This window comes from Dermacentor variabilis, chromosome 11, assembly GCF_050947875.1.
Source record: "Dermacentor variabilis isolate Ectoservices chromosome 11, ASM5094787v1, whole genome shotgun sequence".
Classification (NCBI taxonomy): Eukaryota; Metazoa; Arthropoda; class Arachnida; order Ixodida; family Ixodidae; genus Dermacentor; species Dermacentor variabilis.
In genome coordinates, this window is record NC_134578.1 from 31,477,141 (window position 1) to 31,548,429 (window position 71,289).

The 71,289-nt window shown below is 47.0% G+C and overlaps 4 protein-coding genes across 4 annotated transcripts in view; 1 reads left to right on the forward strand and 3 right to left on the reverse strand.

Moving 5' to 3' along the window:
- Positions 1 to 1,058: 1,058 nt before the first annotated feature.
- LOC142563190 (globin-like) lies at positions 1,059 to 12,734 on the reverse strand. Its single transcript, XM_075673741.1, has 4 exons — positions 12,594 to 12,734; positions 9,116 to 9,436; positions 4,296 to 4,527; positions 1,059 to 1,313 (listed from the first exon to the last, which is right to left on the reverse strand). The coding sequence occupies exons 2-4, from the start codon at positions 9,337 to 9,339 to the stop codon at positions 1,059 to 1,061; spliced, it is 711 nt and encodes a 236-aa protein (XP_075529856.1). The 5' UTR covers positions 9,340 to 9,436; positions 12,594 to 12,734.
- A 264-nt stretch (positions 12,735 to 12,998) lies between these two features.
- On the forward strand, positions 12,999 to 23,974 carry LOC142564249 (uncharacterized). Its single transcript, XM_075675170.1, has 4 exons — positions 12,999 to 14,103; positions 17,522 to 18,084; positions 20,697 to 21,024; positions 22,584 to 23,974. Exons 1-4 carry the CDS (start codon positions 13,825 to 13,827, stop codon positions 22,854 to 22,856), a joined length of 1,443 nt encoding a protein of 480 aa, XP_075531285.1. The 5' UTR covers positions 12,999 to 13,824; the 3' UTR covers positions 22,857 to 23,974.
- A 10,237-nt stretch (positions 23,975 to 34,211) lies between these two features.
- On the reverse strand, positions 34,212 to 50,142 carry LOC142564576 (uncharacterized). Its single transcript, XM_075675630.1, has 6 exons — positions 49,954 to 50,142; positions 43,417 to 43,628; positions 42,080 to 42,254; positions 39,359 to 39,478; positions 37,676 to 37,785; positions 34,212 to 34,827 (listed from the first exon to the last, which is right to left on the reverse strand). The coding sequence occupies exons 1-6, from the start codon at positions 50,072 to 50,074 to the stop codon at positions 34,570 to 34,572; spliced, it is 996 nt and encodes a 331-aa protein (XP_075531745.1). The 5' UTR covers positions 50,075 to 50,142; the 3' UTR covers positions 34,212 to 34,569.
- A 13,486-nt stretch (positions 50,143 to 63,628) lies between these two features.
- LOC142563191 (large ribosomal subunit protein uL1-like) overlaps positions 63,629 to 71,289 on the reverse strand; it is an 18,198-nt gene continuing 10,537 nt past the window's right edge. The window contains exons 4-6 of the mRNA XM_075673742.1: positions 69,387 to 69,535; positions 65,079 to 65,251; positions 63,629 to 63,842 (exon numbers count right to left, since the gene is read on the reverse strand). Of these exons, the coding sequence (XP_075529857.1) occupies positions 63,672 to 63,842; positions 65,079 to 65,251; positions 69,387 to 69,535 (493 nt within the window). The 3' untranslated portion in view covers positions 63,629 to 63,671. The remainder of the gene's footprint in view (positions 63,843 to 65,078; positions 65,252 to 69,386; positions 69,536 to 71,289) is intronic.

Sequence of the window (71,289 nt, forward strand, 5' to 3'; positions counted from 1 at the left end):
CACGCTTTTCTGTTCCTCGTAAGTTTCAAGGACTTGTTCAGCAAGCTGTTTTTGAAGCATTCGTGGTCGAAATTCTGTATGTCTATGTAAAATTTTAAGAAATCATCACGTCTTAGCAAGGTCGTTCCTGTGCTTTATATTTTTTGCTATGCTTTGACACACACCAAACCGGATTTGTTTCATTGCAACGGCTCCCTCTAGTTGAACCTAGCGGCATCTATCGCACAAAATTGAAATCTTCAGTTTACCAAAGCTGCTGACGAGTACGTAGATGTATACTCATTTTTTTTTAGGTGTCAGCTGGGCCATTACAAGACGCATCTGAGTGACCTTTAATTTTTTTTTTTTGTGCGAGTGTACGCAATGGCTGGTTAACCTGTGTTTTAAATAATTTGCGCAATCTTGAAGCGTTGACAAGGATTACAGTACGCTAATCACCTAGATATTATACCCATTCGTCGCTATATTCCTTGCGCTTACACATCACGTATTTCAACAATCAGCGCGATTACTTTAGTATTGATCTCGACAGACGGCCTGCGCTTGTAAAGGAGATCTTATTCAACATTCGCTGGAAGACCATAAGTGTTCCATATGCGAACTCTATGCAAACCTTCCATGAGAACCAAACGCAATTCAACAAAGCTAGAGCGTGAGAAGAAATCACTGCACCAGTGCAAGTACGCCTAGTGTGCGACTTTCTATTCCATAACATAGCGTCTCGCTACTTCATTCCTTTACCCTTTGAATGTGTCAATGAGTAAAACAGCGACACCTATCAGTCACGATGAAAAGCGAAGAATATGGGATACGCCGTTGTACGGGACCTCTTCGGCGACTCCGAAACGCCGCATTTCCACTTCTGTTCCACGTTCCTTCCTTCGCGCCATCTGTGACTGCGTCCGCGTGTCCAGTAGCTCACATAGGCATGCGCACAGGGGTACGCGCTCACTCCGCAACATGACGTCCGGAACACGATCCCTTCACGGACCCTTCAAATGTTCTTTCGCGCGCAGCGGGCTTTTCTAACTCTCTGCCATCTTGAGCCTTTTCAAGCCCTATTCCTTTTTGGTGTCTTTGGTGCTCGCTTCCTTCTTGAGGCCGTGCTTGCTGGGTGAGACGCCGGTCTTCGTTGAGTGCTCTCGGTGGGCTTTGCTCCGTGACCTCGAGGCGAGATGTCCACCACCTTTGTGCGCTGCGGTACTGGAGGACTTCGCTCGGAGAGACTGCATTCCCAGGTCCAAACGGGAGGCCAGCCTGTCCGAGGTCTTCGGTCCAGCCTTGAATGCGGCGACGATGTGCTCATTCACCAACTGCATGTCAGGAGTAAGGAGAAAGTTGAGAGGGGCGGACGGGTGGGTGGGTGACGACTGACCAGAGAAGTGCCGAGCATAGTGCGTAAGAATATCTCGTAAGGATTCGTGGGCGTAAGGTTGTCTTCCGATTGCATATCTATGTGCCGCTGAGCTCATGAATGGATGCTAGCACGTTTTTTCAACAGCGAAAAAGACCTACAGATGGAGCAACTGTCAGCCCGGGCTCCCAAACTAACCCCGTCTCTAGCAAACACCTTTACCCACCAAGCAGCGACGGTTAGCAACCATACCCTTCTCCAGTCATGTTCGTTTCAAGATAATGCCTCGAAATTGAACTTCCTAGAAAAAATAACTCCTAAACCGCAATAAAATCATCAACCGCATCCTTTCATCCATATTCCTTCCACGATGACGTCTCAATAGAAAAACTGAATGAAAATAACACCTATTAGGTGCATGAAGTAGCATTCATACCTTTCACATGGGTGTGTGGTGGACCGCATCCAAAAAGGAGGTAAAGGCACATTAAAGAATCCTTCAATTTTATTGTCACAATAGTCACAATGACAATGTGACAATTATGACAATGCGTCATTATCGCAATAAAATTGTGACAATGACAATATCACACGCTGGAAACGGCGTGTGATAGGGGCTTGTTTAATTGTCGTGCCAGCCGGACAAAGCACGCCCGAATGTCGCCGGCCAAGATGGCTGCGCCAGGACGGCAGACTGTGGAGCGTGCACTTTTCGCCGGCGTAACGTAACCAGTGAATTTAGGCTTGTGATGATGATTTATTGGCATGCTCTTTGGAACGGGGTGGTGACAGATAGTCACCTAGCCTGCTTGAGTTAATCAGGTGTCCTATACATGCTTTTCATTCTGGCTGTTTTGTGTACGTCTCCTTAACATTTTTTTCTCTTTCACAAAACGTCACATCTGCGTTGTACCGCTGCCTATGCCTTTAACCAATACCGTCATTTTGTTTCATTTCATTTCGTTTTATTTCGGCATTATGATGAATTTATAGCAGGCACGAAATGATATGTGCACATGCTAAAAGCTACAAAAGGCTTGGTGGGGTCTGTACCCGATAATTGCACTTTGACAGGGTTATAAGGAAATGTTCGTATGTGACAAGCATAGAATGAAAGAACTATACATCTGGAATATAATACTAAAGGTCTAACATTAAACAGAAAGCACTTTATTTTCTTATGGCGTCACAAGGTATTAAAACTTATCATAAGACCACAAGAAGCAATAAACTTCAATCAACTTCAGCAATCAATCAAGAAATTCCTCAAAAGGCAACAATCAATCTATCGCTTCCCTGCCTTTTTTCCACCAATACATTAAATGTCTCTCTTCTCGGTGGCTGACCGAGTGATGCTTCTGTCCGCTTTAAATTCAAGTGCTTCTGGAAGGCGTACGTTACCTACGGGTCTCACTGCGTGAATACCTCCGCAATCTATTAGCATGGGCTCAGTAGTCTCCGCGTATTTGCTCCAGCATACACATGCCTGTTCTTGTTGCAAATATTTGCTCGTGTGTTTTTATCCTTAGGCAACTAGCCCGAACTTCAAATAGCAAGGCACTGCCCTTTATCTTACCGCACAGATTTTCTCTTCAAATTTTTTTCCTCCCTTCTTGTAAATCACCGTGGTCCTTGTTTCTATTCTTTGCATCCAATTCACTGTCTCTGTTTCTCTCACTTGCTTCTTGATGACTTCTAGTTGTCTACTTCCACGTTTTTTGACAACTTTCTTGACCTCTTCCACCATTATGTGTCATCGCTTTTAAAGTACAAATACTTTCGCACTTGTGCCGCCCATTTATTTTTATGCAAGTTCCTGAGCCTTTCTTCAAGGCTGATTTGGCTCTGCGCTTCTCTAACTTCAAAAGAGACCCAAATCCATGTCACTGCACTGCCTCATTTGTGGCTTTACCGTGGGCTCCCAAAGCCAACTGGCCTACCGATATTTGGTTAACTACCAACCTCGAAAATATCTCTCATTTAAGCTCAGAATGGCATTCGCGAACGTTAGCGGTGGCACCGTTACTCATTTCCACGTTCTACGCACCATCTCATATGTATTGTGGCCCCAAAGAGCTGTATGGTTATTTGCTGATGGATTCCACTTCCCCTTTATTTTCAAGTTTCTGATTCCAGGTAATTACTCGTCTCTTCATTAAAGATCACAATGCCTGGTATCTCTGTCCCTAGATTTGTCGCTAGGTTGACACAAATATTTCCAAGTACAAGCGTAACTACGTAACTGTGACGCGCGTGGTGGACGTTCACATTACGCCAGACTATATCCTCTCCTTAGGAGACTGAAAGACAGCGGAGCAGATTGGAGAGCCAGTGGGTATAGCCGATGTTCTAGTTCGCATTACGAGAAAGAAATGGGGCTAGGCAGGCCATGTAATGCGTAGGAACCATAAGTGGTTCTACCCGCCGTGGTTGCTCAGTGGCTATGGTGTTAGGCTGCTGAGCACGAGGTCGCGGGATTGAATCCCGGCCACGGCGGCCGCATTTCGATAGGGGCGAAATGCGAAAACACCCGTGTACTTAGATTTAGGTGCACGTTAAAGAACCCCAGGTGGTCTAAATTTCCGGAGTCCCCCACTACGGCGTGCCTCATAATCAGAAAGTGGTTTTGGCACGTAAAACCCATAATTTTAATAACTGGTTCTCTATCAGAGTTACAGAATAGGTGCCAAGAGAAGAAAAGTGCAGTCAAGGATGGCTCAGAATTACGAAACTTCAAGGCAGAAGGTGGTGTTATCTGGCGCAAGACAAGGGTAACTGTACATCGCTGGGACGAGTCGTCGTCCTGGCAATGTACATATGATAGTGGCGACCTTAACGAGGATTCGAAGCGCACATGTGCTTCGTTGTGCATTGTACATCCTGGTCACGATGGTAGCAACATTGCAAGGCTTTTTAAGCGTCAGTTAGAGGTAGTACTCACAGCAAAAAGCTTGCCCCAAGCCTCCACGGTGGGTGGCGTCATCAGCTTCCCTTCTTTAGACTTCAAGACATCGACGATGATGCGGCCGAATTCCTCAAAGTGCTTGGGCGCGACGCCGGTGATCCTGGTGTGGAACTCTGCGTTCTTATTCACCAGCATGAGGAGGTTGTCCGGCCTCTCCACAGACTCTACCATATTGTTCAGTTGCATGCCAATGGTCACACCATGTTCCCTGCGACACAATACTGTTTAGTTAGGTACATTGGTAAAGCGACCATAAACACTATCCTAATATGAGTTTGGACTTAAGGACTTCTTTTTTCCCTCCTAGGATTTCAGAGAAAGTACTATTAACATTAAAAATGGAGTCGAACTTTCTTTTTATTATTAACACACCTATACCGCTGCACTTATGGGGCCAAACGGACATCACAGAGTTCACACTATTTTCGCGCATACGAGTTATTCCGTCGGGCGGAAATTCGAAAACGTTCTGAGACTGAGCATTTGCTTTCAATCCAAATGCAGCTCTCGTTTTTTGCGATAGCAATTATGCAGGCGCTCGAGGTACGTTTTCACCGTCGCAGTCATCGATCCCCACCGGCCGTTCTGTCCAGAATGCAAGGTTCACGCGGCCCAGCACGATGAGCGCACCTGGCCCGCGCGCCCTGTGATCGAAGCTGCGCGAACATTGCGGGTACGGTACGACGCAGCAAGCGAGGCATACGCAACTATCAGTCGTCCCAATATCTTCAACGCTGGCCCGATGAGGAACAACGGCAGTGACGCTACGGGTGTCTCACCTACATGATGGGCCAGATGTGACTGATAGAAAACCCTTGGTGTTTCCGAGCACCCAATGAAAGGATTAGATAGTCCGATTAGACTGTCCGTTGCGATCAGACCATCAATGTGGCGTGCTTCCTTTTCAGCGCACGCCACGTATCGTGTAATAGGTTCGCATGAGCTGCATATGCCCAAATATAAGTGCCTACTGATACGGAAATAAAACCAAAGTACGCAGTGGCTTAACGCTCTCAGCTTACGATGGCTGGCTGGGTGAAGTCGCGTCACCTCCTCGTCTTCTTCCCTGATAATTTAAGCAGTGTCTGAGACGTTCGTTGCTGAGTACCAATCTGTGTGCTCCGGCAAAGTGACGTTGTACTATTAAGCCTTCATCACTCTCAAACATAAACTTCATGTTATTGCCTACGAAAGGAGGCAACCACGTGACATGGTCAGACAGAATCGCTCTTGTCAGCGCTGCGGGTGCATATCCCGCACTTTGCCTTCTAATTTTTATTCCTTCCAAGCGCTTGGTCTACATGATAACGCTGACATATTGGTTGATGCACTTGAGCAAACCCTAAAACTATGCATAGATAATTTTGTTCCCCTCAAGCCTAAAATGAGAAATCCTCGTGTTCATTGTTTGCAGCGACTGAAAAAAGGCATGTAATCCTGACAGTATTGTTCGCTTTAGCACTGCTAAGGAAGAACTGCGTATCAAAATGCAAGCAGCTAAAACTTTTATTTTAGTGTTGAACCACCAGAATTATGACAATCTAATCCGCGCGAATTCTCGACTTCTATCGCACCAAGCAAAACTTCCGCTGCTTCTTTCATATTGGATGAGACAGCTATTTCAGACCCCACTGAAATAGCTCATGCTTTATTGCCTACTTCTACTCAGTGTTCTCGCATGACAGCAACTTTTTGGCACTATTCAGAAGGGCTAATTCTGAGCTCTCTAACGGCCATGTGGTAATCAGTAAAAACGGCATCCTAAACTTAATTCTCAATTTAGGCACAAGGAAGTGCACTGGCCCTGACAATATTCCGAACAAATTTCTGCTCCGGCACTCTCTCTGGTGTTCACGTTATTTGGCGGTCATTTTTCACAAATCCTTGACTTCAGGTATCGTCCCCCAGTCTTGTAAGCCAGCCTAGCCTCTCTATAAATCTGGTAAAAAGCAACTTTTTCTATCTATAGGCCTATATCGCTTACCTCCGATTCCGGTAAGCTACTGGACCATATCATACACAAGCATATGACAGAATACCTTCTCTCTAACATACAAGATGGATTCCATCGTGCTTTCAGCACAATACAACTGGTGCCATTCTCACACGACATTACTAACAAACTTCATATTGTCAAACAAAAAAAGGATGCTTGATTTGTAGACTTTTCTGAAGCCTTCGACATTGTTATACGCATCTAATCGGACTACTAACTCGACTGCAAATGTAACAAAAAGCGTTCCGTAGGGCTCTCTTCTGGGACGCTTGCTACCTTTAATATTCATAAATCACCTTCCCAGTAATGCTAAGTCAGAAGTCCATATTTATGCGGACGACTGCGTCCTATACCAGGTAACTTCTCCTAGTGATAGCACCTTAATTCAGGATTCCTACACCATATTTTGCACCTGGTGTACTGATTGGCAGATGCGCACTAACTTACAAAAAACAGTAGTACTGTCATTTACTAACATCTATTTTCCTTCACAGCATGTGTACAGTTTCATCAACACAGTAGTTCCACTTGGCATAGGTGTACAAATACCTTGCAAGTATCTTCACCCACAACATGCAGTGGTTACAGCATATTGATCACATTACATCTGAAACACTAAAACTAATGCAAAAACTCCGCTGCGGTTGTCTAAGTATGCCTAAGCATACACCCAATTTTAAGATGGCTAATGCCCAAATTTCAACTTGGCCCACCCCAGAACTCTAGTTGGCCCATCCAAATTTAAGCTGGCCCACCCCCAAATTTAAGTTGGCCCACTACTAAATTTCAAGTTGACCCATCCCCAAATTCCAAGTTGACCCAGCTCCAAACTTTAGTTAGCCCAATTCCAAATTTTCAGTTCAACCAACCCCAATTTCTACCAATTTCTAGTTGACCCACCCACATATTTGAGCAGGCTCAGCCCTACTCTAAGCTTCCCTATGTATTTTCTAAGGAGCCCTACGTATCTGGCTTTATGGGTATTTCGTTTTAGAGCGCAGCTCTTTGGCGTCCAGTCCTGGGTTTCGCGTCGTCGTCGGCGTCGTCGTCGTCGGCGTTGTCGTCGGCCTCGTAACCAGCTCCGCCCCCCTTTCATCCCCCCAGCGCTAGCAGCGACCGACTGATACCGCTGGATGCCGCTGTCGCCGCTAGAGAGTCAGGATAACGTGACTGCATAGAACACCGTCGCCGCCATGCAGAAAGAGGAGGAAAGGGTCCCCCCCCCCTGTTCTTGTGTGGCGGATAGGGTGCTCTTCAGTTGCATCAGTCAGTCGCTGCTATCTCTTCCCTCCTCCCTTTATCGTGTTGTCCGCTTGCTGCGCGCGCTTCTGCCCCCATCGTTTGCCGCTGGGTGTACACGCCGCCCCCCTCCCCCCTCTTCCTGCGAGTCTCCGGTTGTCAAAGCGCCGGCTCGAACTTAATTCCTTTCTTCGCTCCTCCTCCAATGCAACCCCTGTGCGGTGGCAATCAGAGAGCCAGATCGGTGGCGGCGGATCTGTATATGTGCACCGCCCGAGCCGAAATTGCCGCTGCCGTTCGCCCTGTGCGGTGGCAATCAGAGAGCCAGATCGGTGACGGCTTGACATAAAGACAAACAGCAATTTCCTAACACTTATGCGGGAGAACATTCCGTTCCTCTCGCTCGTAACGCGTCCCACGGCTGTGACAACCTCGCGAGGCACTTGTATAGATCTCGTCTTTGAGAATCAAGCATTGGTGTACCAAGTCGAACATATATCAGTCTATTTCTCCGACCACAAAGCTTCCTTCATGACTGTCAAGAACTGTTAGTGGAGTCTTTGTTAAAGGAATACGTGTGAAAAATAAAAAAAAAATTCTGTGATAGCGCATACATGTGTTGCTCGATTTCTTTGCCTCAATCTATCGAAAAGGTTAAACAGCTTATTTGCTGCGCTCAAATTTCGCATTAGGAAGTAACGTAATCGTCGGTAATTTTTTATTTATTTTTTGCTCTATATTGTTTCTTATTGCTGATAAAGCTACTGATCATCTTCATTTGTAGTATTATAATTACTAAATTCTTAACTTTGCAAGTTACATATTTTCGTGCAGCTACAAGGCGTTACACTTTTCGCGTGACGGGCCTGGGGTACTCGCCAAGATATTCGTACGCATTAAAGAAGGAAAATACTTAAGACGAACGTTATACAAGTCGCCAAAATATACAAAATTGCTCATGTATAAAACACTTTTTCACCGTGTATTACAGTAGGCTTGATGTGTCTGGAACCCATATAAAGTGTGCGATATAAACAGAATTGAACCTTTGCAAAAGAAGGTAGTTCATGTGATTTGCCATCACTGCGATCGGGATTCTTCGCCCTGGCCCACAATGAGTTCTTCGAATTGATCTATCCTGTGCACCAAGTGGCGTGCCGATTCTATGTCACTATTACACTCAGTTATTAACTCGTCGTGCCTACGATCCGCTGATGATTACATCGCGTGTGCCCGTGCTTTTTCCGACTACATGTTGTCACAGCCTCAAACTAAAGGCTTCCTTTGACGTACTAACATTTTCAAACAGCGTTAGTTCCTGAGAATTATCGACTGCTTTAGCGAGTCACTCGGTTCTGTTCGTGAATTGGCGCTGTTAGATTTTGTAGAACCACTTCAGGGATAAGTTTACTGTATTTTTTAATAAGTTTTACTCTCTTTTTGTCTGCTTCTGGTATCTGCTGTACACCGCTCCGGCATTCGTCCTGAAGGGGGCTGCAGTATTTGGAAGTCAATAAATAAATAAATCACGCGGTGTTGAGTACCACGTTTTCGCCGGTACCTGAACTTGCTGTCCTGGCGAAGCGCCTCGAGGTCCTTGCCCTTGAACTTGTTGAATAACTTCAGGTATTCTGGGTGGGCCTCGAACAGTGCGTCGAACAGCAGGACGCCGTAGTCGCTGTGGGCCCTGGTGAATGCGTGCCACGAATGGAGCACTAGCTGCTTCTCCCGTTCTGTCATGCCGGTGGCCTTGTCGACCTTGTCTTTACTGTGGCCGTGACCCATGGCTGCGATGGCGGCGAGCTCAACTTCTACGACGAGCACATCCGGGCACCGAGCTGATGATGACGATGGCGACCGAAACCGTGGCCGATACCCACGACTGAAATCCGATTGTTGCAGTGGAAATTTTTTTATAATGCGAGGGTAAATGCCTCAGGGCATACAGGGATGCGGGCGAATAAGGATGATTAAATTAATGAAAAAAAGATTTGCGGACCTAATGAAGTCCAAGAGCGATTGATGATGTGGTCCATGCGAATCGTTATTGTTGGGTTCGGGATGATGGTGACGATGGTGATGACTTCTCATGAGCTGGCGCTTATCCAGCAAAAAGGATAGATCGTGAACCTGCCGGCGTTGATCGAAAGTGTTGTCGATGATTGCTGCAAAAAAGTGGCAGTTTTGCCTGAAGGGCGCAATCATTGACAGTGGCATCAAGGCTTACCGTCGTAAACTCCACAGACGGTGTTCAATCTATATGCCGGTGCGATGTGCTGGCGCGAAACATACAGCTACAATTTGTCAGAAATGCTTAGGACTACTTACGTGCGGGAATGCGAAAGCAATATAGTCCCGTTGGTGAACTTTTTTTAACACGTTCCTTGTCCACGCCAAGGAGGTTTTTCGTCTGCGCAAGCTCTCGCCTGCGTTCTAACTGCGCCTTGGTAAGGCCAAATCAAAACGCGCCAAGCGCCCTCTCCCCCCCCCCCCCCGTCCTGGCATGCGTACATCTCCTCGCTCTATAGTTCACTATACCCCGCTCCCTCCCCTTGCACGCGTGCTGCCCTTTCATTATTGCCATTTGCTGTAGGATTCGTCAACCTTGCCCGCTATGTCCTTATGCATTAGAAATCCTATCCCTTATGGCTTCATATCTGGCGGTCCTCTGTAGCAGTGTACGAGGCCATTAGTCAGCCCTGTATAAGCCTCACCAGTTTTTCTCACCTCACTACGGCCAATAATATCGCACACAATGCCTGATAGTTCCTCAAAGAGTCCTGCTAAGCTAACTTCTCTAGAGAGGGTTCGTGTGTTGAACGTTGCCAGGTTCAGTTTCCAGTGGCGGCCTATCCGGGTTCAGAGATCCTCAACACCCTCTGCGGCGCTGCAGGCCTGACCGTCGCCATGTGCTCCGCAGCTGCTGGCGACTGACGGCCATGGGTTGATTGAAGGAGTCAGGAATAAATGTTATGGAGCGCCTAAGACACTGGAATTTAGTTTTCGATAGCATTAGGCCCTCTTGCTCAAATACCTGGCAGCCGTTTGAGATTTCAAAACAATGGATATCATTTGGTTCTTTTCTGGCCACGGTTCAGTCACTAAGTCTTTAACGTGTAGATTTTGGTTGTTCGCGTGCTTGCGTGAATGCTTTTGTTTTTGTTGGTCGCTTTTTTGTTTGCTTGTCTGTTTGTTTGCTTGCTTTTTTTGGCAGCAATAAAGCATGCTTGGTTGTTAGCATTGCCATCACTCGGGCGTGGCACTCGAACTTGCGTTATGGACGCCAACACCTGGGACTGTTCGCCCAGAACCTCTTCCGATTGCTTACAGGAGTTCTAATAAATGCATCCTTAAAATTACTTTGATCGTTTGTGTGCGCGCAGCAGGTGGTGTCCAAATCACGTCTTCCAGCGACGGCTCCTTTCGAGTAACGGAAACCGCTCTGCTAGGCCTCGCTGTTGTTTACCTCAGGTACCAGGAGCGACTGAAGAAGCTCTAAACACGGCACGGTGGCAATGCTGCGCAATCTTATTGCGATATCAATTATATAGACACTCCAGGCGCATTTCCGCCGTCGGCGTTACTTTCATATTCCATATGAAGTCCGAGTGCGATAACACCATCGCCGCATGCCGTATGCTGTATGTGCGAGTGAAAGCGCGCGAGGGTGAGCCGGCGATGGTGGCTCAATCTTGTGCGCGCTAGGGAGGAAAGCGCGAGGAAGCGCGCCGTCTTCCTTCGCGCGCAATGCACCAGTGGGGGGGGGGGGGGGGACGTTCTGCGTATACGGCGGCCGTGCGCAGCCACACAGGTTTTATTTTGAAGGCGATCTGCGCGAGGGACAGATAGCGCCGACTGATGATCGTTTCGTGTGCGCTATGTTCTCGCTGCTTAGTTCGCGTTCTAGCGAAAGGCAGCACGACGATCAATTCGCTCGCCGCTGCTGCTGCGCTTCCTCACTGCAGCGTTTTGACAGCGAGTGAGCTATGTTCATGTTTGCTCGTGCGCGCGTGGCACCATGCTTGTTTAGTTAGCAAGCGAATATTTACAAGCTCATACGGCCGACAACACTACTATCCTTACTTCGTATGGCTCTCTGTTAATTTGCTATCGCAATCGATGATGTACACGGGGGCAAATAAACTCATTTTATTTTCATTGCTGAGGTAATTGTTGCATGCGTACATCCACAGAATCCGGGCATACGCCTATCGCGTGAGTGGGGAAAAAAGTAAAAATTGTAATAATATTCCTCTTTATCAGAGCTGGCGCTCCCTGAGGGAGTGGAAGCAGCAAGGAATACAAATGGTGCCTAGAAAGGCGTAGAAGTTAGCCAGAGGTGGTTCCTGTTGGCTACCCTGCATGGGTGGAAGAAGTAAGGGGATAAGAAGACAGTAGTAGCAAGCTGGTGCGCAGCTCATCGGCCGTGGTTCGGAAGACCGAACTGACAGGCTTAGTTCCGATAAGTGAAGCCAAAACAAGCGGTGATAGGCCCAATAAGCGCAGCCATCTTTCATCAGACGTCATGCCGCTAGCAGTGCAAGTCATTTCTTTTTAAACAACGCATCCAGCAAAAGGACGCTGGTTGCGGCAGTCAGTAATAGCGATGGCTACAACGTGAGCTTCGTGAGATATGCGGTCCTGCCAACAAGTTGACCTTGCAATACAAATTCGCTTCTCTTTGCCTTTAGAGCACTCGATACGCGTCACAATTTGTTGTTGTTGTTGTTTACCGCCACAACGAGAGAGCCTTGTCACATCTCGAGCAAACAAATTTAATAAAATCGGCTTTACCAAGCGCGGAAACAATTTGAAGAAATGGGCAAACAGATGGAGTTGCGCAGTGCAGTATGAAGTTACGAACAGGAATAAGGTGCCTCGGAAATCTTACATTTCCATAGGTGGGCCTATCTTTGACAAAGGCCTAGTTTGGACAAAGATATGCCCACTGATACAAATGTACCCCAGCCTTTTTGAGGCACCCTATCTCTTTACGTAACTTTTATAACACAATGCATGAAAACAGGTTATATATTTACAATTTTGCTTGAGCACTGTCGATGTGCTTGCAATACAACAAATAGGTAAGCGAATACGCATGCGCGAAAATAGAAAGCGCGAGAGCGAAGCAGCAAAACAGAACGGCTTCAGCCACGCTCGGAAGTTGATAGTCTGCTTCAGGCAAAGTGGCGCGCGGGGCGACGATGCGTCGTACCAGGCATACCGAATTCCATTGCCTTAGCGAGCAAAGGCCACACAGGCGCGTTTGATCTCAACGCGTGAGATCGGCTCTGCGAGCGGGGCCGCCTACATTGGAAGCGACGCTGCAGTTCATTGTTTACGCACTCCTGCAGTCCCGATACATCAATCCGGTGCCAAAAGCGTCTGTCCGCGCAGCTGTTCCTTTGACGTAGCAGGCCGCGCATTGCTTCGTATAGTTTTCACTTCATCTACGCTTCGAATGCGCGCTCCCTCCTCACGTAGAGGCTTCTGGCGAACGCTCTGTGGAGGCAGTAGCAACAAGCTTGTTTGCATTGGGTGACCTTATCGTTGACGCATCGACTCCCCTGAACACTCGCGGAAACGCGGTGCGGATAGAGACACGTTATATGCTTATCGGCGTGTGTAGCAAGCGTTTGGTGTGCACCGAAGCTGCAGCGTGTCGCGGACTTCTTCTCGGGACAGTTTTTGAGGACAGCTAACATGTCGATGTCAAAATATCGATACGTCGTCTCTTCTCCTGCTCAGTCCTCGAGCCTCAACTATAGAAATGCGAGTCTCCTTGTCAGCGTGCCAAATGATTGCTACTCTAATCACCTCGACTCGTAGTCAATCGTGGGCATTGCGGAAACAGCGATCACTGGATTCCAAACGACGTGGAAGACATGGTTTGACCTCAGTGGACGAATCATTCACTCTCCTGCAGACAGTGGTCCCCGACCCTTCACGATAAGCACGTATTCACTTTGTCGCTGCGCTTAGTGATTACAAATCGCAGTTTAAGCGTGTCAGTCCATGCGAGAGCAACAGGCGAGGACGCTAATGAACCCGTTACCATGGGACTACGATACTTTATCAGTGAAGCCTATGTCGCTCCTGCATAGCGTAGCCGACCAAGCACAACGGAAAGACAAACATGGCACCTTATCTTCTACGCATTGATTAAGTGTCGATAACACCCTTCGGAGAATCTCTGGCGAAGTCCTCGGAGGAGCCCCCGGTGGCACTGAGCTCATCGGAACGTCGCTGCAAACATCGCTCGCCGAGGCGATGGCACCTCGGAGCTCGTACACGCTGCGCGGGTACTCGCGGGAGCTCGACTGGAGGCCCACGCGGTTTGTGGGTCCCGTGCCCTCGGTCCGGGTGTGCAGCCTGTGCGGCCTCATACCGGACGCCACCGTGCAGCTGCCCTGCGCGCACGTGCTCTGCGGCCTGTGCTTCGACGGTTGTCTCCGCCAAGGGGGCGTGTGCCCCATCGACGGCCACGGCTTTGCTCGCGAAGACGCCGAATGGATATCGCTGTCGCTCGAGAGCTTCATGCGGAGGAAGGTGAGCTCTTGGGCCTTTCTTCCTGCGCGGACCAGTTTAGCGAAAGTGCGAAGTGAGAGGCAAAATTTCGGGTTCAAAGGCGGGAAAGTGGGTTAAACAAATAATTAGGCGTGCTCGTCGGCCGTTAACTGCACGACAAGGTAACACGGACACTGGGCCTGACAGGGGAAAGTGTGGGTGGCCGAGGGACGACGACGAAGTAACTCAATCAGCTAATCACGTACTTCTCGACGCATTACGCGTCCAGTGTCCTTGAAAAGTACATGTCACCTATGCATGCTAGTTTAAGTAGTATGCATAGTCTGTAACAGTATATCACACGGATGTATCTAATTGTACGCAACTCTGTAACTGCACTTATTTAACTATGTGTATATAGCTGCATTTCTAGCGAGAGATACAAGTGATCAGCTGCTTGTAAACAAAGGAATCGTTGGGCCAGAGTGCATGTCACAGATATAAATGAAGTAATTAATTATAAGGTGTCTTGTCTTGTCTGGCTCTAGCTGGATGTATGCTATGCAAATTGCGCACGCACACTGTAAATATAAAAGCTCGAATATACGCAATCTCTCTGCACAAACTGTAGGAGCCCCACACCGGTGCACCAGTCACGCGAAAACGCAGAGTATAGCTTCCTCCTTGTTCAGGTCAATTCTACAATTTTCCAGTGCTTGTCCAATGTTCAGTAACGCGTAACTGTGCGTGTGCGACCACTGCGTCTGCTTTGTAAACACTGAGGGAGCAGGAAAAAATTTGAAAAATAAAATACGCATGTCCGAATTATGACGCATCACATTCATCAATAAAGCTTTCACGTAATGAGCCTACAATGTCTTTTGTTCCGCACAGGCCATGCCCGGTGGATGTCATACAATGCAAGTTTTCTTCCAAGTCGGCGACCTCACAATAAGCCGCGCCTTGGAAGTTACCTACCTTCAAAGGCGGAGACGATTGTGAGCTCACTGGCTCACAAGATGTTATATTCAATTTGATGTAAAAATAAGAAAGCTATGCTACATATGGCAAATGTTGCTTCCATTTGCATAAGCCGATCCTTGGCAGACATTTGGTGTGCGAAGCAATTGTACTAATCAAGAGCATGAACTATTAAAGTTCGAAATTAGCTATCTTATTAACAAGCTTATGAGAAGCGCGTTAACTGCAAAACTGAAGCCAGGAAGTGCATATTGGAAACTCATTACTCACAACCTTTAAATCCTGCACCTAGCACCAATGTTGAGAAATATGCCTTCTCAAAAAGTACGCCAAAAGGTTGCACCTAACACTCATCAGAACTGCGGTACTAAAACTTTTTTTTTCCTTGTGAATGTTCTAACTGGAGCCCCAATGGGTTTCACTGCCAACTTTGAAGTCATTTTTAAGCAGTCTGCACCTAGCTTTAAAGTATCTGGACACGGGATATGGTCTTGCCGGCTTTATACTGCGTATCCAATTGGGCTACTTGTCTTGCTGCGCGAAAAGGGTTTTACAAACGGCTATGTGCAGCGTTTAGTATTCCCATGACTGCACCAGTTCGTTAGACGAAGAAATAATGCTCTTCCAGCTTGTGCTTGCTCAGGACATTGTACTTGTAGACGCTTGTCGATGAACCTTATTCGACGAAAGAGTTGCTACAGAGGCTTCGACTACCAGGCTACAAAACCGGCCTACTCTTACATCACCCCTACCACGACCTACTAAATGGGCGTGCGTGTTACACTAAACGACTTCAAATTTGCATTAGTCGTATGAATTTTAGGGCCCTATAACGTAAAACTATTGCAGTCTGTTATTATTCCTATCTCCTGACGTCAAATCGGCGTAACTACCAACGCAATCATCGGGTAGTGACCAGCAGGGTTTTTTGAACAGCCCAATGAAATGTTCTCCTCGTTTATAGATCACTTTAGTTTGCTTTTAACGTTAATAGCATAGCCTATCTTGAGAGATATTTTTGTCTAAGTGGTTGAGAAGAGGCGAGGAGCACGCAGCAGTGGAGAGGGTATCAGTAGGGTCGCCCTAGCGCAGCGAAAGTACATAAACCGATGACGAGGGGGGTGCCGGCGTCTGCGATTGGCCCGCTTCCCCTTGCTTAGCTTGCTGTAGCTGGTCAAAAACAGCGGCGGCGTACATCGGCAGGTTAGAAGTGCCCCTAAAACGAATCCTCAGCGATGGAGAGTTAACAGTGCAGTGTTGTATACGTGTCGAAAGGGCTCGACAACGTTCTACTGCCACGCACGAATTTTTATTATACGCAAATAAATTCGTTCTCTCCGGCAGTCCCGAGTCGATAGTGCCATACAAATACCCATGGGCGTGCAGGTGACTTCTGTTCCTTTCGGAACGGGGCAGTCTGCGGCTATTCGGAAACAAGCTCAGTTTTGTTCAGCATATTACTGGATATTTAATGCGTACATGCACCTTTGACGGGATGAGTTTTCGCAGTTTGGTGACATCGCATCACAGAAAGGCAAAGTGACCAATAAACTGGCCACTAAAGTGACAGAAAGGCGATGTTGACCAATAGCGGAGGGCCAATGGCGAAAAAGGTGTGAAATCAGAAATAACTATTTTCTTTTGTTCGGCATATCAGTGCATCTTCAACGCGTGCACGTCACTTTTACGTGGCGAGATTTCACGGTCAAATTACGTCGTGTAACAGGCAGGTGGCGTGGGCGCAGCCAGGAAACTCTGGACCAATACCGGGGGGCTAATGCCGAAAAGGCGTAGAATCGGATATAATAATTTTTATATTGTTTGGTCTAATCAGGCATAATTAGTCTTTAAATTTCATTTCGGATGGTGAATTTTTGTAGTTTTCATGACGTCACGTGACAGACAGGTGAAGTAGGGGTGGCTCGAAAAAGTTTGACAAATCGTGGAGGGCTTATCGCAGAAATGGAATAGAAACATTTTGGAATGCATTTATCTCACAGCGCCCCTAATGTAATTAATGAAGAAATAGCCAATCTTATTTACCTGTGTGCTTGATGAGTTCACCTGTTCGAGCACATTATGCTCGACAAGGAGCGTGATATACCTATCAAAGCAGCATTTGCGTAACATCCTTTCTTTTGTTAATTACAATTTGAAGAAACGAAACATTGGAGATACAGCACAGGCGAAGAATTTAATTATGTTTCCAAAAGATTCCGCCAGGTTCCAACAACACCAATTAGCCACCTCACCCGTCGTATCGGCTGACGATTCGATTTGAAGCTAATTAACATCGAGAGGCCATTAGATTCCATGTCGTTACTATACCTCGGTCCCCACTGGTGCGATTCTGAACCAACGTAAAAAGATGTATGCGCCTCTGTCATCAGCTGCGCTGCACAAAGTATCGGACACCGATTTGATTTGACATTCATTTCAATTCGATTCAATACCGATATTGTATTCGTTTTGCCCGCAGGTGCGATGCTGGAATGACGTAAATGGTTGCGACGCCGTCATCGAAGTTTCCAAGATTGCAGACCACTTCAGCAACGAGTGTGCCTTCCACGCCACTTCCTGCTCAAAGTGCGGCTTCACGGTTCTTCACAGGGACGTCGTTGAACACCTCAAGTCCGGATGCCGCTCCACCGTCGTGCCGGGCACGACGGTCCCGGTTATGACGGACGCCCAGAGCCAGTGCAGCGAAGTCGTCGAGCACTTCAAGTCCGAATGCCCGGCGACCGCCGTGCAGGGCACGACTGTTCCGGCTACGTGTGACGCCCAAATCCAGTGCAGCGAATGGAGCGTCACGCACATGAATGGACAGACCGACAAAGCCTTGGCACAGGCCACCGCGGCGCTGGAGCTCGCGTGCACGCAGAAGGAATCTCTGGAAGCAGACCTGAAGGAGCTGAAGGAACTCTTGGCGCAAAGCTTCGCTGTTCTGAAGGCCATGGAGAAAAGTTCGGTGGAGGCCCGGAGTGAGAGTTCAGATAGGAGCGGCAAACGGCGCTCCTTGAGACACCGAGAGGGTAATGGCAGGTATTTGATTGCGCACATCAATATTGTCCAGTGCCTGCAGTTTTTTAAAGCGAAGTTTTCTTTGCCTTTTCCTTCGACTTTCCCACTGCTGCTGATGTGAGCTGCTGCGGCTGCTGCTATCCGGTAGGCCGCAAACCCGGCCACGTCGAGACGTAGTTGAGACGAACGCCACTAACGCCGGCCGAGTCGGGACGTGGTCGAGACGTGGCCATGCCACAAAAACGTAAAAGGCATGCGCTGTCGGTATTTTGTTTCATGATATTTGTTTATGAGCTGTCATTCTCAAAATCTCGAGGAATAAATATGTAAAGAATGTAAGAGGAAGTATGTGCAACGCGGAAGGTCTGCGCGGTTGTGGTTCAGAATGATTATTTGCCAAGCGACGTCCGCGGCGTCGACACCGGGTTTTCTGCGACACGGCGCCCTCAACGTCATTAAACAATAGTACATAACAGGAGTGTGGCACGAAGGAAAGACGACCAGAGAAGCTCGTGTCAAGATTTATGCCGCGTCGCATCTGCACAATGCCCTCAGGACGCCTAACAAGGCGTGACCCGCACAAATGCTGTGCAGGAGCTGCCGCGCTTGTCTCCATGCTCACCCGCAACAGCCACAGCAGTAAAGGGAGGAGGTGGGAAAAATGTTAGCGAAGGAATATATGTAGAGAGAGAGGAGGCAGTTTTGTGAGCTACAACGCTGCAACCCAGAACGGCGCCGAAGCGTGCACTTAGTGCCGACGAGACGAAGGCTCACATAAAGCGTCGAACGGAGCAAGAACAATGAACGCAAGCGAAGCAGTCAAGGTAACATTTCGCATCCCGTCACGACTGCCGTATGCCGTCAATATATCACCGCCAAATAACGTCAACGAACGCAAACAGCAGACAAAGCTTCGCTTACATCGATTGCCACAGTGCGTGGGATCTGCACGTTCTTTTTTTTTTCTCTCTGGCATGCAGCCTTCAACGTGACGCACCTGCACCTACTTTTCGTTTCGCTCTATTCAGGACACTCAAAAGTGACAATATGTGTAAAATAGTCCATTTAGTTACTCTGAGGCATAGGTTAAGGAAAACGCTGAGGTTTAACATATTGAAGCTACTTAAGAGCTCTGATAGATGCCATGGTGTCGGGAACCGGCTTGTTGTAGACCGCGAAGTGATCTTTATTACTGTTCCCTCCAACGAAATCACGCTAAAACAGCGTTCTTGCTGTCCTCTCCCATAAGAATGCGGCCATCGATTACGCCATTTGAACCCATGTCCTCGATTTTGAAGTGTAGTGCAGTAAGTGGCGAAGCTGAAATGCTTGTTGGGCCCGATATCTGCGCAAGCACAGGGGCAGGTAAAAAAATCGAAGAAAACCTGTATTTAATCAACGAACCACTGATGACATATTTGACATTATCCTCTGCCCACCCTGGCAGAGTGTACATGTCCTGGCATGTGTAACTCGACTCTGAGTAAGCTGTTACGGCACGTCATAGGCAGACAGATTTCTGTCGTCACTGTTGCTTGAATACGAATAAGCATGTGCTTTAACTAGCAAATTTCAACGCGTAGGTCTTTGTAAGCGGGTGGTGGCAACCATACGGCACATGAAGTCTATGGACCTACCGTAGATTTCGGCGGGAAACTTTCATCAGGCTATGTTATTGTTCAGAATGAAGCAGGTCACTTTGCACACTCAAAACAAAATGATCTTTTGCGAGCCGTACGGATGACTTGTCCACAAAAGAAACCCGGCAAGGCAGAAGGTTCCAGAACTGTGCGTCGTACAATTAAGACTATTTAAGAACCTTCTACCTGGCCAGCTTTCCATTGTTAACTAGGTATCACCACGAATCTCCAAACATGAGTTTGATTACAGTGTAATTAATTACTTGCTGCAGCCCTAACAAGGCCTACTAAGCATAATTTTGTCGCAACGCCTCATTGCATCGCGTAGTATAATGGCTCAAATTAATTTGTGCCTCCTGTAGCATGTGACATCCCTCACATTGCCAGCTGCCCCAGTATTAAGGGGTTTCAGAGTACTTTGTTACATGGTAGCGCATCGCAGGGCGTACATGTGAAAACGTTCACTGCAAGCGTTTCTTACGTCTGCGCTTTAAATGTGAGTGCTTGCATATCCGTTTTGGGCACATCGGTGTAGCGGGCGAGCGAGAGGATCATTTGTTTTATTGGATTTGAAAAATTTTGCCTGGCCTGCGCTGTGTTTGCCTCCTCATACTGCTTTAGGTGAGAACTTAGATACCTTAAACAACACATTTATACAGAATACACACGAGGAGTGGCATTCATACATAATACACACAAGCACGCAGAGTAATGAGCAACTAACTGTCTCGATCAGCTCAGCGTTCCGGAAGAAGACAGAGCACCATCCTAGTACGCAAAGCACTACCGGGCTCCTTAAGCGAAGAGCATGGTGGCTATCAAACGGGCTTCCAGGTAAAATTGAAGCAAGTTTGTGGGTACCTATTGTAGGAAAGCCTGCGCAGAACTCACAAAACATAACTCATTGCTCAGCAGTGGCCGTTTTCTGTAGTAATCAGCCACGCAAATTCGTGCTTTATTTTTGTCTACTTACGAAATGCTCTCCCTTCGCAGCTCGGTCAAGCAGCTTCGGGAAGGCATCGGTGAAGTACTGAAGGCGTGGAAAGGCTACCAGGCCAGGAGTCTGAACCCGCATCGCAGCGATTCGAGCGAGAGTTGCAGCGACAGGTCCGAGCCATCCGCGGCTACGCCGAGTCCCGTCGCTTGCAGCGTCTGTCACGACTGGTGCGTCGGAAGCTACGCGGCGCTCAAAGAAGTGGCGCTCAGGGACGGCACAGTGGATGTGCCCAGCAGTTCGGGCTACTTCTTCGGCTACCGCATCGAGCCCATGATCCGCTTCAAAACGCATGGCAGTAGCCTCAGGATGCATTTCGGGCTACAGGTGAGTCACATTCCAACGATTAAGAGGAGGCCTTAGTTTCTTACCAAACTTTATTGTCGATATCCCAATGCACATTTAAATGAATGAATGAATGAATGAATGAATGAATGAATGAATCTTCATTATCATCGCCCGATTTCAATTCAATACATGGTTCCGGACTCCCTAAGACACCTTGGGCGCGCCAAAACTATCTAAAACCTGTTAGTTTCCCTATATCTCCGTACAGTCTACTGCCACCCTCGCCTGCGTTTTTCTCCCCACGGCAGGGGTTCTGTTATTCTCGAAGACGAACAGTTGTTGTAGCAGGTTGTTGTAAACTTACCGTCTGTGTGGCGAGACTGTTTTCGTAAGGCTATCTTCTAAGGTCATTGCTGACGTTTGCCGCGACGATGCCTGCGAACCATAGGCTGCGAAGACGACTCCAACAGTTACGGCTACGGGATTATATAAACAAGCTAGCATACCATCGGCGACTGTCTTGATGGTGACGCAGAACGGAGGAAAGCAATCGTCATGTTCTCTTGTCTGACGACCGACCTTTCCACGAACTAATTATTCCGGGGTGGCTTGAACGACGCTCGAAGTGCGCCGCGTGCAACGAGAGGAGTCGTGGCATTTCTAACAAAGAGCGACCTCGGCCCCAGGTTCAAGCAGTGTTTTACAAGTGCCTATGTAACCTAACCTAACGTAACCTCATTCCTGCCAACTAGGGTCACCGAGCAATCAATGGTCTAATGGGTACAGCATCGTGCTGCTGTGCTAACGGAACCGAGTTTAAAATGAACTGCCGAACCAACATGGGTCATTGAGTATGTAACAGTGGACATGAGCCGCTCATCAATGAGCATGTTTCACATCAACTAGGGTCATTGGATATGTGCCGCTCCCAAGGAACCTCCTTGAAGCCAACTTCCGTGAAATGGTATACGTGCGACTGGGTACATGTCACTCTTCAAAAACCTGCGTTGACGCGATATTGTGTCGCTGGGTCTGTCACTCCTCTTTATTATTATTTATTTATTTTCAATACTGCCAGCCCCATTAGGGACCATAGCAGGTGGACATACAAAAATGAAATACATGGTAATAAACATGTTTCTTCCGCTTCATCCTTGCACAGACTGTAGCTCTTAAACGGCCTGTCCAATTATTAATCATTAAAACACAAAGCATAAGATCATCAATTGTCGCACGCTCATCGCAAGACAGATTGCTAATCTCCCTAACGCCGCCAATCATATCCAAAAGATGGGTGCGCCGCTATTTATTTTATTTCCCTCCTCCCTTACGCGTAATCCAGAGACGCTGACGCTTACCTCCTTCCAACGTGAAGGTTTTATTTCTCTAATTAGCTCTTCAGATACCTGCGCTGCTCGGTCCAACACTAACCGCGCGCTGCGCACGGTCCAACACTGAATTCTCATTGCGACGTTGCGTTCAGACTGAGGTTTCAAGTAGCAGTTCCTCGTAAGTAAGGAAGATTACGTTGTGAATGTGTTAACGCCCTCTACAATATCGCGGGAATGACTGTCTCTATTTTTTTTTTCACCCGACAGGTGCTGCGGGGCGAAAATGACCAGCAACTTATGTGGCCATTCCACCACTACGTACGGCTCTGGCTGGTGGTGCCGTCGGGCGATGCGAGCAGTGGCTTGCCGCTGGAGATCATGCCGGAGACGGTCGATGGCCCGCTCTACGCCAGGCCTGCCGAAGGCTCGCGCGGCAACGGACCCTGCTTGAGCACAGCCTCGGTCGACCTCAGGGCTCTAGAATCTGGTGGTTACATTGAGCAGGACAAGCTGCGGCTGCGCTTTGAAGTGCTACCGTGACGCGTGACGTGAGGTACTGGCAAACAGCTCGCGCAGTGTCCATCAGTGGACACGGTGATAGAACGATGGTTTGTTCACGTGAAAGCTAGGGTTGTTGTTCCGAGCTGGAGTGGCCTGAGCGTGCTGCACTTCACCGGAAGGAGGAAGTGGTAGCAGAGGAAGTGATCTATGATGATGATGACGGTGGTGATCAGAAGGAGGAGAAAGACGAGAGAGTGTGTATGTAGAAGTAGTGGGGACCAGCTTGAGAGGGAACAGATAAATGGCATTCGAGGTTGTCAACAGTGCTTGACAATATACACTGGCACCCAGAAAGTATAAGAGGCACAGTTTTAAACTCGGCAGCTATTTATAGTAAGTGTTCACGAAGAAGTTCTGCCATGACACTCCTGCAGCAATCGTTCCTTCAGGGACTGTTTTCCCGCTTCATCCTTGCACAGACTGTATCTCTTAAACCGCCTGTCCAATCGTTTGATTTACAAAAAAATTCCTACTTGACACCCGATGCCATACTTCCAGATACATGATCACGCAATGGGCCTAAGACGGTGGTACAAGGCGATAATTTAGTAAAAGAAATGTCGATAACGTGCCTCCACGAGCGAGGCAAGAAAGTATAGTAGCGCTCCAGTTAGCAGTGGTAGTCGATGCCTAAAATGAAGATAGTCGAGCATGCGAGACCTGAGAATCTTTGCTGCTTCAAGTTTCAGCTGACATGCCCATCAGGCATTCTGGAGTCGCGCATAGCCTGCAATGAATATAGCCGTGGTTGCATCACTGCCAATCTCCACAGTGTTAGACTGTGCCTTGCTCATATATTTTATATCGCCCTGAAAGGCACCTTCGTATACTTACCTGCTCATCGTATCTGAGTTTGCACAATCCACTGACTGCGGTACATTCGCTCATGTTTTGCCTTTATTCAACAAGGCGTCAGGGGACATGAACGAGGTGCCCGCCGAGGCATATACGTGTACATTGTCCACACCATCCGCTTTTCAAGAAGTTCATTCAAAGATAGTCAACACATGAAATCCTTTCACATGCCTCCCAACCCGTATATATTACTGTGCATCAAATATTTGCCGTACCCATGAGCCAATAAAGAAAAACGTAGACGTTTGTCGAGTAATACTTTATACTACGTACCGCTCGACAACAAACTCGCTGTCGGCTTCGCGTCGTCTGGCATAGCAGAGAAGCCACTAACAATCCTTTTCTGTGGTCTCCTTTCAGTGCACGCCGATTGACCAAATTATATGTCATGATGATCTTCCGTGACAAAACTATACCTTGGCTGCAAGGTGCACTACAAAACGGGGGGGGGGGCAGGATGAATTTCGGCCTTTTATCATTTTTAATGTGTTCCCAAGGAGTGGTGCACAGGCGCGTTTGCATTTCCATGGCAACGCGGTCTCCGCAGCCGAGAATGATGTCCACTACTTTGTTCTGAGCATTATGTACACTAGGACATAACCAGCAGAAAAACTAGCGAGAAATGTCGGGACGTTGTTCGTTCCTAACAACAGAACCCTCATTGTCACTGATCCTCCGAGGCTGGTCGAGTGACTGAACGTGTCGCAGTGCTAGTTATAAGCGAAAGAAATATGTATGCTAAAGAGGAAGCCGACATCCACACGCAACTACCAAGATGCTGTCAAGAAATATATGCGGGTTCCGCGCGAACAAAGCGCCGCTGTTCAGTGAAAACCACTCACGGTCTGAGATAAAACTTGGGGCACTCGGTTGACCAGGGCAGTGGGCCTACGCTATCCTAACTAGAAGCCTCGTAGTTGTCAGAGAGTTGGCGTCTTGTTCGGCGGCCATGCCATGCTCGATGTGCCAGCTGTCGTCTGATTATCGAAGCTGAGCAGTGTTGTGCTTAGTTTGTGCTTGGGAGAGAGACCACCTGTTAGTCCCGATAGCTGATGGTTCATCTGGTGCCGCGTGAATGCGCAGGCGCCCGCCTTTAATAAGATGACCATGGTGTTCTCATCAGGAAGCGTATCTTCCTCTCAAACTCTGTCCACTCGTTTGCGAAAGAAGCCTCACCATGGGTAGACAGAGATAAATTAACATTGTCATTGTATGCTGCAAGAAGGTATGCATCTGAGCCGCGAGTGCATAATGACGTAATGGGCAAACATTAAACGGACGGCCTACAGCAAGGGTACAGCACGTCGTTATGTCGTTCGTGCTACGTCCTCTTTCCATAGGCTGTTTACCCATTACGCGTATACGTATGCCGCAACACACCACATTGGTTCGTACTTAAGAACACTTACATTCTTACATGCAACCAAAGAACTTAATCTCGAACAAGATGTCAGCATCTGGAACCATTTTTATAAACTTGTCACAAACTCAACATTGGAATTGGTCTCCACGACCTAAACCTGAAACCTAAACGACAGTATTTCTACCCAAAGATTGCGGCACATTACGATCGTACAGTGAATGTAAGGAGGAACTCGACCTTTGTCATGCCTCATTGTAAAAGGTACTTTATACTTCTTTTATGAACGGCCTTCCAGCTGAGATCTCCCGTAAACCATAAATTCCTGGTGCAGGTAAATAACGGTATGCAGTGCTTACGCCTTTCTCAGTTCAGTTTCTGAAAGTAGGCTTCTAACAGTAGGTTTCTAACACTTAGCTGCGGTATGTACATGTATTGAGTTCAAGGGCCAGCACTGCGACTTAGACATTGTATGTCGAACGAATGTTTATATCCAACGCATATTTGCTGTTCACGCAAAGCTTCTTCAGCGGAAAGCACTCGGGGAATGTGCTGTCACATTCTACGAACATCTTCGGGTTATTTCGCGTATTTTCAAGGAATGAGCGACCGAAAGTTGACTTGCCGGCCAAAAACGTTAAACTCCACATGGAGCTACAATTTCATTCTATGCGAAAATACGAACAAGTTCATCGATCGCGTCCAATTAAAGTTATGTCACATGATAAAAATAAAACTATGCCCACAGTTTTCGTCATCGTGTTCTCGAATGTCCACAGGTCCACCCCACCCAAGACAATGTATCAGTCATCGTAACGATACCTAATCTCTGGGTCGTATTGCGCGGGTTTATATCGACGCGACAGCCCTTTCCGAATCTTATCGTCGCCTAGGGCCTCGTTCCAAATGCCCTGGTGCCACAATGCTCTGCGCAGAGTGGTTAGTGCAAACGTGCTCCGGAGATGAAAGAAGATCCACCACCCGCCGTCGACGAAAGAGTAGGCCTCCGACTCGTGCCAGGCCACGCGACTGCCGAAATCCACGTGACCCAAGCCGGCCGCTACAGCCAGCTGACCGGTGACGTAAGCCGCCTCTGACCAACGGGACCAAGGGGGTAGCCGCCGCGAAGCACGGAGCAAGTCGATCAGGATGGGCAGATTCATGATGATGACGCGTCCCATGCAGAAGCTGCGTACCAGCGAAAGAGCAGATACGTCTGCCTCAAATCCAAACACCCTGCTCCAGAGCGGTGCGACTCTGTTCCCGGTGGCTGTGGCCATGACGGCACAGTGGAGCAACCGGCCTCGCGGTTCCACGTTGCTAATCAGGTACTCGGACAGCACGAATGGCTCGATCATGACGTCATCGTCCACCTTGATGACGTAGAGAGCGCGGTCGCAGTGCTGGCGAATCCACTGCATTCCGAGCAGCAGCTTTCTGGGTGCGGACTCCCGTCCTACGCGAGGGATCAGCAAGACGTCTCCCGTCACCTGGGCTTCTAGGACTGTCCAGGCGCCATCTGCAGTGTCCCCCGGGGGATGATCCACAACGAACAGTCCTGTCCAGTTGAAGAAGCCCTTGGCCTTCTCCTCGAAGAGCGAGTCGCGTATGGCCGCGCGGCGTCTCCAGTCTTGCGGCTTCGAGTAGATGAAGAACACCACCTCCTGAGCGTATAGGCACTCGCGACGCACTGCCCAGCCGCCCGACGTCGGCAGAGTGTCGAGGCGAGAACCCGCGTCGAACGCGAGGTCGCTGTCGGCCTCTCGCGTAGTTGTCGCGGTGTTCGCTCCTGCGTCTTTGTTGCTCATGTAGCAGCTCACAGAAGCGAGCAGAAAGAGACCGGCGAAGCAGCGCTTCCGCGCTCTGTTGGCTGCCATCTTCGTCTTCCTTGTTTCTTGTCGTACGGTGATGATGATGCTCCTCAACTACGGCAGCGCAAGCCCATAAGTGTGATAGGCCAAAAGATCGGGCCACGGTAGGAAAACTAAAACGTATAATTACTCCCAAATATTTACTCAAAATACCAAGAAAGAACAACTAATTAGGCTATCATACGAACTGAAATAAATTTATAGAAGTGCATTAAAAAACACATAAAAGAAAGCGATAACTGATTATTTTGAGAATACAATAATTTCAGTGCAACATGAATGAGCAGAGAAGAAAAAGGAAAAACGAAAAAAAGCTAATTTAACTGATTACCGACACCTCATATTTCCCTGGAGGACTGCCAACCTTGAAAAGTTCGTCCTGTTTACCGAATTCCGGTGTCGAGTAGCTACGTTAAGCTACTGTATGCGCCAATCTGGTCTCGTGCTGTCCTCCCTGGGCTCATATCGGGGTGAGAATAGAACACTTCTTCTCGTGTCGCTGTTTTTATCATTTAAGAAAACAAGGCTTCGAAGGACAATTTCAGGGGGCTGAATTGAATCTAGCCATTCCCGATATTCTATCTTTGGGAGCCTCTTCTCTATGACATAATCATTTGGCTTTTGGTGCAGCTGTTTTGAGGTTTATAACTGAATGAGCACAATTTCCTTGGTAAATTCTTAAATCTTTACTGACTTCATTCCTTATTAAGTTTTAAGCAGACAAACATAGAGCTAGTATTGCAGTAACCACGTGTAGTCTACTTCGCTGCCGGTGCAAATTTTTGGCCGCGGCGTAAACGCGTTTCTGCTGAAAATATGCACCAGCAGCAAAGTAATATACGCTCGGTTGGTTAACTGCGTTGGTCTGGTTGGGCTCCACGCCACCAGGTGGCAGCACCGGGCAGGCGGTTCACGTTTGCACCTACGCTCATCCGGTAAAACGCCGAGTCCGATTACGTTTGTCCGAATACCGCATATGCTAATATTCTCTGTTGGTGCAGCCGGCTTCAGTGTAGACGATGGTGCCTTCACACGACGACGTACAACCCCATCGCTAACGGCATGGTGGACTGCTTTCCACCATTGTATAAGAAGCCCTGCGCTCTGAGGAGCGCGGGCGGCGCGTCCAAGAAATGTTCAGTAACGCCAAGCCCCACCGCCAGGGGCAGCAGGTCTTGATGGCCGATTTGGTCGGTCACTGCGCCGTTCTTTCAAGGTCTTCAATAGCAGCGTCCTCCTCGCGCGCGTCGCTTTTGTGTTTATTCAGAACTGTCGTGCTGAAATTTATTTTTAGCAGCTATAGAAACATTTTTCACACCTATCATTGCCATTTAGTGATTTCTGAGATGGATTGCGCCCTCGGAAATTTCCGTTTTGGCCTTTCTCGCGCTGCTGCAGACTGTAGTTTGCATTTATCTTTACATATTGAGCTGGTGCTTTGAGCAAACACTGCTTTTAAATAATCGTTCGACGTTTTCGAAGCTCCTTTACTTTGTGGTGACTTCTGGCTGCCGGCATTTTGTATTCTTGAATGTCAGCGAGTATGTTCTTTATTTCTGAATGACCGCAAAGTGACAAGGGATACACTTTGAAAAAGTGAATTCAGAGCTCTTGTGTTTGATACCACCTTCACAAGACAGACCAGGGACCCCTTCAGTATTGTCTTGCGAACTTCCAGGCAGGTTGTTTGCTTTCATGCATAACAGATCCAACCGGGGGGGATATGATCACGGAGGCCTCGCTTAGTTTGGCTGTTTACGTGGTAAGTCCTTTGGTTCTGCAACCTGAGGTTGCTGTTAAGGTCAACTTAGGCAGTTGATCAAAATCTTCGTACTACTCCTATTCTGCAAGACATACTTGACGCATCGTACTTGCTAGCTCGATGTTCGCCATCGTGTTCAGCAGTCCACGTCTTCATAAAAAATGAGGACAGAAGTGCTTTTCGCAGACATAGTGCGTTGGTTCTTGGTTGAAGCATGGCCTTTTTTCCACAGTTGCAGCCAGTTCTTTCTTTTCATGGGCTAAGAAAATTTAAACATTTGTCGCAGGAAGCCTATAGAAGCTATTACACTGCGACAAATCACTTCTTTCCCGTATGGGTGCGAAGTGGTCGCAGACACATGTCTTTATGGGCGTGCTAGCTGACCACCCGGTCGTTTTTGCCATCAAAGCAAATTAAAGCAACGCTTTAATTCCTCGCCCAGCACTGCCTCGTGGGGAACGTAGCCACATCATGCTCAAAAACAAATTAGTATTCAAAAGTTTGCTCAAATCTGCGCAGATATGCAAGGAGAGATCAGGGAAGAAAAAAAAAAGAAAGATGGCAAATTTGATCGAAATACGCAAGTCGCCTACCAGACAACCATGCAGAGCACCATCACCTACAAGCGATACCGAGAGTGCAGCCAATGTCACAAAAGAGCGGGTCAGTAGGCCTGAACGAGGCAAGCAATGCGGCGCGAAGAGCATTCGCGCGAGAAATCTGCGCGCTGTCTGCTTGAGCAGACCACACAAGCCACGGCGGCGGACAAAACTAGCTGGCGACGGAGGAAATGAACAATAACTTGCGCACTCGTAATCTGCGGGTTCTCTAGAAGCTCGTGAAGAGTGCGCGTGAAGATCAAAGCTCATAACGAATACTTTCCAGCTCGTCATTGCCGCGCGAACTTCCGTTTCCCATTGAAACTCCAGCAAAAGCAAACGAAGTGACAGGGCACCAAGAGGGGTGCTCCGCCTAGCGACGGCGAACATTTACATGAAATCCGCACACCGTTGGAGCACCTTCCTTCGTGTACTGTACGTGGACCCGCCGTGGTTGCTCAGTGGCTGTGGTGTTGGGCTGCTGAGCACGAGGTCGCGGGATCGAATCCCGGCCACGGCGGCCGCATTTTGATGGGGGCGAAATGCGAAAACACCCGTGTGCTTAGATTTAGGTGCACGGTCGAAATTTCCGGAGTCCTCCACTACGGCGTGCCTCATAATCAGAAAGTGGTTTTGGCACGTAAAACCCCATAATTTTTAACTGTACGTGGTTTCCAGGGCTCCCTGAAAGGCCTCTCTCCGTCGTCTGGGTCAACAATTGATCACGGTGACTGTATGTGGAGGAAGAAAACACGCTTGGCGGCCGGCTAGATGGTCCCGATATTTGATTATTGATCAACCATTGTCAACGCGCCTGCGTCCGTGTCCAAGCCGATTCCCTCGATAAATGTGGCCGCTCGTCTCCTCTCAGCACACACCAGTCGAGCAATTCTGTTTCACCGTTCTTCTTTGCCCATGGCATGTGGGTAAGCCTTATTCAGTGCACACTATACGGTCACTTTCGACCACCTTTATGTGGCTGAAATGAACACAATCTGGAACAATTAGTAAATAATAAAGCAAAATTCCTCACGCGGTGAATATACGGCACGTTATGCTTTTGCAAGACGCGTCAGGCCACTGTTGTTGATCCACGCACAACGAGGAATAGCCGCTGTGTCAGTGCGCGAGAACAGGCTTCCCACTTCGAGGACGTCGTTGTCTTTATGTGATCGGCTGCTGGCGACCACTGCATTTCAGGCTCTTGGAAAACTTGAGACGATGTAATGTGGGACTAGTCAGGCAACAGAATTGTGTGACAAGCAGTGTCCCACTTTTCACAACTACGCTCGTAAGGAAAGATGCCGATTTCATTTCACAATTGTAATCCGGCAATAACGCCATTTTCCATTGAAAAAAAAAGGAAAACAGTTTACAGCATTGTGACGTGCGCCCACTTCTACGCATCGTGCGACATTTCGCCACTTCATATTGTAAAAATTTTATTTCCGACGTTGGCTTGATTCTTCTTTTGAGCGTGCGATGGCTTCAGCCGCAGAGCTGCAAGGCTGACGGATAAGCAACATATTATGCTGTGGTGCATGACAGTTATCTAGCTTATGCAAATAAGGTGAATGTTGAGCGTTCCAAGGGAGCAACACATTCAAGTACTTCGTTAAAGCTATGAATATGACACGAAAAGTTTAATTCAAGAAGTCATACTCGCTCCAATCTCACACCGAACGCAGCACTCACTGATGAGACTAAATGTCGAAAAAGGAAAGTTACCTAGCAAATATGTTCCAAAACGCATTCCACGCGAAATCGTTGATGAAACACGCATTTTGTGCTTTCTTTCACATTGCTCAAAGGGGCGCGGGCAATGCTGGGTTTCCACTGGCTAGAATACGTTTGTTATATTTTCTGTACCTTCACTCTAAGCAGGTAGAAGTAGCAATATCGTACAATAAGGCAACGTAAACCACACGTGGCGCAGAAGGCAAAACCACAGCCTGAAGAAACCAGAGCTTCCAGAAGCTTCAATAAGGGTATATGTCTTCATCAGAGCCTCAGACTTCCTTTATCAAAACGTTGGCTCCAGGCTGAGGTTACGCCTCTTCACCCACTGTTCATGAATTTGTCTACATTTTTATGTGACCCATTTATTGTGTTAATACAATAAAACAACAAAGTAATACATGTTCGACGAACTAAAGTATCCTGCGCAGCTATTTAGACGTAGTTGAGGAGAGCTCCAACCAAACTTTAAGCCACCTGTCCGCTAAACAGGGAGCCAAAGTCGCTTAAGTAAAATAATGTTGGCGAACGTTTCCACAATTTTTCGTTCATTCTCATGAAAGAACAGACTGCTTGTAGCACATGTTCATAGGCTTTCACAAGAACGCTTTGATAAGCATGTTAAGTTGTATAGTTATAATAATATAAAACCTGAAGAGCAGTCGCATGATGATAGTCATAGCAATAGTGACAGTTAAAATAATAAACAGCAAGCATTCATTCGGTGGCGCTGCACTTCACCGTAAGAAACAGCACTCTAACTACACGCAGATTTCATTCCATAACGGCTTTGTGCATTATATGCAAACAAACAGACCTCGTACATCAAACCTTATGCGCAGTGAAAGTTAAACTCGATAACGGTGCTATTTGTAACTCTCTTGCAGGGGCACTTGTAATCCCTCCCGAAATTTGCCGAACATTTATATGCTTCTCCGAAGGTTTCGGAACGAACTTGCAAATGCTCCTTCGCAAGCGTAGAGATTCGAGCAAGTTTGCTATTTTTATTTCTAAGAAGTTCTATCGGCTCATAATGAAGCCACAGAAAGAAGCACGAAAAAATCGTTTCCTGTGAGGGGCTTTATCTGTTTGCTGCATTCGTTTCAGCGCTCTTAAATGCCGCAAAATTGTCCTTCAGTTTCGAACAGTGCGCAAGAAAGCGTTTCAGAGGCGCCCCAACCTATCGCGAAAGCAAAACAAAAACATTGAACACGAATCCATATGGCCACACCATGTGGCTCTAATGGTGCTCGCCAACGCAGCCTCACAGCTGAACTGTTGCCACACCACACAAATATGTGCTAGTTGCGCGTCTCAAGATACGTTTTCTTTGTCAGACGAGGCGTCTACGGAAACTCTTGTAGCGCAAGCACAAACGAACACAGAGGGTACAAGGTGCAAAGCACAGGGCTTAATTTCAAGAACTGAAGGGACGTGGGTGCACTGTACAAAGTGCGCACGTACCCGATGACATATAATGGCACTATAAGTATGGCAGTGAAAACTGAAATGAATGAGTCATTGGAGGTTAGTTCTGTGTGTGGTCACGCATGCAGTACGGTCCGTTCTTAAAGAGAACAGTTATTATTTCACTGCTTTCGACCGCAGGAATGTGGCACAAGGACAGGCCGGTCACTCTTCAAGCGTACATATCAACCTCGTTCGTCTTCTGAGAGAGACGTTTCCCTCGATAAACTCTATGTGCTCGAGTTTTGGTGGATTTCTCATCAACTAAGTCACGATGAATGCACAGAGCACGAAAACAAACAGGAAGCCGAACAGGTCTAGAGCTTACTAACAAAAGTTATTGCAAAAATCACGTCTTATCATCATCAGCTTGTTTTTATGTCCACTGATGGACGAAGGCATCTCTCATCGATCTCCCGTTACCTCGCTCTCGCGCCGCCTGATAACACCCTTTGCCTGCAAATTTCCTCGTTCCATTACATCACCCCGTCCTCTGTCGCCTTTCACCACACTTCCCTTCCCCTGGCACCCATTCCGGGACTGTAAATGTCATTCGGTGGTCCGCCCTACGCCTTACATGGCCTGCTCAACTCCATCTAATTTTATTGTGAAGTGGAATATCAGTTGCCACTCTTCATTCCCAATTCTGTCTTCCTGTCTCTTAACGTTGCGCCTAGCTTTTTCTTTTTGGTTTATTGTTCGCTAAAATTCTCAATCTTCTGTTGGGGCTCATTTCCAGCACTGCTGAGCCGAGTAATGTTATCCACAAACCGCAGGTTGGTGAGATGTTCCCCGTTCAACCTCACACCTAATCGTTCCCATTCTAGCGGCCTGAATATTTCAAAGCATGCAGTGAACGGCATTGAAGAGATTCTTATTGCATCTGCTTGCTTGAATTCCTTCTTAATCAGTCATGTCCCGTTCTTTATGTGAATTATGAATGAAGTTGTGGAATCTTTATACATAAATGCTAAGACATTCACGATTACCTCCGGTATTTCTTGACTAAGTAATCCTTCGATGACTTCTGGTACCTCTGTTGAATTGAATATTTTCGTAATCTATTAAAGCAATATAGAGAGCTTAGTTATGGGCCTCATATTTCTCGATTACATGATTGCTTACATGAATAGGATTCTTTGTTATATACCCCTTCCTAAAGCAATCCTGTTGTCTGGGTTAAGTGGAGTGAAGCATTGCCCTGATCCCGCATTGCGAATAAACAGTCGCAATCTTTTCGAGTATAATGTCCCCTCTACTCTTCGTGTAACCAACTGTTATTCCATTTTTTCCTACCAGTTTTCCATTGGATATATCTTGCAAAAGTTTTCTAACTTTATCCCTACTTACACGTCGAACTTCTGTATGCCGTTCCAAACTACGTGCAATCAAGAGTACGTGGGTGCCCGGGCTAATGTACATTTCAGTATAGACATCATCTACTGCTTTTGCTACATCACTTGAAATTGCTCATGGCATCGTCCTGCTTATCTTTCACTGCATTGATTTCTTCCTCCTATTATAGTCACATTTTGTTCTTCCAAGCGTTACGTTAAATCAGAAGGGTTTGGGTGCGAGCTACTTGGTACGGATCATTCATATTTAAAACAGCGCCAAAAAACACGGACAAGGGAGGACACAGAACGAGCGCTTACCAAGTGCTGACCAACCAGCGCTCGTCCTGTGTCCTCCCTTGTCCGTGTTTTTTGGCGCTGTTTTAAATATGAATGTTACGTTAAAGGTGACGGAGTTTAGATACCAGCCGGCGTGTTTGACATACGTATATATGACACGATGTTTTCAGTAACATTTTCAGTTCTCAGTGAGCGCTGGTTGTGTCGTTTACATCTTGCTCTGATCATTTTCTCGCTCTTTGTACGTTCCTCCTGAAAGAAAACCAACTTGCCCAGACTACTGTCCTACTACCAGCTAGGTGTTCCCTTTAACAGCGGACCGTACCGTACCATACACAACCGTGTCTTTCTGCCACCAACCAGCCCATTTAGACGTTCTTGTCGACAGGGCAGCACGTGTCTGTCTTTCACATCGGGTCTGACACGGACCGGTCGTAGCGAATGCAGGGCCTCAGTCGTTTCTCGCTACCCTGGGTCTCCTTCGGCACATTGTCCTCGGACGACGTCCTGCTGGGAAGGCCAGAGGCCTGCACGCTGGGCACCTCCAAGAGCGGCTCCATGAGCAGGTGCCTTCCCACCAGTGGTCGGTAGGTGGTGTCGTAGGCGCCGGAAATGCCCGATCCCGCGCTGTGAACCGACTGGGAGCTCGTGGTGCGGGACAAGTCCTGCGCACACCAACGGCAAAGAGTGAAGAATAGCAGCTAAAACCCCAACAGTCACAGATTGTGACTATCTGTTCGTAATGACTACAAATTTATATGTACGTATAATGATGTGATATTACTCCCATGATTAATCAAAATCAGGCACCTTGGTTAACGCCGTTCAGTATATATATATATATATATATATATATATATATATATATATATATATATATATATATATATATATATAGCAAGAAGGGGGATTAACCGAGGGGCCCGATTTTTATTAAGCATGTCATAAGAAGCCAACAAACGTTCACATCAAGGACAACAAGGGGAAATTGTACTTACTAAATGAAGTAACATGGAAATGAGTGGAAATAATGATATTGTGAGTGGTGGCGCTGGCTAACACTCCAAGGGTTCTAGTATGAAACTTAAATACCCAAGAAAGATGATAAGAAAACGGCGCCGCGGTAGCTCAATTAGTAGAGAATAGCACGCGTAATGCGAAGACGTGGGATTGTTCCCCACCTGCGGCAAGTTGTTTTTTTCATCCACTTTCATTTCCATTTATTTATCATTTCTTTAATTCGTTTAGTAAGTATAAGTAAATTGCCTTATGTTGTCCTTGGTGTCAATGTTTGTTGGCTTCTTATATTAAATGCACTGATTGCCAATATTCAGCTCTTGTGGATGATGTGCTACATCAGGAACAGAACCGAAATAGTAGTTGCAAATATACGAGCTGCTTGCTATTCAGTTGAGGCCTCCGTGTTGGAAAATAATCGCTGTCTCGACCAAAAGGCGACCCGTTGATATAGAGGGCAAATTATTGAACAACAACGCGGATGTTCACAGCTTTAGTGGTTGCATAAATTGCAGTAAATATTTCCAGTGAACTTTGGTCACACTGCTTGTCACTGTCATAGTTATCGGGTTTCGCTAATATTCTATTAGCTTTGAACACTCGACTAGTGTTCTTCGGTCGTACTACGCGTGCACTTGCCAGCGCGCGCTCACTTCTGGCCGCTTCTGGCTAGAACCCCTTGGTAGACTTCGCATCGTATCGAGCATCGTATTGCGCGTAATACGCAATTTGTATGTCGCTACTGTCCGTCGATCAAGCTGGTGCAGGACAGAGTTATACCTCACCACGTACCAACGTCAAAACGGAGCACATGAGCGCGAGCGCACGCTCCAGCCCTGTCGTGCGTATAGTCAGCATGTAGCCGACTATACGTTGCATACTTGTGCATGTAGCTGCGTCTGCAGCATAGTGTAGATACCGCGGCCGTCTCGGGGGTGCCATTCACTGAGCTCGCTGCGGCTCGCTGAGGACAACAGCGTGCTCTGATTCGTATCTGCGGGTGACGTGATTCAAGGCCCGAGCGCCAACGTCTGGCCAACAGATCGTCTGCTTCCCGAGTTGCGCACCCCCGAGGTGTGTGGCCATCATGGTCGAAGCACGTTACGTTAAGAATCCGTTCAACGCGAGTCGGGAGCGCAGCGTCCCTCGTTAAGCCGATGTGTGCGCTGCCGAAGTACTCGCATAAGCGAACGTCAGGATGAAGTTTGGTCGTCCCACGGAAAATGTGATTGTCGTAGAGATAAGTGTGAAAGGAAATGTGCTATTCATGTAACTAGGTGCGAGAATAACCACGCGTAGCTTCATGGCGCACTGAAGCACAGCAAAAAAGGTGAGACACCGTTAAGTCATCCATAAATTGAGGAATAGCCTCCGAGCTTGGCGCGTCGTAGGCACCAAAATCATAAGTAGCGGCGCCTATGTGAACAAGCAAAATCAAATTTGAACTGTATGCCACGGCGATTTTCAATAGGCGGAGTGGTGTGGGTCTCACCTTGCTCCACCGTAGCCTACCCAGTGCCAGGAGGCATTGAAAAAGGACAGAGAGCACATCGAGGGGGATTAAAGAAAATATTTGATTGTCAATAACGCCACTTCTGCTGAACGCATGAAGTGCTTCTTGCTGCAAAGTATTTCTAAAATAGTCTTTTTTGCCGCCAGACACATTTTACGACTTCAAGAAAAGTCGCTCAGGAGCCCTTTAGAAGCACACCTAATGACGACAATTGGGCTGATGAGTGTATTTCCGAAGGCTGGGACAAAACTTGCGGAAAGGTAACGGACGAGAAAAAAGAAAACAAGTCATAAGGCTAACTTCAACTGGTGTTTACCGATCACACAGCGCAAAGTTCATGCATTGCAGTTCTCACCAATGGACAAACATCATCACAGAGGCACAGTTCTTAAACGTACAATGTCTCAATCAAAGCGCTCAGGCTCCCTCAAACATTTTGCCAGATAGCTATTTTCTTTACGACTGAGTGCCAGTGAAGGTATGCTGAAGTTCACCAGCAAGACAGTCACATGATTTCTCCTTAGAGAATGTCATGCCATTATGCGAGCGAGCGAGCGCGCACGTGTGTGTGTGTGTGTTTGTGTGTGTGTGTGTGTGTGTGTGTGTGTGTATGTGTGTGTGTGTGTTTATGTTTGTGTGTGTGTGTGCGTGTGTGTTCATGTGTGTGTGTGTGTGTGTGTGTGTTTATGTTTGTGTGTGCGTGTGCGTGTGTGTGTGAGTGTGTGTGTGTGTGTGTGCGCGTGCGTGTGTGTGTGTGTGTGTGTGTGTGTGTGTGTGTGTGTGTGTGTGTGTGTGTGTGTGTGTGTGTGTGTGTGTGTGTGTGTGTGTGTGTGTGTGTGTGTGTGTGTGTGTGTGTGTGTGTGCGTGCGTGTGTGCGCGTGCGTGCGAGTGTGTGTGTTTGCGTGTTTGTGCGTGATTTTTTTATTTTCGTTAGATTCTTTTTTCACCAGGTGCCAACCTGCGACTTCACTCGGTGTACGTACGTGTGGTCCCACTTGAGCACGCTTCCTGATGTAGGCCACTAACGCGAATATGAGTACAACCACCGTGATTCCAGCGGCGACGGTCACGGCCACTGCCAGGGTCTTTGACACTGCGGTAAAGGTACGTAGAGGCACGACATTTCAGAGATTCAAATATGCAACACCCTGCGGAATGTGCGTAACGCCTACATTTATAAAGTTCGGGACAAAAAGAAAGTTGTATTTGAACAGTACTATTTCGTGTCAGAAAGGGCTGTAAGGACTGCAGAAACAGCTGTAACTGGGTGACCCGGTCACTTCCATCGTGAATAAAAGCTGTGAGAAATAGGCAACACAAAGGACGCAACAATGCCATTGCGTCCTTTCGTGTTGCCTATTTCTCGCAGGTTTTATTCACGATGTTTAGTCGCGATGTCTAGTCTCGCAGCTTTTATTCACTTAGTGTTTAGTCGTAAGCGTTGCCTTTCTTTTGACGGGGCTTAAAGGAGCGAACAAGTGTGTTAAAAAGGCCACCTAAGAGGAACTGATTAATGGTGTCATGATGTACAGACAGAATAGCATACACACTACAAGCATTTCATTAAGGACTAGTTATGCAGGCCCATTATGGGCCTTCGTTACGAAGAAGGCCTGCACATATCTATCTAGGTATAACATGTCCCGTCAATACCAATACAGAGAAACAAAATGGCGGATCCCACGCACTATGCGAATGGATGTAAGTAAAGCTTTGTATGCTGTTTGCTGTGATTGACGGTACTTAACGGTGATGTTGGCGGCGAATGTTTACTATCGTCAGCGTTTCGTTCAATATGCGAGTGGTGAGCTTATGTTTAAGGTCACCTTGCGCGCACTACTGCGGTTTGTCTGCGTATTCCAGAGAACACACAAGGAGACGTGTTTGCTAGAGGCGTTCTCGTGCGTCATTGTTCATAATCTCTGAGAGGGTTCCGCATTATGCAACACGTTTCGCTGCAAAGCGCAGACGCTCCTGTTCCGCGCGACGTTTTTGTCGGGCCTGGGTCTCCTCGACACTGAGTGCAGGTTTTGGAGCCATTTTAGTGGCTCATGCTTACGTGCTCCTTCTACATGCGTGGCCAGCACGCTGTTGAGACGACAGCCCCAAGCGCTCTCTTCAGGCAGTGGACGATTGGGATGTTTACACTATCACACCCTAGCACGCGACTTCCACAGCCCAGCACCTGTATTTTTGTCGCATAGGAAATCAAGCACAGCACGTGTCATGCGTACAAACTGTGAAACGCTGCCGCGGCGGCGCCAGCCAGAATGCGCGGAGGCGAGAGCCATCTGGTGGCGTTGCAAGAAACCCAGTGGCGCGCTCGAGCAACACCCGGGAGCCCGGGAAGCCAGGAGAAGAGAGAAATAAAGCTTCCCTTTAAAAAGACATTAACACAACTAGTGGACACACAAGGCATGTTAAACCGTCCGCATGCTTGAGCGCACCTTCCCAACAAGACCAAACTAATATGCGCTCGTTTAATATTACATTAATGAAAGTTTCTTCGCGAAGGCTTAGGATTAGCTACTACCTTGACAGAGAGACATTTAATGACGATCTTGGATCGCGTTGAGGCCAATTACTCGATTTCTATTGCTGCCTTTGTTGACCTGTTAGTAATTTTCAATTCGGCTGCAGCGACGCGCTTGCCAAAGAATACTCACTGCAATTCTCGTCACTCAGGTCGCCGCAGTTGTTCTCGTTGTTGCAAGTGAGTTCGCGCCAGATGCAGAACTTGTTGCCGCACTGGTATTCGCCTTTGTAGCAGCCGTCGAAGTGCAGGCCTGCGCATGCGCACAAAGGAATTAACTGGGATCAGTGCTTCACGGACAAACATATCAATCATGAGCTTCTGCCATAAAATGAGTACTAATAACGTACTTGTATGGCTGACTTTGACATGACATATGGATATCTGCGAGTATGATAAAGTTGTTCGTAGTACATTTCTACATTGCTCATTATTGTTATAGGCGACAAACTTGAAAGCGCCTAACTGTACCTCTACTTGTATTTGTACTGTCGCTCCTTTGAAATTGCATCTTTTATCGCTACTCTCCGCTGTATTCCGCGCAGTGTGTACTTGTTTAAACATGTCGCATCTCAGTCAGGTAAACGATAGTCTTTCCCCGAGACTTAAGTCTTTACTACTCTGTTACGAAATATTAAGTAAATAAATTGTACTGTGTAGCAGACGAATAAAAATTGCGTCAGAACTTTACCTGACAACTGTTGTTGACCTCGAAGGAACAAATTGCGTTGCGCTTTTGCTTTACAGCGAGCACTCGGTCAGAAGACAGTTTCCCACCACATGCGGACTTCTTCAACATTGCATCACGTACGTACGGCCAATTTCAAATGTATGTCTGTGTTTTAAACTTGGAAAAACAGAAGAAATGCGGAAGGGCGAAAGATCCTCGTTCGAAAATACATAGAGCTTGCATCGACATCTGCATCGTTGTTCGGTGCAACGAGTCGTTTGAAGCAGTCTGGGCGTACGTTTGTGGCTCGTTGATAAATGTTCCGATAGGTTCATTTCGTGATATATGAATGACGGTAGCTGAGGGTAATAGAAGATCGCTACGAGAAGCATTCGTTCCTGCAATGAACCTAACATAGCCTCATGAGGATAATGATAATGATGATTTTGGCGTGCTGCTCGACTGAGCATGCTAATGTCCTACAAGGCCTTTGAAAGCTACTACTGGACAGTATTGCACGGCTTATTTCCACCGATAGTGAACACTACTGAACACTTGCCGTGATGCATTTGCTTTATACCGAATGATATATCAATCATGAGCTTTTATATCGAAGTATTAAAATGTCTAACGAGACCTAGGTACCACCCCAGGTGGGCAAAATCAATCCGGAGTCCCCAACAACGGCGTTCCTAGAGCCCATGTGTGCTTGGAGGCGGAAAGCCTAATGAATCATCGAATAACACGTATCAGGATCAAAAGAAGCGAATACGATTGCTAGCCACGTAGTATAGAAGGCCCTGCACTAACCCCTACTAACCTCTTCGCGCCGGGCACCTCTGCCAGGCTGGCGCGAAGCTGACGTTTGTACTGGAAATGCTTGTCATGGAAACGCTTTCGTGCTCTCTTCAACGCCTCGTGCAAAATTGTAAGTCGTCGCTGTGAAGCCATCCTCCTACTACAGTCTCGTGTACCTGCATCCCTGTATAGCCCAACTTTCAGTTGTATTCCAACAGCACGTTATTGCCCAACAGGTCACTGGATTCCCGTGTGACGCAGTGACGCACACTGTAAAATAATTTACGCAATTTACGCAAATAATTTACGCAAGTTTGTCCATTCTCCGCATATCCACATTGTCCATTCACGATGAAGGTGCGTGGCGGGAGCGCTCTTACAGCACTTAAAGCTTGTCTTGTCAATAAAGAACTAGTTGCATGTAATCGATTAGTGAGTGAGTGAGTGAGTGAGTGAGTGAGTGAGTGAGTGAGTGAGTGAGTGAGTGAGTGAGTGAGTGAGTGAGTGAGTGAGTGAGTGAGTGAGTGAGTGAGTGAGTGAGTGAGTGAGTGAGTGAGTGAGTGAGTGAAACAACTTTATTCGGTTCACAACAGAGGCGAGCAAACTCAACGTCACCTGGCTAGGGCCCACTCGGGGACCACCAGGTGAAACCTGAAGACCCTCTCGCGGGCCTTCTGGACTGCCAGGATTTGAGAAGTCTGGTCCTGGGCCCTAATAAGCTTCATCATTTCCTCTTGGGGGAAAAAAGTAATTGAATTACACTGAGCGTTACTGAGCAAAAATTGTAATCAATTAGTTACAAATCTATCAAGATAACGTAATTGATTGCAAGTCATTAATTACGTGTAATTCGTTACGTAGAAGTCTGGAAGCATTGGAAGGTTTCTTTTTTTGCCCACGAGAACGGTTCTGCTGTGAAAAAAAACATGTTCGAAATTAGTGACGTCACCATTATCTACCGCCGTTGTGTATGCGCAATTCTCTCCGCTAGTAATGAATGTTTCTCCACTGGAAAAAATTAAAAATATTGTCACGAAAAACTAGCTTCACCGGTTTAAACTGATTTAGAGTTCGCCTTTACTCTCCCTATAAAATCAGTTAGAAAGGCGAAACATTTACTTCAAAAAAATCGGTTGAAACCTGACCCCCATGGAGTGTCAGTGGGGTACTCAAGAAAGGTTGGTCTTCGTTTTCTCCAATAACAATACAATATTTTCTCTACGTTTGCTACGTTATCTCCATGTACTCCTTTTTTATATCTTCTGAAGCGACTCAGCAGTACAGTGCAACCCCGTAGCTGAGATATAAGCGCACTCGCCGGCACAATGCGACGACCGACTCGCTTCGCACCGCGCCGCAGCGACGGGTCTCGGAGGACTCACGTACTCTGCCGGTACGACGTGAGCACGATCTCGAAGGCCTTGCGCTCGTAGTTCCAGTCGTGGCGCGAGGTGACCAGCTGGACTAGCAGCTGCGGCGCGGTCACCCAGTGGGCCTCCTTGCCGCGCGGGTCGTCCACGTTGCGGCAGAAGCGCTGTGCGTCCCGGCGGTCCGCCCACAACTGCACTGGACGCAAGGCCCCGAAGCGGCCCCTTATGCGCGCAATGGTCGCCACCGAGGCACAAGGGCAGAGTGCGGGAGGGACGGAAGTTTACAATGCAGTCGTCATATAGGCGGCAATTGAGCTGCTGTTGCTTGCCAAATGATCTTTTACGTTAACCATGAACAGGAGGTCCCAATTCAGTTTTAACTATGGGACCTCTTTCTGTATACCTCTATCTGTATATTATTTTTATGTAATAATGAAAATTGATTGATTGATTGATTGATTAATTGATTGATTGAGATTAGATAGATAGATAGATAGATAGATAGATAGATAGATAGATAGATAGATAGATAGATAGATAGATAGATAGATAGATAGATAGATAGATAGATAGATAGATAGATAGATAGATAGATAGATAGATAGATAGATAGATAGATAGATAGATAGATAGATAGATAGATAGATAGATAGATAGATAGATAGATAGATAGATAGATAGATAGATAGATAGATAGATAGATAGATAGATAGATAGATAGATATTGTATTACCTGGGAGGCGCTCTTTACAAATGATGAAAAAACCAAGAGAATTAACCAAGACACACCACCTGTTTCTATTGGCGGTGCAGCTATTGTGGTCCCTTTGCCCTAAAACCACTTAGTACTTATCGCTTGTGATGGAACTCCTCTTGCTACTAAGCGATGCTCCGAACGTCGGAAGACTCACTCCAGCATTGATCCAATTTTTCCGCAGAACTGCGCGCGATATTGTTCTAGTCATTGAAGCAATGTATTTCTTCCCTGTGGCGCTCTTTGGCCATACCTGGCCCTTGCGCCACTAAACAACGCGCATTAATGTATTCATTTCTACCCTGCCTTGTTACACATCATCGAAGCTCCCCATATTCCCCGAACGTAGAATTATACGCAGCGGCGGCTCAGTGGCAATAATGTGCTGCCGCTGAGCAGGAGTTAACGGGCTCGAATCCCGGTGGTAGAAACGCTCTTCTGTGCAGGCTTAGGTGAACGTTGAGGAATCACAGGGAGGTCTAAATTAATCCGGACTACTCCACTAGGGCGTCCCTCGTACACTACGGTTGAACTGTTGCGTTAAACCACATCAATCAATCAACCAATCGTTCGATCGAAGAACAGGTGTACGCGAGTACCTCCAGGTAGGAAAGACAAGTCATGGGCAGGTCCAGGAACGAGATGCTGTAGAGCAGGCTCCGGTCCACCCTAGTGGTCACGTTCACCGTGCAGTTGAAGTCGTGGTCTATGTGGTGCTTGGTGGCGCGAAGCACCACCGCGGACTCAAGGCCTGCCACTCCCACCGTGATGGCAGCCGTGTGCGACGACCCACACAGGTCATCCATGTAGTCTGCGTCACGGATGAAGCGAGCAACGTTATCTTTGCAAGCGATAGTATTTCTCCGACTGCTCTACCCTACTTTGGAGGTATCTATGTCGCCCCAATTGCAACGGCCGTGTAAGAACAGCTAATGAAATGCAGCCCCTATGAAAAAACAAACGTGGACCTCCGGTATAGCAAGGAAGCACCTATGCTCGGCGTCACGTCTACTGTTGAGAACAGGGACGGAGTACGTGCGACAGAAGACAACACCTCCTAGATAGCGCAATACCTGTGCAATCCAATCCATGACGTAATGCTTCCTGGCCCGACTGCCATAGAATATTCTTGGGATGTTCCCGAGTAAACGGCGGTGATTTTGACTTGATGGCCTTTGTCACGCCGGGCTTGTCCATAGAAATTACAGGCCTAGAAGCATGGTGTCATAAGTAGAGTGCACAGGCCTTGAGCGATTTAGGTTGTGTTGCAGTAACGCGGAAGAGCACTGTCACCGTTGTGCTATGGCGATATCGACGTACATGCGCGGATGGCGTGTGGAAACTTAGAAGGCCCCCAGAGATGCTCAGTTCAGTACGTTTGGCTGCAAAAGCGTCGAAGCCAAACGCACGCGCCGTTACCCTCCAATCGTCTCGCTACAATGGAAGTTGAATAAAGAATGTATGCTGTGCGAATGAAGGCTCTCGCACAACTTGGATAATCATCGTAGATGAGTTCTGCCGGATTCCTTTTTATCAAGTAAACAGATTTGCTAAACAAGATTCTTGTATCACATATTACGTTGCAGTGTAAATTCAGAGTAACAACTGATTTATCGATTGATAGATTACTTTATTCATTAATTGATACTCAGAAATCTGGTAATATTGCAGCAATCATTTAGTTAGGCCCACTAACTTATACGTCGTCTCATAGAAAATTAATTATTCCTGCATTTCCGACAACACGGAAACAAATCTACAGAACACGTCATTACACATAAGGTGCGAATCTTTGCAGACAATTATGGGCAACTACGCTTGCTCTTCATTGATGACGTCATGGACGGGTGAGTTGCGCAAAAATTCAGTATGCACAGTGTCAGAGATTATCACGGTACACGCGCTTGTAACAGCTCGCAGTCTCTTCCTATTGATGTGCTCCCTTCGTTCTCTGACATTCACTCGCTAATATCAAGTGATAGAGGTGTCTTACAGTGGTGAAGCGAGTACAACTAATTTCAATCAAGCCCTTCCACAATACTGTATTTGCTTTATTCAAAAACATCGTCTTTGATAATGGTCATTACCACTGCCACTGATTCAGATGAAGAACTGAGAATTCGTGGAACGCGTGCTTGAATCGGGGTTAGTTATTTCGTTTACGAATGCCAGAAATGAGCTGCAAGCGGTGCTGAAGTAAACAGTCCCTCCAGTGTGCAGCGTAAACTGGCTCGCTCTGGGCACTTCATTTTTAAAGCGAAGCTTTATTTGCCCCTTCTCACGACTTTCCGGGCGCTACTGTGGTGGTCTTGTTGCACGTGCCGCTGGGTTTCTTGCAACAACACCAAATGGCACTCGCCTCCGCGCATCTCAGCCGGCGCCGCCGCAGCAGCGTTTTTACAGTCGGTGCATATAGCACCTGCTCGTCTTGCTTTCCTAAACCACAAAATTGCAGGTGCTGGGCTGTGGAGGACTCGTGATGGGCTGGTGATAGTGTAAGCATTACAATCGTCCATAGCCTGAAGTGAGTGCTTGGAGCTGGCATCCCAACAGTGGGCTGGCTACGTATGTGGAAGGAGCACGTAAGCATGTGCCATTAAAATGACTCCAAGGCATGCACTGAGTGTCGAGGTCAGCCAAGCCCGAAAGAAGCGTGGCGCGGAGCGGGAGCGTCTACGCTATGCTGCGAAATGTGGTGCATACCACGGTTGTATGTGTACATTGTATGCATGCATTTACAATATTTAATTCAAACACCATAATTCAATTAAAGCTTACAACTTCTGCGATGATTCGATGTGCCATGTGAGGTAATGATAATGCTCTACCCTCTCAGACATTATGAACAATGACGCACTACAAGGCCTCTAGCAAGCACGTCTCCCTCTGTGGTCTATGAACTGCGCAGACAAGTAGCAGTGGTGCACGCAAGGTAACGTTTAACGTCAACTCACCACTTTTGCATTCGACTAAACGCCGAATAAATTACTCATTCGCCGCCACCACCACCGCAAATTATAGTCAATCAAAGCAAACACCATACAAACCTTCGCTCAGATCGATTCCCACAGGGCGTAGGCTCCGCCAATTTCGTTTTCTGCGTATTCGTTCCCACACGGCATGTTATACCTAGGTAGATAGGCGCAGGCCTTCTTCGTAAACTATCTCCATAATGGGCCTGCGCAATTTTTTTTTATTTGTTTATCCTATCACCTATTATTCCCTTTACGCCTTTCCCCAGCACAGGGTAGCCAGCCGATGAACTTACACTGGCTAACCTTCCTGTCTTTCCTCCCTTTCTCTCTCTCTCTCTCTCTCTCTCTCGGCGCACCACTAACAAACGCAAACTTGGTTCAACTACCGCAGTGCTCTGACACGTTTTACTGTCTGCTAGTCATCGGGCATAATACTGTGGTTGTTCTAGTTTGAGCCTATGCACCTTTGAACATACCCGCCGTAGTTGCTCAGTGGCTATGGTGTTGGGCTGCTGAGCACGAGGTCGCGGGATCGAATCCCGGCCACGGCGGCCGCATTTCGATGGGGGCGAAATGCGAAAACACCCGTGTGCTTAGATTTAGGTGCGCGTTAAAGAACCCCAGGTGGTCAAAATTTCCGAAGTCCTCCACTACGGCTTGCCTCATAATCAGAAAGTGGTTTTGGCACGTAAAACCCTAAATATTATTATTATTACCTTTGAACATCTTCAAGCTAATGGCATGCTTCCCGTCTCGTAGCCGCACCACATGGCAGGCGTATGTTGTCACTGTGGGAAGAACCGGGTGTTGAGGACAGGTTGCTTGGTTGCCCTTTGTTGAGTTGGCGCGGCCAATACTCCTCACAAACGGCAAAGAAACGAGCAGCATGAGACATCAAAAAATCTTCTAGGGCAGCAGCAGCAGCTGCTGCTGCTGCTGCTGCTGCTGCTGCTGTCGCCTTAGATTTCTTGATGCTTCATGCCGCTTGGTTCTTTGTTGTTGTTGTTGTTGTTGGAAATTTCGCGTGCTCACAAAGGAAATATTGTCCAGGGTTCGTTGTGTAAACAACACGTATTGTCTTTATCTTCCCGCTAATTAATGCATGCATCGGCAATGCATTATAAAAGAAGCACTTGCAAGACCTAGCAGGCCAGTTCATCACACCGCCACAACTGTTTAACACATGGCACCATCGTCTTTGTCGTCGTCACCACCACCTTTTTTCATGATGAAAGCAGAGATAATCCCTCTCTGCTTTGATGAAGAGATAAACTGATGCTCTCCTCAAGAAATTCCCTCTGTCCTGCATCAGCCACACATCTTATGCCGGTAAATTGTTTAATTGCATCAATCTATCTAGTGATCTGGTGGTTTTCGTAAGTCTTCTTTTCATTGGCACCCGACGTGTTACCCTAACAGACCACATTATCTGTTCTACGTTCGAGATATTAGATCTTCATCAACTTCCTCCTCTTAATATCAGTGCAAACATGAGGCACTCGCCTCTCCTCTCAATACATAGAGTCGTCTTTCTGTCTATAACGTTACGCCTATCATATACCGTTTTATATTTCGTTGCGAAATCCTTAGCTTCTTTTCAAGTTTACTTCGAGCCACGTTTCGGCCCCGTAGGCTTGTAGCGGTGGTTTTATGCGGTGCTTTTAGGAATTATAGTTTTCTCGAGTGTTTAGACTGGTTCGAACTAAAGCACTGCACGCGCCGGATTTCTTGGCCGGTACAGTTTTTCGCGGGCACAGGCCCGCGACTGCATAAACTGCTCCGCACCCACCGTTAGAAGTTCAGGCCCGGCTCGGGCCCGGCCTGCTGCGATTGTATAAGCGGGCCCAGCCTTGGATCGTGGGAGAAACTCTGTGGACCTTCCTTAAAAATATCACTAAACATCACAATAAAACTGAAATGACAATACAACGTTCCAATAAAAAATCTTTTCGACAGAGCAAGTGTACAGCTAACGCAAAAGTCCAACAGAAGAAAGAGTCTGGGTTTAGAATTTCGAGCAAGACATTTTGAGTGCACTCTTGTGTACACTCTATCGAAAGCATACTGCGTAGTCGATCGGCGATGGTCGCCTAGCCACACAACACACGGACGCTTCACAAGTGAGCACCTGAAAACATGGCCGACGCGGTCAATGTTCCAGGTCAAAAACATTTTTTCCTGTTCCAGAATTTACCTTAACGCGGAACTTACCCTATTCCGCACGTGTGTCTGCTGCACACACATTAATTTGAGCGCACTTATAAGCACCAGGCTACTATTGCCACACGCGCGTCAGCAGCACAGAGGTGAGACTCGCGAGCTGGCAATGATAGCAGCTCCTTTCACAAAATACTGCTGTCACGTCGAAGGAAATGCGCTACACGGAGTACATGTAGGTACAGACATTCCAGAGAGGAGAGAGAGGGGGAGAGAAAAGCAAAGGGTAACGGTAGGAAGGTTAATCAGAGGATATCTATAGTTTGCTACCCTGTATTGGGAAAGAAGGAAAGGGCTACTAAAGAAAGACAGCAACGAGAAAAGAAAGCAAATGAAGGAATGGACGATGTAGAACTGTCTATGTGGACGCCGTCACACACACTCTGAAGGCGCAACGTGTTAAGAAGAAAAGGCAATGTTCCACTCAGGTATAGAACCCCCCGCATTGCGCACTGTCGTACAAACCAACAATTTGTCCCCTAATCCGGCATCCTTTAGGTAACGGAGCAGCCCCCTTGGCAGCGGCTCGCACTAATCTCCGCGTAGGGTCAAGTGTCCAAGAGTTTTCCAGGCGAAATAAGCGACATCGTTCGTCTGTACGCGATGACGAACTGGATTTCACCCTCTGCGACGCTAACACTCTCCTTCTTTCCACTCCACTTTTCTTTTATGCTGAATCACTGTCTCGGGCCGTTTATTTCTTCTCTACAATGGCAAGTGCACTGTATCTCCCGCATTTCGGTGCCATCAGCACATTTCTCGTATTTTTTTATCGCTCCTTTGACATACTCAAACACGTGCCGCTCGCGCTGCTCGGTAAACAGCAAGAATCGAGTGACGTAAAGAGCTGAGGCCTCATTCGAGGGAGAACGGCACTGCGGAATTGTGCGAGGGACGGGTTCGGGGCGAAGGCGTGCATTTGCCTACGAAGGAAAAATCTGCGCCACTGCGGTAACTGCTGTGGCCTGTGACTTGTGAAACGTATACGTCTTTTTTACTGGCCATTTCAGCGGAGCGACCTAGTTAGCTTACACCTAGCATTAGAAATAACAGGATATGTATTTGCATCTATTCAGCCGCATTGATTGCTTATTCAGTTTTTCCAGCCTAACAAACGACGTACAAACCTTCAGCACTATCCCCTTCGGGCTGAAATCAGACATTCCTTTAAACACTATTGGTTTTCTTTTCCGTCCCTGTCACCATTAACAAAGTTGCCTAAGATGTCGGTGTAGATGAAAAAAGGCTTCTTATTTTTGTACATTCCCTCATTTTAGGCGTCAGGTAGTGGCTTAGCTTGTTTATCACCAGTATGACTGAATATATAAGCACTATGAGAGGCTGTCCGAATCTAAATTCATGAAAATAATTCAACAGAAATACGTTAAAGAGTAAACGTGAATTATTAAAGGACTAAGAAAAAGAAAGATTGGCTATAGCACTATTGTTGATAATTTGTGTATAGTGGATATGCATCTTAGAAGAAAAAATAACTACTATGTCTTAAGTTTTCCATGCTTTGCACGCGGCAATCCGAAAGTAATGAAACGAACTTGGACTCAGAGCTCGGAGAACAAACGAGATTTCGAAGTGTAATTCGTCCGTACGACGATAAGTATAAGCAGCTTCATTTCGACGTATCAAAGCTTTAGACTTAGTAGTTTTCTATGGCAGCAGTATGTAATGAATACGTCAGTCTTGAAACGGATCGAAACAGTATGCCACGCCCAAGCCATTCCTCTCTTGACATCCAAGATCGAACGGCGAAAGATGTCCGGAAAAACACTCAACCAAACCGGAAGCCGAAATCGCGGAGACCTGTCAACTTGCCTCGATTGCGCGCGCGCGCGTTGGCATTAGCGCACGCGGTCAAAAAAACTAGGTCAACAGCGCCACCAACAGTCCCTCAATACGAAACGACAGAAACTGCGTAGTTATACTCACAGACTGCTGACTTTGTAGGTCGGTCCGCGTTTACTGCGCTAAGTAAAAACATTGCTAGCAGAAGTACGGGGAAGCAGCACCAGCGGCAACAGACTACGGCGCAACGAGAGGATGGCGCCATCTTCTTTTTTATCGTCTGCTTATGTGCCCTTATGCCTTCTGGACAGCGTCAGACAGCACTCCCGGCAAACGACGCCGTACTATCTTGCCCTCGAACTCGGTGGAGGCCCCCTTCCCCCTCCGCCCCCCCCCCTCTCTTCGCGATAACGGAGATGACGGTAACTCCCCTTCACGCAATCACGTAGACCCTCTCTCTCCACTATGCTTGGCATTGCCTGGTTGAAAAATGCTTACCTCTTTGATATGAAGTACCGTCGCCGAGAGAGGCGAATGTGTGGCGTACCGCTTGGAAAGAGACGCCGTCTTGCATCTTGTGTTTCTTGTGTCATTCGCGGCCCCTGTCGAGGGTTTCTGAAAGAAAGGATATTGTTCGGGGACGGCAGAACTGTTGACCTAGCGCCGTTGCCCGCACAGTCGGAACGCGAAACCCAGGGCGGTATCCTCGAGGTGATCACCACTGTCGGGGATAGGATCATCATTCGGAGAGATTTCCAGTAACTCACCACCATGCACTTCTACGTGTCCAGGTGCTGAGTCAGTCGAAATCTCGCGAAAGTTGACCGGATCCCCGAAAGTGATCGCTTGAGAATACCGCCCCTAATCTCTTAGCGTAATTAAAATAAGATATCTGACTAGATGGAGTGATGAGAAACGTAAATTTGAAAACATATAGTGCATTCAGCGGACGCACTACTGAAGCACTTCGAAGATCTCTGGGGACATGCCTACGTTCTGCAATGCACGTATATCGGATGATTAAGATGATGATTACAGTCATCACTAATACGATGATCGTGATCTTGCAGAAAAGCGTCATATACGACTGCGTTCGTGAGTCAGAAGCCTCCTCCTGTTTACGCCTTGGCCAGATTAAGTAACCTTTATTCTCAAAATGCATTTTGCAGCCTTCTGTGGCAAAACAACATTGGTGCTTCAGCAGTTGGCTGATACTTCATGCTCTGCTTGTGCTTCTTCTGTACCGATCTCTTTGAAACATATTTGCGATCACAACGAGCTCAAGCCACTGGAGCCTGCCTCTGCTATCTTTGCTTATTTGCCAATGTATTCGGTATTGGCATGTATTTGCTAGCATTTCTCAGTGGTGTTATCTCTAGAATGGGTTAGCCCAGCCCTGGGTAGGTGAATGCTGGGGTACATATGTCTCGAATAACACTCACTCAGACTTCCACACTGACCGTTGTCTTGGAAATCGAGATTAAGTACAGCCGTGGTCATTCCACTGTAACAGTAGAAGCCTATAATCAGCGACAGCTTCAAGAGTGACAGAAAACGCAGGCGAAGCCACCCTCCCCCCCAGAAAAAGCAATCTCCACAGGCCGCAAGTAAACGCGAAAGCCAGTGCAAACCAGGTAGAACCGATATATAAACTTTATCCTGAAACTCTCCTCCCGTAGCTATGAATTCTCGCCCGGGCATCAGGGGCCGTCGGGAGCTATATACGAAATGTGGCGATATTGGTGGCCACGGCGCGCCTCTGTAAACCATTTGTGGCCGTTGTTGTTGCTCAGCCATTAAAGAAGTGGCCCATATCCAGCAGGAGAATGAACCACGCAGAACTGAGAACCTAAATCCGTTCATCGAGTGACAGTCTTTTAAATAGCCAAGAGAAGCGAAACTGAAACGGATCGCGAAATAAAGTAACAAACAAATTCCTAAGAGTAACAAAAATTGACGTGAAGCGAGGCTTTTGTAAACCCAGTAATAAAATACCATATAACCTATTTCAAGGCGCGCAACTGTGTTTGTGTTCATCCTATGCAACGTCTATCCCCATAGAGTGTCTATGTATGTGCAAGACATATACAACACAAAGGTACTAAATTTTATGCCATGGGATTTTATATTCTGCACTGCACTATTGGTCTGCACTATACTATTGTTGTGGTGTCACAGTGGCCTATACCCAATATGGATAGGATTACCCATGAATTGCAACAAACCCACTGGTACATGCCCAATTGCCGAAGAGCGGGGTAGCATAAATTTAAGATATTTAGAACAATCATAGATACCGCTGAAAATCTTGCACTGTTGCCCTAAGCTATCTGTGTTTTTAGCGTTACCTATCAGCTAATACCGTATAGGTACTATGCGGTGACATACCGGTTGATTAAGCAGAACAATTCAGGGACGCTCACTGGCACAATTTTAGCAGTCGAATTTTATCAGTCGTGACGCTGTTAAGCCAGTTTGCGATAGCAAGGGTGCTATAACGTAAAGCTATTCCGAACATTTCTATTCGAATTCTGCAGTCAGTCCTCCGCGATTGTTTAAAAAACGTTCAGGCGACCCCCCCTTCGCATGGCTGTCACACGACGTCATGAAAACCGCGAGAACTCACCACGTCAAAGTGACATGTACGCGTTAAAGATGCATTAATATGCCTAACAAAACTAATTTTTTTTCTTAATAGCGAGAGACTGCCCCGTTCCGAAAGGAATAGAAGATGGCGGCCCACAGATCGCCTAGGCACGGGCTAGTCGCACCTACCAGAGAGCATGGATTTATTTGCGTATAATAAACTTTTTGTGTGGCAGTATAATGTTATCGAGCCCTTTCGGCACGTATATGGCATCCCTCTGCCAACTCCTCTTTGCTGAGGATCCGTTTTAGCGACATTCTCAACCTTCCGTTGCATGTCATCGCAATTTTCGACCAGCTACCGCAAGCTAAGTAAGTGGAAGCCGATCAATCGCAGACACCGGCACTGCCCTCCTCATCTGGTTACCTATATTCACTGCGCTGGCTCGGCCCCATCAAAACCCTCTCCACTTTAGCGTGCTCCACGCCTTCTGTGAGCTAATTAGATAAGAAAAACCGCTAAATGTAGGCAATTTTATTCGTTTTGAACGCAAACAACAGTGACGTCCTGTAATCGAAGCGAGTGTTTGATTGGGCAACGCTGTGGGTCACCGCCCGATGCTTGTGTCGGCGGTTACGTAAATTTGACATCAGGAGATTGGAATAAAAGCAGATTAGAATAGCTTTACGTTATATAGCGCCCCAGAGCCCGCGTGCATATCAGGCGAGAAACCGACGACCGATAACAGCCTACCGAGGACGCAACGTCCGTCCAGTGGAAGTTAGGCAAACAATGCCTCGGCTTTGAAAGACAGATATTGCCCTTTTACGCATACCTCCCCGCTCTCGGCCCTTTACAATAAACTACAACGTGCTATACGTGCTTTGTCCCTCAGAACAGTAGCATACTTAATTTTTTTATTCTGCCGCTCATTGCAGTCTTCTAGCATCCTTTCAAGGTGACCTATGTCACGCAGTGTGTGCGGAACTGCAACGTGTGGAACAGCCAGATAACTTATGCAAAATCCCCATGCATACGAAAGTAACTCTGTCGTGTTTCAGCGGGCCACCTTCTAGAATTATGCGTGGCTCCTACAGCAGATCTTTTTTCCCTTCAATTGTATCACCTTTCGTCATCGAATATTGGTTTCGAGGTTCCTGGAACGAAAATATAATATTCCAGATTTGTACGTTCCGCAGTGACTCCTCGGTTATGGCGTCCTCCTGCCGATGGGAAAGAGGACGAGGGTTCGATCCACTCCTTCGGTGGCCGCCTTTCAAAAACGCTTCTGTTGGGCGCACGAGAGGTTTACATTTAGGTCCACATGCACGTTCTAAAACCCCACCCGTGGTTAAACTAATCCAGGCTTCTCCCCCATAGCGTCCCTCTCAGCTTACATTGCAGCTTCGCGAGCGAATACACTCCCCAATTTTTTATTACCATAGCAACTGACACCCTGACTGCACTGGCGGTGTCGTTGACGTCATGTATCGGCCAGTTCCAGCCCGCTTCTAGCGGCAAAAGAGAACGCAGCCCGCCCGGCCCCCTCTCCCCTCCCCCCCCATACTGGCATTCCGCATAAACCACACACACTTTTCATGTGTCCTGGCATGTGAGCGCAAGAACACCAGGAAAATACAATATGCAGCGTGGACAATGCTTCACGAGATCCTAGCCACGGTATATCTTATAGTAAAACCATGGGTGCGACAAAAATGAATAAATCAGCCCGTCTCTCGTCTTGTCTCGTGGGGCGGCTCAAGGCTACCTACCGGATGCATTCCGACGTGTCCATACGTCACAGTACCCATAACTTCACCCCCCCTCCACCTCTCCGTAGCGTGCACCGTGCAATAAATACTTGTCAACGTCATTGCACTGGCTTTGCTCAGGAACATGTAAAATATACGCAGACGTTTCGCCACCTGTGCGGGCGGCAAATACGTACACAAATGGCCCAATAGAGCAAATACGTCCAATTTATCTACCAAGCAGCCGCAAACTTCAAGCAGGGGGCCACAGTCAAAACTGCAGGCCGACCGATCACCAAGGATAAACCATGATTGGACAAAGGTTCTAAGCCCACTTGCTGCTCCCGGATTATTGAACCGTTTGTGTGCTGACGGTGCCAATCACATAGGTGACAAGACGTCAGCTTGCTTGCTTGCTTGCTTTCTTGCGTGCTTGCTTGCGTTCTTTCTTTATTTTTAATATTGTACAATAAAAACAGTGCAACGACGTTGACAACTACGAGTTCGCCTCAAGTTTGGCACATATTTTTTCTCGAGTAGAGCTGACCAATAATTGTTCCATCAGCATATTATGTCCGGAGATTCACCGGAGAGCTATCGCCTGACTTGAAAACCATCGTCCAGTAGTTTCTCCTCAGTTGCTTTCTCAGAGTTTGGTCTCCGTTTTTTCTCTGTAGTGCCCATTCAGCCCCACTGCATGTAATACGACTGCAAGGAGAAAATATACGGGTGGCCTAGTGCTCTTTATGCGTGGCTGCCTGCAAGAGTTCCAGATTTGACTCGGCGACAGATACACAGGAGGTTTCAGCACAGTTTGCATATGGACCCCATGATCGGCTGGATGGTCAACGTGCGCATGCTCTTCCACTCCTTCTCGATATACAAAAGCACTTCGGCGATAGCCGTCACGACGTTCTCGGCCAGCTCATCGACGCTCATCTTTACATGGCCCACAGAGACACTGAACTTCAGGTCCTGCACGCGGCGTCACAAAAGCAAAAGCAATGTCAATGACTACTCTGCAGAAGAAAATACATGTAATATAGAAGTACAACCAAATGCTTCAATGTCAAGCCAGTTTTATTCGACATCAGTACATTTCTGAACCCCTAAACTCACCCGAATAACTTGAGAAACTGGGTGGCTGTGCATTGCCTGTACCGCTGGCTGCAATCTACTCTGACTTAATTTGAGATTCCTGTTTGTTGTCATTTCTCGCTAATGCTGCTCTGGTTCAACTCTGGTCTTACATTCTTGCTTTGGCGATTCTTTTTCTTATTTACTCGCTCCTACAGTACGGCTCAGCAGGGCTGAAGTATCTTTAAGTTCATAAGTAGACATTGATTGTAGTCCTCGCAAAATATTTTTGAACAATACGCTATCACATGGAGATAACCGTGAAGTAAGTGAAGCAACGTGACTACGCCAGAGACACGGAGAGTCGATGGTCAAAACATCGTAATACCTCTTTCGAAACGATTTATTTAGCAGGCGCATACGCGAAGACATGTTGCAAACACTTACAGTACAAAGTGCCACCTTGTGATGCCCTTCTCGGAAACCCCTCATACGCGAACCTATATCTGTACGCGCGCGTGTGTGTCAGCGAGTGGGTGAACTCTTCATGCGAGAACTTATATCCGCGTGCGCGTATCTGTGTCTGCGCGTGTGTGCGCGTGTGTGCTTGCGTGCCTGTGTGCGTGTGTCTGTGTTGTGTTCCCCTTTCTTTTCTTTTCGTTTTTTCTTTTCTGCTAGGAAACGTGAATTTCACTTATCCTCGTCATCTACAGCCTAGCTATGTTTTTGAGCTCACTGACTCGGAGAAGTACCGGTCCCTGACAAAAATAATGCATCACGTTCAATTGAGCTTCAACAGAAATTCCATAGAAGGCAACATAAAGTCAATATAAACACAACATTATCTCAGTGATTGTTCTTATAAGGGCCGCTATGATCGGCTCCGCCAACAGGGTGAACTTCCGTTTCTTATAGAAATTGAGTCGCAGGATTACCTTTCGCCACGCGACCTTGGGCACCAGGAAGGCGTCGTACCTCACGGCTGCGACGCAACTGCTATGCCAGTTGTAGGATACCAATATGAGACTATATACTACTTTAGAGTGACTATTCGTAAGTTTGATGCCAAACTGTCGATAATACCCGCAAATTAAAAAAAGTAATGCATAGAAAGCAAAAGTGGAATCAGAGGAATGATTTGAAGGAAATCTGTGTGCGTAGATATTTGAATAGGCCCGCACAACAATAGCTCACCTTAAGTTATCGGCACCGAAAGCATTAAAACTACTATACTGTGCTTTGAGAAAGACAGTTCTTGTAGGTAGGTATCTGATTTTTCCTTGCTCTCTTCGTTTTCTTTCCTTTCCTTTAACATGCACATTACATTAGCCACAGTAGTTCCATTAGGTAACTGAGGGTACTGAGGAGTGGCAAATAACGCCATTGTACCTTCAGCGCACGGCACATTCGGTTGCCATTTACAAAAAGCATTATAAAAGCGCTGTTGTGTTTCTTTTCACTTCCCGTTACCTTCAATAAAATGTTTGTTGAGATATCGTTGAATATAGTGCATTATTTCTTTAAGGTGCTCGGCGTCTCTCGTTTCTTCAAGTTTAGTTCAGCGTCACTTCCCGATAACTGCGGGAACAGATATCAAAAAGTCCTGGTTTTTGTTGCAGCCTCCGAGCGTCTCATTCCCTTTAATCCCAAAGAGACCACTGTCAAATCGCCAAGCTCCGAAGTACCGTCGCTCATCAAGACCAACCACCCGCACTCGTGATCCAGTTTTCGTCCTATCTTTCTCGTCCTAGATAATGTCTTCACACCCGATAAGCACGCAGAGTATTTGTCAAGAGCTTCGCCTCGGCGACCGATAGGATGCGTCGCCAAGCCTGCTCGCTCGGATTCAGTGATTCGCGTGGAGTTCCTAAGCGTAGGACAGTAAACAACTCTATATTCCTTTTAAAGCAGTACTGACACGATGGTATTATTTATTTATGAGAGGATCCTGGACTTCGAGATCCTAAGTACTCTGTTACAATAGCTTTTCTACACACTCAGGAAACTTACGCCCTCGAAAGTGGATTAGATGTCGAAACGCCATATTTTGCACCCTTACTTTCACTGACAATTACTAAAGTGGTTATACTCATTAGGACACTCTTAGTGCACGCTTTCATTAATTTCAAGGAGCTAATACGTTGTTTTGTGTGAAACGTATACCTTGCAGAATTTAAGGGCGCTTGGTACTTCCAACGCATCGACGATTCAAGTGCTTTCCTCAGTGAACCACCTCTTCAACAGCGTGAACACGACATGAATGACTACTTTATTAAACTGCCACATGGCTTGATCTGTATGAAGTTGCAAATGAATTACAGTAAAACTAAAGACATGATATTTGCACTTATAAATGAGCCCCGCAACCTCACCGCAACTGTTAAGTTTGAAGGCGAAAAATGGGGATAGGTAAAGAGCCGAAATTTCTTAGGGGTTTGGGTCAGTGGGGGTTTGACGTGCGATAAGCAAATAAAAAAGGTCGTAAGAGAACTGAGTGAAACTGGAGGGCTTATGTTTAAAATTAGCTTCCTCCTACCTAGCTGTTGAAAACTGAATTATTTTACCCGCTTACGGATAACGCATTGTTTTCTGGTGTGGGTTAAAATCACGCAATATAATTTTACAGAAAGGTGTTAGTTTTGCAGAAGAGAATGCTAAGAGCACTTCAACAATACCGTCGGCCCATCGGAGACTTTACCGATCTTTAAAAAATATTCTACGCTGAAGGCTAACCAAGCGCACCCTTCACACTTATGCAACGGATAAAACGAAATGCGCCGGAGTGTCTCCAAACCACACCAGAACATACACACTATTTAACAGGTCAGAAAAACAGAGTAAAGCGAAAAACTAAGGGGTAACTTCGGCAAACAGGGCGTAGAGTATCGAATACCATGATTGCTAAATCGCGTCAACAAATTCCGTGATAGCAGTCTTGTTTGAACAAGTGGTGCCTTCAAATCTGCTTTGACAGAACATAATATCGAGTTTGTGTAGTTGGTATTCTTTTTCTCTTGTCATACGTTGTAAATGTTGATGTTTTATTTGACAGCGAAGATATATAGCGCTACCTCCCTATTGGTCTGTCGTGTCCGTAGGCAAAGCCTCGGGAAGCACGCGCCGCGTGCGCCTCTTGGTTCCTTGCCGCACCAGTAGATGTCGCTCGCCTCTCCGCTTCCGTAATGCTCCTGAAACATCGTAAAGTAGGGACACGCTTTGAAGAAAGCCGCCTCCTCCTCGCGCGCCCTTGCCGACGCCGCGTCGCTATTGGCCTACGGCCATCATGTGGGCCCTCGCGCCGGCTTCGTTTGTTTACAGTAGCGCACCACCACCATTTCTGTTCGAAAAGCGTCAACCGACTGCCCAGGTGCGCATGTTTGCGCCGTTGCTCTTTCCCGTTGTGTCGGTTTGCGAACGCCTTGAACTCAGGAAAATGCCGTGCGACGTCGCTGCACGGCATTTTTCATCACAATTACCTGCTGTGCCTTCGGATGCCAAAATGCTCTCCGAAAACACAGTTACGGGGCGCGTTCTTCGCCGAACGACAGCATCGTGGGTCTTCGAGACGTACGTGCTAATTCGCGCGAGCTTTAAAGTGTGCGAATCTTAAGATGCGGAGGTCGAGAACTCGCAAAGAAAACGTGCGGTCGCCCGCTCGTTCACTGGCTTGTTTAGTCATCGCTTGTTCAGTTGTTTGCTCGTTCGTTTAGTCGCCCGCTTGATCGTTCGTTCAACTGTTACATCGTACGGCCACTACGTCTCTCGTACGGTCGCTATGCTTTTGTCTGAGACTTAGTGAAGAGCCGTTACTGCGCTCCCGCTTCACGAACCAATGATAAAAAAAACTTATTTAATTTTCCATGTACGCAGAGTACCTACTCGATGATCAGCCGGGCGTATTTCTGTCGACTTTGAGGCACGAGAAATGTAATAGCACCAGTGCCCATCTCGGGTCCTTTTCGCGTGCTTAGAAGATTGGCAAGCACGCACGTTGGCGGTACTGTAGATTGTAATACCAACGGGTGGACAAAGGGACTAGTTTGTTTCACTGGTAGCCAAAGGAAAATTCAGTAACTTTTGCATATGTAGCTCTAACTTTCCAGCCTACACAGTAATACATTAAAGTAATGCAATTATGTTATAAATATAATGTGTTTGCGGCTATTGTATTTTTAGGCGTCCTATATTTTCATTTAGCCGCTTCAATTCCTGTGCCATGCGGTGGCGCTGTCTCTCTTATTGTTTCGGCTGACATTTTGTTCGTCTGCTCTTGCAGCTTTCTATGCACGTTGCACGTTTTCCGTATGCCCTGCAGGTAAACATTTTCTTTCTGTGCCCGCTACGTTCCGGCAATGTTGTAAAAGCTGACGCAAGGGCACAAGGCGTGCTGCACGGCTGTGTAGTGTGGCAACTCGGGGAGGAACACAAGGGCGCAATTTTTTCGGTTCCCGGCGGACGAGAGGTAAGCACACTTCAGCAATCCTTATGAAGAAAGAAGTGCTGTCCTTATCAAGACAGAAATATGAAGAAACGAATGGTCTTCCACAGTTGCTTTTTAGTGATATTTTTTTTTTGCATGGCGCATTTTCTGTGCTGTCGTGAAAAACTGAAGTTTGTGGTTGCTCGTGATGGACCCGATTGATGCTAGCTGACGCAGAGACGGAAATTTCGCTCGCGTGTATGTAAGCAGTTGCTATTCATTACTTTCACGAGTAGAAAGTTTGTCATTTATATTTCCAAAGGTATTTGAAGGCTTTCTGCACAAACTGGTCAGACTGGCGAGCAATCCGGTGACAAGTCTTTTGCTGTGATATTAACGCCTTTCAATGTTCATGAACGCGGCAGAAGCAAAACGAAAAAAGAAGATAAGTTACGTAGCAGTCCCCATTTGCGTTTCTAATTACAAGAAGTTCGAGTTACTTGCGTGAAGACCGAGGTGCGCTTCCCTTCTTAACCTGTGCCTATAGAATGACAAAATTTTTGGTTGCTTCTTTGTACTATCAACATTGGTTTCGCTTTTACGCGTTCTTTAACCGGGACCACGCATTATATTGCCCATTTTCCAGGCGTGACATATGGCGAAATAAGGCTCACTGATAGGTCCTGGCAGGGTTGACACGGGGGCAGATGTAGTACAACGGCTACCACCTCTGCTCGGACAACTTCACAAAAAGTGACTACGCCGACCTGGCCGAAACAAGATGGTTGTGGTCTGTCGTGCAGGCTGTGGAAGTGGAAGAGCGGTCCCTGCTCGACGAAGGTAAGGAAAACAAAATGCTTGAGAATCTATACATCTGTGAGTCTTGATTTTCGTACGGAAACAAATCGACCGGGCGCGGCGCAAGTGCCACGAGCACGGCGAGAGCTGTCTTTTCCACGTCGCCTGATACGGCACAGGGTTCCATGTCCCGTTGCGCAGCAAAAAATTTTTCTGCGTGCGCCGAGGAACCGCGTGCTTGCCTGTTTCTCGTGATCGCTTGCTCATCCGCGGTGCGTGATGTTCCCGATTGTTGGCTAAACTAAAGCCGAACAGTTAGCGAATTCACGTTCGTAAAAAGACTCACCGCGCTTGGCGCGAAAGTTGCGGTTTCCTGCTGTGCACACTAAAAGAGTTTGATATTGCAACGCACTCCACGAAGGCAACTTTTATCAATGTAGTAAGAACAATTCCTAGCGACAGTTCGTGTTCGTACAGCGCCTGCATTGGAGCCGATGTAAGCAGAAGCCGTACAGGTAAGCAGTATTGAAAAGCCTCCTCTCTTGCTCTGCGTAGTTCGCAAGTGTAATCTGCATATCTAATTAGCATCTCAGGTGAACTTAACGTCCGCATTTTTTTAAGAACCTCTTTGAGATTGCTTTATGCCCTTTAAGTTAACGCTTCCTAAAATCAAAGCAAAAGTTTGTCCGAATGCAACCCACATGTTGGAACCTATGTGAAACGAAGCTTCAGTAAGGAGCTCAATTATTCGATTCAATTCACTTTATTTCTTATAAAGAAACAGGAGCATGAAATAACGCCCATGTGGCCTGACAGGCTCTCGCTCTGGTTCCCGTTCGGCATTCACATGTATTTTGTCTTCGACACAAATAGGTTTACGTGCACTGCGGACACACTTCCTGACATACTTTCTTCATGCACGTTGCACAAAAAAATAATTCACATGAATTGTGCATATCTTAAACTTCAAAGCCAACACAAAACGGTACATATGCATAAATCACTTTTTTTTCTGCAAGGGTTACAACACGGTGCGCATATACCGGGTGCCCCAGCTAATTGGACCAAGATTTTTAAAAAACAAGAGCTCTAGAGAAATAGTACCGACGGCATAGTAGCCGTAGTCGTGCGTACTTACAGCCAATATTTTTTCATCACGAACAAATAATTATATGCTTTTAATTATGAAACTACTTAGTTATTGCTTGAATCGGAAACATAACAATTACACAGTTGTAGCGGACGTCAAATAAACTCCGTATCAAGCATATTTGTTTCGTGCTCAGCTTTGCCTCGTTGGTTTTTCCGAGAACAAAACAAAAGCGAGCGAAACATCCAAAATACGAAATATATACGCGCTCGCGCGCCGCTACTCAAGCGCCCCCAAGCGAAAAGCCACTGATGTACGGCTTTACTAGCGGCGGCAGCTTGATACAGGGCTTCACGCTATGTGATGGTCGTGGCATCATGAGAACACGCAACTGACGCATTGATAAGCGTAGCGGAGCTGTAGGGGGGAGAGAGGGGGAGGGAGATTTCGAAGCCGGGAAACAGTGACGGCGCACTTGGGATTAATTTTGTGCACTCATATCTGATCCTGCAGATAGGCGCGCCCGGAACGTATGCTCGATTTGTTCCTTTTATCAACAGAAACAAACCTTGCGCAGGCTATGTCCATCTGATGCGTTTTGGCTAATCTTTACGCCAAGCATATGCTGTTGTTGATTACGTAAATCATTTTAGCTAGATGCGTCAGCGCGTAGGTGATAACGAGAGATTTCTACTGCGCCAGTGACCTGGGCCGGTATGTTGTAGCGATGCCTTTTCCGATTACATGCGTTTTCAAGTTTTTCGCGCTTGGCCAGTGGTCAGAGCGACGGTCTGCCCACATTATCAACGGGATCAGGCAGCCATGTGTGGTGGATGATAAGAATAGCATAGAATAAGGCATAAGGCATCGCTACAAAATAGCGGCCCTGCTCTTCAAGAAGACAGTCTTGCCCTTCACGAATGATCAGAAGGCTAAAATCATCCTGGCTCTGGGGGCCGCACAATTCATTACGGCTTAACTTGACGCTCCGACAAACCATTTCACAAAAAGCCGCACCTTGTTTGATGCCTACTGTCCTATTTTGGGTCGAACTTTAGTGGTAACACATTCCGACTACAAGGGCAGTACAGATATGGTTCACCGGAGCCCATAGCACTCCTTTTCGAGCGAGCACCCAATCATACAAGATTCCGGAGCCTGTATGCTTCGACGACGACGGTGATGAAGTTGATGATGATGCCATATATAAATACGCAATCCCACTCTGAGGGATAGGCCACGAACCGGGTGGTAGCATGGTAAAAGAAACACGGAATAATATTACATAATCGGAGATGTGAAAGAAGCCGATGCTTCGACGGAACATCATATTAACTGCAGTCTTCGTTTTCCTTTTCTTGTAAAGCGAAACGTGGCGATCTATTTTTTCGTTGACTATCATACGCTCCCAAAATCCTTCACCGAGACGTTTACCCCGTGCCTCCCCAATGACGACACAACAGACTCTACAGGAGACCGAATATTTTTTCAGGCTGGGCCCTCGATCCGGCTTTTGTCAAGTTTAAGCGTGCGCATCTGACAAAATGAAAGCAGGCTGTGCCACACTGCATGGACTGTACGAGTTCTCATGTACTGCTTTTCAAACTTTGCAGCACTCTTGCCACTTTCGAAAGAACTTCAGCTGAATACGAACTGTAATTTTTTACAGCAAGAAAGAAAGAACAAGGAAAGGAAAGGCAGGGAGGTCAACCAGGCGAGCACCCGGTTTGCTACCCTACACTGGGGGTGGAGGGGAAGGAGAATAGATAGAGGAAAAGAGGGAGAAAGTGAGCACTGAGTGAGTGTGGGAGGATGCTTTGCAGCAAACCTATATCTACGTTCAGGGCATCTAGCCAGTCCAGCGGCAGGGGCAGCATTTGAGTGATCCCGGAATGCAACAAAAAACGATCGTAGTACCTCGCTTTGGGCACAAGTATAATCTTGAGCTTTCCACTACGGCGTTCCTCTTAGTCCACATAGCAGCATCGGGACGTTAAGTCGCACAATTTGTTTTCAGTGTTACTTCATCGTTTCAGGCGTTGAAAACAGCCCAGACAAATCGTGCGGGTGGTCCAGTCCTCTTTATTGCCAGCAAGACTTCGTGCTCCGGCGACTCCGTGACAGCAACGCCTGTATCAGTCAGTAGAGTTTGCAAGGGGGTCCCATGGAGGACTTGATGCTGAGCGCATCTACGTGCTCCCATCCTTTCTTGAGTTTCTCCAGGACTCGGCTGACGGTCGTCATGACGTTCTCGGCAAGCTCGTCAGCGCTCATCTTCACGTGACCCACGGAGATGCCGAACGCCTGCTCCTGCACGTGACGCCACACAGAAAAAACGAGGTAGTTAATAGCAGTAGTAGTAGACCTTATTTGTTGTTTTGTAATGAAGTCCCAGAGGGCGGAGCCCTCTGTCCAGAGCCCAATTTGCTGCTGCTATCCGACTGGCCCTGTCAGTCAGGTATCACCGCTCGTCCAAGGCTGTTCTGGAAAGGGCGGCTTCCCACTGGGAAGCCGGCCCTAACTGTGCCGAGAGAATATGCGCACGGCACACGTGCCGAAATTCGAGGCCAGATTAATTTGGCAGATGCCCTTTGCAAAACTTTTCATTTCATTTGAATAAATTCAGGCGCCCAGTGACTGTGAATTGTTTATACACATGGCTACGAGCTGGCTAGATCCATTTTCTCTGTTCGTTGTTGTTGTTGTTTTCTGGTACGTAATTATGATTCACCGCTGCTTATGTACAATTTGCCCTGCAGGCATCTTTCTTAATACTTTAGTTATACAGTATCCGTGAATCCGGATTTATTATTATCACATAGGGAACTAAATGAATGCTCACCGCAAACAGCACGAAAGGTCACTTCTAAATACACTATGTTATCGAGATACCAGAGAGGCGGCAAGGAATGCAACGTCACGACAACAACTGAAAACATAAACATGCCGTCATCTGACATGTTCCGACACTGTATTTTGGGCAAAAGAGAACCGTCAGTGACAACACGTGAAAAAAGGATTAAAGGAGAAAGTCTCGTGCTATTCTACCCCGAATATCGCCACCATCACGCTCTCTCTCTGTCATTGCTTTCTTTTACAGCGAAGCATTCTTTGCGAACAATCACAGGCCCTCCTGGCCATGGCTGCTGCGTGCTGCTGCAGTCTTTACAAATAGCGCATACTTTAAGAAATAGAATTACGTGTGCAATGGTGGGATCAAACTTCAGTGCCCTAGCGCAGGGGTCCGACGCGCTAACCATTAGGCCCCAGTCGCACGCGTACTTCTATCGTGCAACATGCTGCTTGAGATGATCGCCGCATGTGTCACACTGCGACGCACGGTTGCGCGAGGGCCCATGCTCGCACGACAGTTTGCTTATACGCCAAAGACGCAGGGATGAAATGGGAAAATTTATAGCGTCGTATTAACAGCTTCACGAAGGCTTAGTTTCACGCAGATTCCAAGATGTGTGCATGCTCTGCCTAATTTCTTCTTGTGCGTGTGAGAGAGAGAGAAAGTGTGTGGGGAAGGAGAGGTGAACTTACCCTTCTCATCCACAGCCTGGTGCTGGTCCTGAGTTCTTTCACCTTCGTGTCCAACGGTATGTGCTGTGGAACCGGCGTGATGCACTTCCTCTGCTTTGCGAAATTTTGTGCCAGGAGCTTGTTGAGTAGATTCGTTAGCGTCACGTCGGCCAGGAAGGCATCGTACTTCACCGCTGCAGCAGCGACAAGAACACTTGAATAACGACCCACCGACTGCGTCAGGTTTGACGTAACAAGAAAGCTACAGCAGCTATTACTGTAAATTAAATATGCGGAAGCCCGCTAGGGGGAGCAAGGCTCGTAAAAAGTAAACTTGCCATCCCACCCGACTGCAGCGGCAACTTCGATTACAGCTCACCCGACTACAGCTTCTTGCTATTCCCTACACTTGTGTGGACAACTTCTTCTTTGAGTAGTCATTGCACGATAGCAAGACATACAGGATGATAAATTACGATTTCTTGAAATGTTTAACCTGGCATCGATATATGGCGCTAAATTTTACGCATAATATAGAAGCCCTAAAAACGACCGAGAATGAAAAAGACACACCCGCTAAATGTGCACCCATAAACCATCTAATATCATTCTACAGCGAAGCCGTTTATGGTTTGGGTTCCACGCATTTTTTGTGTCCGTCAACAAATCTGTGAGCAAAAACTACGATCATCAGCAATGACTCGTTCCACTGCTCACGCGTTCGTCATCATCATCTTCCACAGCTGGCTCCGTCGCCGCTCATTATGTCAGCGTTCCCATACGGCCCCTCTTCTCTACGAAGGCACTGATGGCACTGGCCCACTGCCAGTGGGTGCGGTGTCAAATTCTTTGCCTCAACATATCGCGAAAGGAAAGCAAGAATATATATAATGAATGTATAATACGAATGAAAGCGAATGCATAAAATTGGCAGTGGCTGAGCTCGGCCATGCCAGGATATACGTAGCAAAAGCTAAGGCATAGCATGGTTAGCCTTGGTTAGTCTTGATTGCAAGTCCAGGTTGGTCTGGTTGTCTAGCTATGCTGCGGCGTTTAGACAGTCGTTCGGCGCGCTGTTCGTCTGTTTCCTGGGCGATTCGTTTCCTCTTCATCTCGTTCCGATGTCAAGTCCAGGCCTCCCCCTGCTTATCAGAATTGTCGCCGACCATACTGCCACCTCAACTGTGGTTGCGGCGCACGCGGGCTCTGCTTTCCAATCCTCCGATATGTTATTAGGCATGCGACGATGCTGGCGAAGTGAGCGGAGGCGAACGCAACGAGGAGGAACGCGGTGTGACGTCATGCGCCTCCTCGGAGCACGGCCACGGCGAAATCACAAGTTCGCGGCCAGTAAAGCTTTCGCTTTAAAAATAAATGTGTGTGCGTGCCTTTCGTCAAGATGACCACCGATCGAGACGACAAATGTGTTCGTACCGTTGTACAAAATTTTTAGTCACCTCTTTGTCGTGTGCTACACAGCTTCACTGATTATCCACCCTCACAGAGTAGAATGGCTCATGATTTTTTGACAAGCTGGGTTTGATGTTCTGAAGACTATGATTTAAGCGGACGAAACTGTACGCGAAGCCAATAGTTGTTTTTAATAGGCAGTAACGAACTTTCACTTGAGGTTTAGTAAGTAAGCAACTGGCTAGGTAATTACAATACTAATTATTTTTACTCAAAAAGTTTTGATTACCTTATTTGCACAGATGTGCCGTCCAACACAAAAAAGCAAAGGTGAGCTATAATTTCCTTGATGTGTTATGGCGTTGAGGGTTTCAGGACATATCTATGCATGCATTACACAATACACTTGCTAAATGTTATCGACAGTGCTCGACACCCACATAACTGTTTTAAGCTGGCGCTTTGCTTAGAGGGAGATCATAGCGTAATATTACAAGTTAATTTCCTCAGCAATATTTTTATTTGTTGCTTGGTTTGTTCTTCTTCTAAAGGGCACAGTGATTGAAGCTCGATAATCTGGCCGCGTGGCTGCGTGCGCTTTTCGCTGACACTCGGAGAGCGCTCGGTAGTCGCTGGGCTTCCAAATGCAATCATAAGGCTTCCCAAGAATATCTCGCTTTCATTGTGTACGAAAATACATCAGCTGGGTATCCGCAGCGGCCACAAGGGGCACAAGAAGCGCCGGCAGCCACGAGCCCCGAGTATGGCGTCTGAATTGCCGAGCACACATTACGTAACTGTAAGGCGTGCATTGCACCATCGCTGCTTCGCTGATAACACCTTTGCACCTTCGGAACATACATCAGCCCCTTGTTTGTGACTAATGTTATCGCAAGTTAAGGTCAGTGACACTTCCCGTAACAAGCGCGAAAAGGATAAGAAAAACGATATTTCAGTTCTTTCCTTCAATCGTTTGAATGTTTGCTGAAGCGAGACCATCAAACCGCCTCGAACTCTATGGCACAGCCATTCAAAGAAACCGGCGATATACTTTTGATCGGATTCCCATCACACAATCATCCCGCAAGTTCAAGTGTTCACACCGCACAAGTTACTCGTACAGTCTTTTGTCGAGAGCTTCACTTAGCGATAGTTAAGGTAAGTTACCGGACCGAGCCGCATAGGTTCAGTGGCACGCTTGGCGTTTCGAAACTTACAACAGCGAGAAATGCCAGTCCTCTTGAAGGGTGCCGCTCCCCAGCGGCGGAAGTTCAACAAACGGGCCCCACTAAGCCATTCCCTCCAAACGACCGCTCGCACAGTAAGCAATTTTTGAAACTAACACCCCTGTGCAAGATTGGGAGATTGCGCAAGCTGGTAATTTATGCTAAGGAAGGGCTAGTGTTTCCTTCTTTTCCGAATTGTCCCCTGCAATGTGCACATATGTCCCAACAGAGGCAAGAGTGCGTATCCTGCACAACGGTGTTTCACCAGCTTTCAGTGCTCAGCGCCTCCTTGACCGGCTCACAGATTCTTCGGCGACCTTCTTGGGCGGAGTTTCTGTTTTCACGGAAGTAGCGCGCACTGTGCACAAGTGATACTGCCGGTGCAATAAAAGTTAATAGAATCTTGCATTGCAATAACGCATTAGAAGCTTTAGATGTTAATCCCGCCACAACATCAATAGGAAGGGTTGCTTTACTATATATCGTGTTCCGTTCAACTCTACTTCCATTGTTATTGTTTCGCCTAATTTGAACCTAATTAATCTAAAACAACAACACAGCCTCATACTCATAGGTTGTCACAAATGCCTCACGAGCCATTTCTCTCGAAGTTCAGCCGGAAGGTGCTCACTATTGCCGCGTCTTCTAGAGTCGCTCAATGCTAGCACTTCGAACTACCCCTGGGATCCCTGGTGTTACTCCGCGGAGCACCATTTTCAAAAAAAAAAGATAAACAGTGCTAACCTTGACATCACAACACCTTCATCAAATATCTGTTAGCAGCAATCATATCAACAGCACAGTTTGAGGCATGTTTTCGTTGCGTTAGAATGCTTTAGCTTAAAGGACGCGAATTAATCATAAAAAATTTATCTTTCGATCTTTACATTTATGTTACCGAATTTGATGATTAGACTTGCGTACGATAGTTGCAGGCTAACCGGAGCACGTGCGGAGTCTTTTCAACATAGCATATCTTAACCTTTTGCACACATCCGCTCCATTGACGGTGACTGCTCTTACTGCCTCGAATTACAAAATACGTTCTGGGTGTGCTACACAGGGAATCCCGCGTTTGGTGCACGCTCGGGTTTCTAACTAGTCTGTATTATGGCATTTACCAACGAGTAAACAATGACAGTGGGGAATTCGCGAAGGCAGAAGATACCCATAAAATGAAACAAGCACACTGAACTCTAGCTGACATCAGCGTAGTGCGACGTTACGTAGATGTCACTGTGTAGGTGTTTCTTGTTCTGATACCCACTGACCCATGTTGTCATCAAAGAGGTTCATTGAAGATCTACACATACTCATTAGCCCCTGGGACCTCTGCCAATGGCTATGTGCCACCGGGGCATCTGGGTGGCAGTGCTACTACATTGTATGTGCCCCAATGGTTACTGGTTATGTGTCATTGGGTATGACCGCTTTTAAATGAACCTCTTTGAACCCAAGTTGGATACGTGCCGCTGGTTATGTGTCACTGTGGTCATTGGGTACGCACCAATAAGTATGAACCCCTCTCCAACGCCCCCTCCCAGTTGCACATCCCCAAACTGGACTTCCTTCGGAGCAAGCCCATAAAAACGAGTAGAAGCACTGAAGCACTGAAACAAACTGGATTGACGAGGAAGAATGATTCGCTATAAATAAGTTGCCTACGAAATGATTTGTAGCAATCAACACGTACCGAGCTTTTTGATCGCCGCCGGTCGCCCCTTCAGCAGCATGACTTCTTCAATACTCATGAAATCCAGGTTGCAGGCCCTGGCTGCTTTTCTCTCTATTTTGTAGCCGATCATGCAGCCCCGGAAGTTCGGCTTTACAACATGCGGAAGCCTGTCCAGGGAGACAAGAAAAAAATGACCTTAACGGACCTAGGTTACATTGTAACCTCCGAGATTGGGAGGCAAAAGACGCGAGTGAGCTCAGCGGATATACCAGCACACGTACACCTTTTTTTTCAGCTGGTCCCCAGTCACGGTAGCAAGACACAACGGAAATAGTAACATTTAAATAACTTCTGAAGCGCAGTCTTAATGCACTAATTGCAAATCCTTCAGAGCTAAATCTTGTGCTGCCAGTAGCACACAGGCCAAGCCATTGATGTGTTCGTCAGATGATGTCGGCCACATTATTTATGCCATAACAACAATCTTAATAGCTTTGCCCTGAGTGTACACTCTTTTCTGGACCTGCACGTACACGTTGTACTACTTATTTAACTTCAGATGCAATGCACAAGCTGTGACACACTTGGAACATGCGGAGACTGACAAGCAACACATTTTTTTAAGTTGGACCGACTTTTCCAACGGCGTCGTTATAGTGTGCATTGCCCTACTTCTTGCATCTAAAAATTGCCCCACGGTCTGGCTAGGTTGGCACATGGCGGTGTCTTAAACTGCGCTTGTGGCGAAGGATGACCTATAACTTACAGGTGCAAGTTGACGTCGGAAGAAAGAAAGCAGCCAGTTTGTGTTCCTCCTCTTGACGTAGTGATACGAGCTTTCCGTAGCATTCGCCACATATGTGCTTATTAACCACGTGTGCGGAAACAATAAATGGGACAAGAAACTGTCCTAACGCTCCAGAGTACTTGCATGCGTAACTTTATGCAAAGGTCCTAATTTAGTCCACACACTTTACACTTTTCCTGCACGTTACCCATAAGATACCCCTTATTTACGGCAAATATAAGCGAAGTGAATAGTCTAGTTCGCCGACGACACCGAAGAAGCCAACTAACGAATGAACGACACATGAAGGTAAAAAAAACAAGGATTTAGTGAGTATTTCCAAAACATTTGGGCCAAGAGTCTCGCCACACGTTATGTTCACAATTTCTCCTATTTTTACCTAAATTGTAATTGTTCCCCACACTTAAGAAGTGTGGGACACGTTGCGAAAAACGGCAGTGTGACAGTCTGAAACGGTCCAATAAGTAACTTTCTACAGATGTAATTAATCCAGACGTATTAGACAATTATTGCTAGTCAGTCGCAACATGCTTCATATCTTCAACGAAATATGAACACTGTAGCTCGCTCAGTTCACCGAGGAAACCAACTAAAAGCAACTGCATGCCTTGTATACCGCATAAAACTTGGAAAAAGGCGAGTATTTAGTAATTATTTTCAAAGCGCATGACTAACCTAAATGCTTCAAGCTTACGGTACACTCAGACTTATACAAGATAGTACTTTCAAAATTTATTGAGCATAAATAACTTACTATTGTGCAAAAAGTACTTTTGTAGCTTACGAATTAGTCAGTTCGGAAAAGCACTTGAGTATAGTACTAAATGTTCATAAAAGGTATTTTGTTGCTTTGAAAGTACTTCCATGATACGCTTTATTATGAAGTTAGAAAGAAAGCACAACAAAATGGTGTACTGCCAAAAAGCTTTAATGGCCTGCAAGATGTATTGTTTTTCGAAGTTTTCATCGGACAGCTTGTTTCCGTTCTTAATATACGACTGCCTATTCTGAAAAGGTGCTCAACAGATGCGATCGACGGGATGGCCAGGTTGTGTCGCAGAAAGAACTCATGAAGTGCAGGGTACACTTCAATACAACTCTGACTTCCTCTGA

Coding starts and splice junctions, on each gene's coding strand:
- LOC142563190 (XM_075673741.1), bottom strand. CDS start 9,339: ATGGGTCACGGCCACAGTAAAGACAAGGTCGACAAGGCCACCGGCATG. Junction 4,528..9,115: donor CGCCAGGACAGCAAGTTCAG/GTACCGGCGAAA, acceptor ATTGTGTCGCAG/GGAACATGGTGTGACCATTG. Junction 1,314..4,295: donor CTTGGGGCAAGCTTTTTGCT/GTGAGTACTACC, acceptor CCTGACATGCAG/TTGGTGAATGAGCACATCGT.
- LOC142564249 (XM_075675170.1), top strand. CDS start 13,825: ATGGCACCTCGGAGCTCGTACACGCTGCGCGGGTACTCGCGGGAGCTC. Junction 14,104..17,521: donor AGAGCTTCATGCGGAGGAAG/GTGAGCTCTTGG, acceptor TTTTGCCCGCAG/GTGCGATGCTGGAATGACGT. Junction 18,085..20,696: donor CACCGAGAGGGTAATGGCAG/GTATTTGATTGC, acceptor CTCCCTTCGCAG/CTCGGTCAAGCAGCTTCGGG.
- LOC142564576 (XM_075675630.1), bottom strand. CDS start 50,074: ATGGCGCCATCCTCTCGTTGCGCCGTAGTCTGTTGCCGCTGGTGCTGC. Junction 39,479..42,079: donor GCTCACGTCGTACCGGCAGA/GTACGTGAGTCC, acceptor GCGCATGCGCAG/GCCTGCACTTCGACGGCTGC. Junction 37,786..39,358: donor CCTGAGTGACGAGAATTGCA/GTGAGTATTCTT, acceptor CCTTTACCGCAG/TGTCAAAGACCCTGGCAGTG.